Below are 72089 nucleotides of genomic sequence, written 5' to 3'. Positions count from 1 at the left end.
TTATCTAGCCTGGAGGAGAGAAGACTCTGGGGAGGCCTGATAGCAGCCTTCCCATACTTAAAGAGAGCTGGAGAGGGACTTTTTTCAAGGGCATGTAGTGATAAGAAAAGGGGGAATGGCTTTAAACTTAAAAGGGTGAGTTTAGATTAGATATTGGGAAGAAATTCTTTACTGTTGGGGTGGTGAAGCACTGGAACAGGTTGCCCAGGGAGGTGGTAGATGGCCCATCCCTGGAAGTGTTCAAGGCCAGGTTGGCTTGGGCCCTGAGCAACCTGGTCTAGTTAAAGGCCATGGCAAGGAAATCAGAACTAGGTGATCTTCAAGGTTCCTTCCAAACCAAACCATTCTATGATTAACTGGAGTTTGATTTTCTACCATCCAGAAAAGCTTGGCTGTATGGGAAGGGACAGTGGCTGCTGATGGGGGTAGGTGGGAAGGCTTCGGAGACGGAAGGTTGTGTATGACCTAAACACGGATGGTGACAGAGACTCAAGAAACTGCATTGGAGAGCCTGGGCCAACCATGACCCATAAAGTCTTGGCAATGATTTCCTCACAACAGCTGTGGTTTGCAGAGAGCCCAGGGAAGATCATAGCACCTGGGAGATGTTAGAAGAAACAGAGAAAACAAAACTGCAGCTCTATGGCAACAGTGAATGCAGCATAAAACACCATCCCCAAACCAGCCAGCTGTTATAAGGTAAGATCAGGAACTGGACAAAGGTGATAGTAATCATCTCTTCTTTTCTGTTTGGGGGAAAGGAATGTCTTGAACTGGAGCACTGGGGTGGTGCCAGCTTTTGGCAGGAGCCTTGGGTGTGTGGGTGAGTAGACACCTTGCAGCACCTACTCCTGGCATGCAGACAGAAATGCAGCACCTGACTGGCAGGAAGGCCTAGATAATTCTTGTTTGCTTTTCACTGGAGGAAAGGAGCAGGCACAGCTCAACAAGATACACTAAAGGCCAGTAGTCCTGAGAAATGCCGGAGGAAAGATCAAGGAGAGAAGCTGGCAAAAACCTTTCAACAGCTAAACCAGCACAGCAGTGACATACTCTTCTTCCTGGTGAAAAACAAATATGGGTGGTAAAAGTCATTCACATGTTCTCATGATGTTGACAGGGAATAAGAGTTGAGAGAACATACTGGGTTATGGGTCTGGAAATGTCTGAGGGCTGGACCACAGCTAGTAAACTATGGTAGGAAAGCTCATTAGATCATGAAGATACTGAAGTGGAAAGCTGGCAGGGCCCTGTGGCCAACCAGGTCCAGAAAATGTTTGGGAAGACAAGTCAGGGATGACCAAGAGCATTGTGTCAATAAAACATCAGCAAAGACCTAAATGAGCTGAAGATCAGCTGGGAAGAAGTAGATGAAAGGACCAACGTCTGCGGTTTTGGAGAAATCATCTGCTGGGTTTATGAGTCACGGAGACCAAAACCAGATAGAAACAAGAACTGGGCAGGCAGAATTATGGCCTGCTGGGTCTGGAAATGAACCACTAATTTGTTTTGCATGTAGCATATTGCTGATTCCCTCCATATTTGAATTAAAAAATAGGGGGTTTTACACCCAGAAAAATGAGTAACACTTCTGAGTTTAATTCATACCACTTGCATCACTGCTTCAGTGAATGTGGTGACCATCAGTTTTAGTGTACATGGGAACCTTGGGCTGTTCGCTTGCTTTCATTTCATCTATTTACTACACTTATGATGAGACACTGGAAGTGGTGATGAGCATTGCAAAACCAGGTTGTTTTTGCTGGATCCCACTGCTTTCAGCTCCAGCTACTTTCCTTTCCCATGAAGCCACTGACTACTGCACGCAGAACTTAATGTCCCAGAGCACTAGCTGGAAAGGTGACAGCTGTCACGCACCCATGGCCAGATGTGTGCACATGGCTGCATCTGCATCTGTAACCAAATGGGATGCAGCAAGTTATGGACTGTGGTTTTTTACTGTGTGCTCTGTTTGCTTGGAGCCTGCCTGAGGGCAAACTTTTTCTGTCACATTCCTGAGAGTTTGGGGAAGAGTTTCTGAGGACCTTTTACAGGGTGTTACTGCAGGCCACCATGACACAGGAATTCAAATATGTGACACTGGCTATTTCTCTGTCACTAATAACCTTGTGGTGCTTGTGGATTGGGATGCCAGCATGACTGATGGATCTGGTGTTTTCCATTGCTCTTGATGTCATTGACTTGCAGGGGAAGGTCCCTGATGTGCTAGTTTTTTCCTTCTGTTTGTGTAGGTAGTGGTATAGCACATCTTGTGATTGAAATTTGTAACAACAGCAACAACCATGGCAAGCCTGCAGTCCAGCTGGGGAGAGCAGTGGAAAAAGCAGTACTGAAGGTATATCTGGGTTCAGTTTCTACAGCTGCAGTTGACAAATTCAGGATTTCACCCAGTAGACAGAACAGAAAGCCTTGCCAGAACTTCTTTTACCTATGGAAGGAGATTGGATCTGTTTTTTTCCGAAATGAAACATTGATGCAGTCAGTCATGAGATGCTCTTATTTACTGCAGTCCCAGGAGTATAAGGCACATGATTGCTTCACACAACATTTCAAACAGTTCATCTGAAGTGTGGCTGTCACTAGATGAGGTGGTTTCCTTTTCATTGTCATTCCAGAGCAATGCTAAGAATGTGGGCAAAAAATGCCGTGACATAAAACTTGGACTGACTTCAAAATAAGTTCTAAATTTGTTTTCTGCATAATCACCTCTGTTTAGAGGTAGACATCTTTTTTCCAAAATACTGATGGCAGTTTGGAGACCACAACATATCTCTTCATAAATGCAGTAAGCTTCCGGCCCACACCTTCCCAGAGTCTGTCCTGTCACTTCCTTGTGCAAATCCCATCAAAGATGCCTGTAGCTCACTAAAGAACTCCATTTTGGTTACATTTCTATAATTACACAAGAGGCACAGGATATGTACCTCTCTAAGCACACTTTTTTGTTTTCCATATCAAAGACACTTGTTCCCTTGTTCAGATCAAAGACACTTCTCAGTGCTCGAAGTTTCTTACATGAAGAACTAAGCTGAACAATTACAGCACTCCTGCTTGATACCTCTAACAAAAGATACCTCGGTATGCTCATTACTTTTTTACTTTATGCTCTGCTGGGCTTGTATTTGCTTTCTTTTCACCCCAGAAGAACAGGAAGGCTGCCGCTGGACACCCCAGGAGCTTTGGTATTCTTGTTGCTATATAGATATTTTCTTAGTTTTGTTTTTAAAGCTTTATAAAATGCTTGTGTACATATTCTAGATAATGGCAAGTATTTAAAATTAGACTACAGGCTGCCATGGAAAATTATATCAATGAAAAAAAAGACTAATTACCAAGCCAGGTAGATACAGCAGGGATGGGGAGCTCCAGGGAATTGTTTCTTATTGCGTTTGTATTCCTTGGAGTAATTGCCTCTATGCTCTAGAAATTGCTCTGGATGTCAAGCCACGCGAATTTCAGAAGCACAAGACTGTCTTTTGCTATTTGCTAATTAGTCAGAAGGCTCTGATAACACTGGGTAAGGAAAAAAAACAAAAGCAAATGGGGCTGATTGTCTTGACTGTCTTGTCCTCATCAGTGAAATCTGCTAAAAATATACAGAGACACCAGCACCTGCAAGTGAAAGCCTTGGACTTGAGTTTCAAATTTGAGACTTCACTATTTTGGGCTGCTGTTGATAGGCCAGATAGCCAAAAGAGTGGGGGTTGGTTTTGCTTTCCTTGCCATGGTGACCATGGGCGCTTTTCACAAAAGACCCCAGTGAGTAAAGCCCAGAGTTAAGTATGAAGTAGGGATGAAGTTAAGTATGTTGATCCCAGAGCTGCTAAACATGCAACAAGCAGGAAGGTGTGAGGCAGGCCAGACTCTTGTGCCTCTTGAGCAGCCACAGCAACTGAGCCCAGCTGCAGGAGTGTTACAGCTGCAGACAAAATGTGAGCTAAAAAGATCTACTCAACTTTTAGGAGGAGACAGACAACATCCACCCCATAGAGATGGGAAGCATTAGCACTGATGTGCAAAGCTTTGTGCATGATTGTGTTTAGAAAACTGGTTCCAGCCCTGATCAGCTCTGTTTTAATAAAAGATAAACTGAAACAGATGTGGTGAAAGGCTCTAAGGGTGATCAAGGCAATGGGATGTCTATTTTCCACGTGGAGACTGAGTGACTTCTTTGGCTTAATGATATGAAGAAAATAGGACCTTCATGAAAAAAATCATGTGTTGAAATCACAACAAGAGTGTTGTGGTTTTAAACCAGTAACTAAAAAAATTACTTATTTCTTGCTGTGAGATATGGATTAGAACAAGAGCAAAACAGGCTTAAAACTTAAAAGGAATAAAGAAAGTTTATTAACAAACTACAATAATAAAAACACCAGAATAAACTTTCAGAAAAACCCTTTTTATCCCTTACTACCCACCATTCCCTTGTTCACATGACAACAGAGACAAAAACCTTGGAACTTTGGTGGTTGAAACAGTCCCAATTCCTGCTACAGTCTTTTCACCAGTCTTTGTAGAGAAACAGAAGTCTCTTTCTGTTAATTTATGGAGTTTCTCACAAGAAAACTACTTCTGTTATAGTTTTCTATTGCCCTGATGTCAGCTGCCCAGAACTGCTGTTATCAAAGCTCACTCCTCCCATTTCACATCACTCTGAGGTGTGTATGGGCCATGAGTCTAGGGATGGCATTTTAAGGATGAGTTATTTAAAGGCAAAAGTCTTCTTCATCTGTCTCTGTGAGCTTCACTAGAGAACAGTTTTCTCATTGCTCCCCAAGGCTTCAAATCTTCGCTTCACTCTATTCTAGTACTTCACTCTATCACAATCACTCTACTTTTTATTTAAAATTTACACTTTGAACACTCCATTCCTCCCTATATACTGTCATGAATTAAAGGAGTTTTTTCAAGACCTTATTGTCCATTTCCATAGCCTCAACAGAAAGGTATTTAAGCTCATAAAAACATCTTTTTATTATCTACCTTTTCTGAAACTTCTTTTTCTTTACTGTCACTGGTAGTTTATAAAGTCTCTCTTCATGTTGATCACTCTCTTTTTCTCTCTCTGGATAAAAAGATTAATCTGCAAGTCTCATCTGGGAAATGAAAGGGTTAAAATCTTGCCCAGGCTTTGTAGATGGTTCTGTGATCTCTGCTGGAACAGCAGCTGGAGCTGTCTGCGATAGAAGATTCTTCATGGCTGTTCTGGAGAGTGTGGTCACTGTTTCTGGTGAATTTAGTCACAGCAAAACCTGCAGCCGAGCCAGGGACCGGCCTGGCCCGGCCAGAGCCCAGGGCAAGCCCCGCAGGCCCCATCTCCCGGCCGGGAGCCGCTGGGCCCAGCCCAGCCCCTGCCTGGGCCGCATGGCCGGGCAGGGAACGGGAGGCCAGCTGGAGCTCTGTTACCTTTCACAGCCAGGAAACAAAGAGAACAAGAGAGCTCTGGCTTTACATCTTAAGGTAGGGTTCACAAGTTGATCCCACTTTTCAATGGTCAAAACTGCTGTCAATTCCCAGTAATGACTGATAATTGGTCAGGAGAAAAAACTCCCATCAGTCACCAGCAACTTCAACTTCCTTAGCTCCCAAAACCACCTTAAAGGTAAAGTCACCCCATGACAAAGAGAAAATAACTATTTAGATTAAATAGCAGTGTTAATAGTAGAAAAAAAAGAAATGGCGATGAAGAAAATCAGGTCAGAAATGAGAAATTGTCTTGTTACCTAAGAAATAGCATCTGGTAGGAGCTTTCTAACAAGAGCAAGTGTCAAGTAGTTGGGATGGCTTTTGGAGGACCTTACTCTGTGTATGGAAATGTTTGTGTGACACTGGGGAAGAGCCTTCACATCTCTCAGATGCCCTTGAGCCCTTCTGGTGCAGTGACATGCCTCCTGCTGCCCATGTGTTGCAGCCCATGTGGGGCACTGGAAGGGAAGTTGTACATCCCTGAGCCTCTTGGTGTATTATAAAAACACCTGTACATGGGCTGTACATGCTGCTGGATCCATATTACATTTCACAGAATCACAGGATCAGTCAGGTAGGAAAAGACCTCTGAGGTCATCAAGTCCAAGCTATGACCAAACACCACCATGTCAACTAGACCATGGCACTTTGTTCCATTTCCAGTCTCTCCTTAAATATCTCCAGGGATGTCACTCCACCACCTCCCAGGCAGCCTATTTCAGTGTCCTATCACCCTTTATGTAAAGAAATTATTGCTGATGTCCAGCCCAAACCTCCCCTGGCACACATTTCATGGTGCTAGGCAGCAGACTTCCTGAGTCTTTTTGTGTCTCTAGCCCTTGATTTCTGTACTGCCGTTTATCATTCGCTGTAAAGCAGAGCTGCTACAGCCAGGCTGCTTGGCAGAATGCTGAGATCAGTGTCTGAAAGATGGTGAGCTGCTTGAATGCTGCAGTCATGAGGGTCACATGAGTACATGAAACAAGCAGGCTGGGATTCCAAAAGCGTGGAGGAAACTGCTGAAAGCCAGTGACACCTTTATTCCTGTGTCCCTGTGGAACTTTTGAAAATACTTCATTCTGATGGCAAAGAAAACACTTATTTGCAACTGCTCCTCTGACATTTTAGTGGGAAGAAGGGAGTAGGGGATGTACCTGTGATTGCCATGCGCTGAGGAGTTCTCCTTCATTACTGTAGTCTCCTGTTGTATACTACAGAGCCTCCCTCTGCCCTTTAGCATCCAACCACTTCTGCTCAGATCTTCATTCACCCATGGCCTTGCAGAGCAACTTGTGGCGCATGCTGTTTGGAAATCCGATGCCTGTTCAAAAAAAACCCAGACACCAGTTTCTGTCCTCTGCCTTTTGGGAGAGTGAGTTAAAGCCTCTTCCCATTCCCAGCAAAAGCAGCTGAACATAAAATTATTATCCTCCAGATGTTCCCTCCCTTTGGCTGGTGGTCAGTTCCACAGTAATCGGCTGGTCTAAGTTTATCTGTACAAATGTATACTTTTGTGTAAACAGGAAGGAAAAGTGACATGGTGTTTGTGTAGTTTGGATACTGTTTGCAGGACTCCTGAGGATTACTAAAGAATCACAGACAGGCAGGAGTGGGATGACAATTACTTCAACCTGGTGATAGTCCTCAGCATGTCACATGTTCCGTCAAACATCTATGAGGAGATTGCCCTGATCACAACTCATTTTTGGTGGTGGTCAGGAAAGGAAAACAAAGGATCAGAGCTAAATAATTTCTAAATGAAAACCACAGCAAACTAGCTCAAATGTGTTTTCAGTTAGCTGAAATAGTTAGCAGTGCACTGCAGCACCTCTTCTTCTACCCACCCCCTTGGGCTTTCTGCTGAAGTTTCCCTCTGAGAGCTAGTTAATGATTTTCGCCTCACTTCTGATAGAAGAAAGATAACCAACTTGTGTGGCTTTGATTCCTGTCTCATTTATCTCTGTGTGTTGCATCTGCTTTACTGAGGTTATTTCTCAAAGAATAGGTTCTGCAGCGCTCTAAGTGTTACCCAAGCACAGGTCTAAGGAATTAATAGACTTAGAGGATCTGGTCAATATAACAACAAGAACAACAACAAAACCACCAATTTCCTCCCAGTCAGCAGCCTAATCAGTTTTATTGCAGCTCATGCATTATCAGCACTTGCTTTTTGATCAAGACATGTTTGGGCTTAGGGTTTGCCACTGCAGTTTGTCTGCTTAATTCAATTACTTCTTTGATCACTTCTGAGAGAAGTATCTGTAGATTAAATTCCCATTTAGTTTTTATTGGACATGAGCAAAAAACTCACTTTTCTCTCATTTCCTGGGATTGCACCAGCAACATGAAGTGTGCCTTTATTTGCACAGACATCAAACAGATACCATTAATCCCTCCTGAGGGCTTTCAAATGCAAGAACAAGTGGCTCTCTTTCCACATGAACCTCAGTTGTCTGCTGGGAAATACAAGAGCCCCTCTCACTCCCTCTGGAATGACACACATCCCTTCTGTAACCTTAGCTTGGATCCCACAACTCTGCTGCACTATTTTATTGCCATTGTGTCAGATATAATACAGACATGGAGTCTGGAGTGACAGAAACCAGTGGACAGATTTTATTCCTGACAGAGCTTCAGACACAGCAAAACAATGGGTTCCCTAAAGGAGCTGCAGACACATATTTCAATAAAACTCCATAAAATGAGCAGTTTATGAGCACCCAGAGAGCAAATCACATGGAGCTGCAACAAATGGGATGAAGATACAAGCTTCTTTCACTCAGGCAGCTCGGGCTTCTTTCCCTCCCAGGGCATTTGACAGCACAAAACCTTTTTGCTTCCATATGAGGACACTTTGGACTTTGTGTTATATCTGGAGGAGAGAGCTAATCAGTTGTACTTTATTCCCTTCATCAGTTTCTGGAGCCCTCTGAACTGAATGGCAAGAATAACAAAGAATTTTTTTTCAAGTCAAAATATCTGTAGTGCCTCACTAATTATTTTTAATTAGTTGTGAGACTCAAGACTAACTGTGTTATGTGTCTTGTTGTCTTGGTTATTGTGTCACTGTCATATTAGTGGGAATGATTTTTTTATAGCCAATAAGAACATTACTGTAACACATTGATCAGTGTGGTGAAGAAGTGCTAAATGAATTTGTAAAAATACAACAAGATATAAAACAAATTTAAAGAGCTAGTTCTTCACAGTCTGTCCTCAGTCTCATTTCTGGATGTATTCTTGCTTTTCCTAAGATATGTGAAAACAAGGAAAACTAACAGGAAAGCAAGAGCACTGATTTTAGCTATTAGAAGCATTAATCCCACCTTTTAATGCACAGTTGAATGAAACTATGACTTTGTAGGGCAGCTGTGTTCTGTTCAGCAGCAAGGAACTGTCAATTAAGTCTCAGTCTCTGGACATGACAGTCCAGAGTGCCCTCACCATGCATCTAGCTCAGCTGAAGAGTTCTGAGTGTACCTCCACCTTCTCCAGCTCTTGGTTGCCCAAAACGCTCCTGTACCCATTGGCATCTCCTTCTTACCTAACATTCCTATCTCTGCCTTCTCCCCTCTCTCCCCAGAGCTTCTGGTGCTTACCTAAACCCTTCCCACAGTTGTAAGAGTTACTGCTCTGGCCACTTCCCAGGCCCTGAAATAACACCTGAGAAGCTGGTCCATGTGGACATGTCAAAAAGCCAATATGGAAGGCTTTTTTTCTGCAGGGTTTTTTATTTCTTAGTGATGGTTTGTAAGCCTCATTTTAGCTTGACCTCAGGTAAACTCCAGAGCTGTAGGCAGGATTTAGCATGGTTGAACATAATACTTTTCTTCTACTTTCAGCTTGCAGCCCTCAACATTTCTCTGGTAAGTTGCTTCTGTCTATTTTAGTTCATGTTTAATATAGAGCATCAAGTTGTAAAATGGTCTGTAAGTGAGTCATGAGGCCCAAATAGCTCTGCTGAAAAACCATGAGCATTTGCCAGACCTTACCCTCTCCATGGCTACCCACATTTCTTGTGCACTTCCAGTTCCTACCTATCCCCACGCTGGAAATGGAGCAGCTTAAAAATCCTATTCTGTGAGGTGTGCTGAGGTCATAGGCAATGGCCTCACCATTTTCCTTGTGACCCTTATGATTTAAGGGATATTTCACATTACTAAATTATTTTGTATGTGGAAGGACTTTTCAATCCACTCCTGTTCTCTAGTGAACTGCGGTCACAAGTGCACATTGTTGAGTCATGTCCAGCACCCCAAAGTCCTTCTCAGCAGAGGTGCTCTCAATCCTTTCATTCCCCAGCCTGTATTGATACTGGGGGTCACCCTGGCCCAGGTGCAGCACCTCACACTTGTTGAACCGCATGAGATTCACACGGGCCCACTGCTCAAGCTTGTCTAGGTCCCTCTGGGTGGCATCCTATCCTTCAGGTGTTTCAACCCTGCCACTCAGCTTGGTGACATCTACAAATATGCTGAGGGTGCACTTGATACCTTTGTCTACATCATTAATGAAGGTATTAAATGAGGCTGGTCTCAGTACAGGCCCCTGAGGGATACCCCCTGGCTCTGATATCCATATGGACATTGAGCCACTTGTCACAACCCTGTGGATGTGACTGTCCAATCAATTTCTTATTTACCAAACCATCCACTCATATAATCCATCTTTCTCCAACTTAGCGAGAAGGATGTTTGTGGGGAACTGTGTCAAAGGCCTTACAGAACTCCAGATAGATGACATCCATAGCTCTTCCCTTGTCCACTGATGCAGTCACTCCATCATAGAAGGTTACTGAGTTAGCAAGGCAGGACTTGCCCTTGGTGAAGCTATGCTGGTTGCCACAGATCATATCCTTGTCTTTTGTGAGCCCTAGCACAGCTTCTAGGAGGATCTATCTGTTCCATGACCTTCCCAGGCACAGGCGTGAGGCTGACAGGTGGATAGTTCCCAAGGTCCTCCTTTCTACCCTTTTGAGACATGGGTGCAATACATGAGTTCCCTTTCTTCAGTCACCAGGGGGTTTATCTGACTGCTCTGACTCTGGGATGCATCTCATTAGGCCACCTGACCTTGTCCTACAGAGGGCAGGAATTTGCTCCCTCAGTACTCATCTTGCATTCCACCCACTTGAAAAGAGTGGGAAGAGAGGCTGATAGTGGGCATTGAGGCAAAAATGTCATTGAGTACCTCAGCTTTCTACCCATCCACGGTTGCCAGTTTGCCAGCTGTGTTTGTTGGGTCAGCACACTTTCTTTGACCTTCCTTTTCTGGTTAACAGGTAGAAGTGGTTTACTGTAGGAGCTCTTCCTGCTATTTGCTGTGTCCCTTGCCAGGTTCAGCTCCAGCTTTGCCTTGACCTTCCTCACCCACTCCATTACCTGGCTCAAGGAGTTATCCTCCTTGCACTCTAGGATTCTTCTGGTTTGCCTATAGCTCACTGTCACTGCACATCCAGCAGATGCTGGGGTGGTTGAAGTCCCCCAGCAGGACAAGAGCCTAGTTTCTTGCAGGTCTGTCTAAAAGAAAGGCATGTATTTTTTCAAATTACTAAATTACTGTATTTTATAATTAACTTCACAGAAATGCAGTGTATAACTGGTATTGTCTAAAAATAAAGTTTAAAAATTATTTTTTTTTTAAAAATTGGAAAACATTGTATAGCTGATGCAAAACATTATTTATTCTGGAAACAACTTTTCCTGACATTTATACATGTTCATGAAATTTATCATTGAGTTGTGGCAATTTAGAAGGTTGTACTTACATGGTAATAAAAGATACTTTATTTTCCATTTAAAGATATCACTGGAAAATAATACTGACACATTTATGATTTTTAGCTCCAGGTTCAAGCTGTTGAGGAAATATCAAGTATATGTTTTGTACATGATTTGTACCATTTTCCTAAGCTGTCCACTATCTCTCCATTAGACTTCTTGATGATGTTACATAAATCATGTTAAAGGCTGTAGTGTCATTTTAAGCATTGTAACTGAGATGATTTCACAAAAAGAGTCTTGACTCTTTTCTGTGTGTTTAAAAGATAAAGCTACAGTTACTACAGGCAGCAAGAGAAATCTGTAACTTTTGCATCAACAGGAAACTCAGCAGTGGAGCCTGTGTGCTTGGTGGTTTAGGGAAGTTTGCTGGGGTTTCAGTATGTGCTGCACAGGGTCAGAGCAGCTCCCATGATGTCTTAGTGCTGTCATTGCCATCAGGGAAATCTGACATCTTAGTAATTTTCTCCTGATTTTTCTAAACCTACCTCTAATGTGAATAAAAGGTCTGCTGTGGGAGATTTCTCTGTGGTTATATGATGTCAGTATGATGGAAACGGGGCATGCTTTGCCCCCTGTCACCATTCCTTTATCCCCTGTCTCCTGTTCTGGGTCTCAAAGGAGGAGCCAGGCTTTGGGGCTTGCCTGTAAGTGGAAGGGATATTGCAAGTGTCCCCTCCAGAGCTGCCTTTTGGGGAGGTTTTAATCCCACTCAAGCTCATTGCACATTTAGAAACCTGGTCTTTATGAGTTAGGACAAAGACTTACTGCCCTACTGAACTTTCTGAAAGTGGTGGACTATTTATTGCATTTAATTTTGCTAATGTGATGGGTGGGTAACTAACTCATTAATTTTTGTTTCATTTCTGTTTCTAAATAAAAGAAGCTTGTACATATCAGTAGATGTTTTGTGAAGTTGCCACTGTTTTGGGCATTGAGGGATAAATCAAAACATCTGGCTGGGCTGGTGTCTTGAGGAGCTGCTGCACAACTGAATGTTTTTCAGGGTGAAAAGAAGTGATAGATAGAGGAAATGGCAAAGTATGATAGGTATGTGCCACTGTGATTACCATGGGCAGTGTCACCCAGGGCTGAAGGCCCGGCCCCAGGGGACACAGTCAGTGCTTTAGTGATAACCATGAGGATGCCAGGTCAAGACTGAGATATGTGTTTGTGTAGTGTCACAGATGGTAATCATACCAGTCTGATGATAGGAATCAGACTGGTAATCTCTGCTGACTCTCTCAAAGCTGTCTTTCCAAATCAAGGAGCCAATGCAGATCTCAAGCCAAATTCAGTCCAATTTTTCCCATTCTCTAAACAGGACAAGAATACCTGAAGCAAGTGTGTTATAAAATCAGCACTGTCAGCATTGTGTTGAAAGGAAAAATATTATTAATTCCTATTTAACAATAATGACTACATTGTTGCAAAATGGAAATGTTATAACCATGTTGGTGTATTTACTAGAATACAGTGTACCATTTATCAGTGCCATCAGCAAAATAGCAACGCCTTACAAATCAGATACTGACACACACCTTGTTTGCTGCTTTTAGCTAAGGCAGAGCTTTTGGCTATTTAGGAAGGTCTGTATAGAGTGAAATGCTTCAGAGGCCATGGCTATTTACCTACTCTTTTAGCTCACACACACTCATCTGCTGTAGAACTTGTATGTTCTTCTTGCTTGTAAATGTGTTCCTCTTGGTGGTATTTTCTTGTGCAATCTGGGAAACAGAAGGCATCTAAACTTTGATTACATTTATTAGCATTCTGCTGTTGTCAGTGATACTCTAGAAATGCCCATTCTTTGCCCTGATAATTTCATTGTGCTTATGCTTCTTATTGGCACCTTTAATTTCAATTTTTTCTTCAGCTATAGAAGTGCTTCATGTGTTTGCTTGAAAATATACTCAAAGTTACCACTATTGTTTAGTTAAATGTTTAATAACCAAACATTCCTAGAAAACCAAGCTTTAATTCTAGGTCTGATGAACCTTAAAAGTGCATTTTATTAACACAGTCCAGACAGTGAACTGATATTAAAAATCTTCATCTGAAGAAAATTTGGCTGCATCCATGTCCCTAGGGCTGCCATGGGCTGCACTTTGGGGTGGTGAAGAAGGATGAGGTTGAAGCCAAGCTGAGACAGAGGGCTTGTGTAGCATTTGCCCAGTGCCAAAGGGTGCAGGGACATCTGTCCAACATCCCTCCCTGCCTGTGGCTCCAAAGCAGAACAAGTCTCACAGGGCTCAGCCCAGAGCTGCTCCTGCTCCTCAGAGCAGAGCTGTGCCATGGTGTATTGTAAAGGGGGAATTCAGCAAAACTGGAGGGAATGACTCTCAGCACAGCTCAAGACATTTATTTGCTAAGTGTCTACATAACACCCCATCTCTCTCATTGGAATCCCTGCCATACTTTCAGTTGCAGGCTGGAGCATTGTGAACATGTAGTCAGGGAAAAAAAAAGGTGTTCATCAGGAAATCCTGAGAATGTGCTCATTAGTACAAATGTTTGGATGTGGGTAGTTGTTTAATCCTTCACAGGAAAATTAGACATTCTCATTCTCACAGTTTTGTCAGAAGAAAAACGCCAGGCACAGAAGGGTCTCAGCAGCTCCTCATTAGCGTGTCTCTGTTCAGGAGCAATCTGCCTTCAGCAGAAAGGCAGATTCTTCTTCATGCCTTCAGCAAAAGCTGTCTTTTCTAGAACCATGGGGGATTTCAGCACTGTTCCTGTGTGTATGGTGTGGCTGTAGCTGAGGGGCAGTGGCTGTCAGCACAGGCAGCAGTGGGAGAGCACCGAGAGGCATGTGAAATTTGTGAAAGGCCTGTAGTGCTCTGATTAAAGTTAACTTCCTTTGCACTGCCATCAACAACACCACTCTGTACAGCATTGGTTAAACCAGGAAGTGAGCTCCCCTTTGGAAGTGGCAAGCAAATCAAAAAAGTGCTGTCCCACACACACAGTCCATCACAGCTCCAGTGAGATGTTAATGGATGAAAAGGGCTGGCTGTGTCACTGCTCAAAAAAGGAAAGACAGAGAAACCAAATGTGTCAGAGGACATATTTTCTTAGCAACACAGTTGAAGGCTCATATCTAAAAATAGTAAGTCATGGCTACCTGTGTATAAATAATAAAATTAATAAGTCAGCACAGTCTGCAAAGTGCTCATGCAATGTCAGAGGATAAACTCTGAACTTTCCCAAAGCTGGTGCCAAATGTGTTAGCATCTCTGAATAGTGGAGGAAGTTTTTTGCCAGCAAGGCCCAGGAGCCAGGGTACCTGTGTGGAGGTTAGGGTGCCTGGAGGCAGGTGCCCCCTCCTTGTCTGTGCTCAGTCTGCAGCACAGGCTATCCAGGAACAGCAAAAGAAGCAAGTGGGAAAAAGGGGAACCCCAAAGCACCCAAAATGTCTGCTCTGCCCTGTCCTAGGTGTCTGTGCAGGCTACAGGGTAATTTGCTGCACAGCTGCAGGATGTTTACAGTAAGCTGAGTCACCCTTCAAGCTCCATCTCTAACGGGATTTCAGTCACCTACTTCACAAGAAGGCACTTTAAATTTAGGTACCTTAACTCTGGATTGCTTCCTGGCCTAAGTATTCCCTGTAGGAGAAATGCTGGCTTCTTGCAAGTGAGATTTTATTCCCAGTCTCTTTAAAATGCATTTGGGTTCATGCAGGGGTGAAATCAAATAGCAATTAAATAAAGCACAACAGGGAGAAAAATTGTCATGAACAATGACTTCTAATGACTGCCTGTAACCAAGTAATTTAGCCTGTCTGAGCAGAGCAGTGCCTTTAAAACTTTCCAGTGTGGCTGTCCAAGGCTCATTTTGCAAGAAGACAGAACAGAAGTAAAGGAGCCTTTAAATGTTTTGAAGAAAACCAGTGAGGGTTTCTAAGCTGTTGTAAAATGTGAGATTGGAAGAAGGGAATGGTAGTTTTCAGGCTACAAGGAGAAAACAAAGTACTGGATTTCAACAAGCACTGGGCACCTGCACTGATTTTGACTGGAATGGCACCACAGAATTTGCATCTCTCCAGGGCTATTGTTTCTGTGCCATTTGAATTCTGGTGGGGAGTCATGCTTTTGTGTAGGCTGCTGGCAGATTACTACAAATGAGAATTACCAGTGCTGTGGTGCAGAGAGGGTTAAGTAACTCTACAGTGTCCCTTCTGTTGGAGAGCCATGTCCATCAGTTATATGGAACTGGGACCATTTCTGGCTTCTGCTAGCTGCACATTAGGTGTTAATTTCCTTTATCACTGCATGTTTAGGGTCCTTAAATATACAAATCATAGCAACAGCCACACATAACAATGATGAGAGTTTCTGAAGAGCTTATACTGGAATTGCCCATAGGACACAGCAAGAACAGAAACATGGGAGGAAGGATGAGGATTGAGGTTATGGCAATAACTTCCTGCACTTTCTGGTTTGGGCAGGGGTGGGGAGGGCCCTTCTCTCTTCCTGACAGCAGTGACTGCTGACTGTGATTAATCCCCTCAATGGAGACTTCCTCCTCTGCTTTGGCCAACAGCCTACCTCCCCACAGAACCTTGTACCACCTTCAGAAGCTCTCACTCCTCTCTGGATCTGTAGTTCTGTACCCCACAGGTACCTATTTCATCTGAATCACCTGAGTAGTGGAGGTGATGTAAATGTTTACTCCTGGGCAGCGCTGAGCAGCATGTCTTGCACCTGCCTTTAACTTGTTTTTTATGAGACGTCCTCACTATAACTTTCTGATTTAGGTACACCCCAAATTACTTTTTCTTTGCTGAACTTCTCCTTACAACTAACTTTTTCTTTTTTTTTTTTTTTTTTTTTTTTTCCCAGCAGGAAGAATCTATAGAATCTTCACCCCAGGACAATCCCTAAGAATAGTGGAACTCCAGGGCTGCATGTTATCTCTGCTTGCAGCCAGTGCAACGCAGCTATCCCAGGACAGTTGGGTGTGACTGTGCATGTCCCTGGCTGCAGGGGACCTTGGCATGCTGGCTCAGCACCACTGCTCAGAGCAGCATGGCTGCAAGCAACAGTGGCATTTATTGTGGCATTATTTCAAATACCTGCCTGGCAAACCCCAGCCTAAGGCACCCGTTTGGACAGGGCCACACTGTGGTGGTCCTTCCCCCCACCATCGCCTCTTTAGTGCAATGGCTCCTCTTCACTGCCTGACCTCACATCCCTCACTGCAGCACAAAACCCAGACAAAAATATCACCTTGTTCGTACATAATAAAAAAGTAATTTTCACCCCAAACCAGGACTAGTCTTGCTCTGAAGCTGGCTTGCTCTCAATGGAAAATGGGCCTGATTCTGCTTTAACAAAATGTGCAGAAGTGAACCCGTTTGTTTATACTGAGCTAGGAAAATCCCTTCACTTTGCTGTAGTTACAAATGTTTTTCACACTACTGTTCAGGACTTCTGCTTTTTATGTCTGGCCTAAAAGACTGCTCTCTCCAGCCATCGAGGACTTATTAACCCCATTTATGGGAAATGGTTGTGCACTGACTCAGAGGGAAGAATGACACTTATTGAATCACCAGCACCAGCATCCCATGGGTTTTCCTTGGAGGCCTCTCAGCTAAATATTAGCTAGGAAAACACAGGGCCATAGGGACTGCTGCCCTGACTGCAGCCAGCGGCTCACCTATCATGGTTCTGTCCACACAGACATGCCTGTAAGCCACGGAGCCCAGGCTCTGCCTTGGCGCCAGCTCAGGCACCGCAGCTTTGCATCCAGAGCTCGCGTCTCGCTGCACATTCATTCTTTCCAAGCATGGATGATGTTCTGTCCTCAGCAGCAGCAGGCCTCCTGCTCTCTGGCAGCAGATCAGGATGCTTTCAGGCAGTGCCCTCTGCCTCTCCCCCACCCCAGCTCTGGCTCTGGCAGGGGCAGGAGGTGCAACAGCAGCAGACAGAACGCACCTCGCGTCCCAGCCTTTTCCCTTTGGGAGTGATGCTCCCCAAAGCCTGTCCTTCCAGCACAGGTTTTAGTGTGGCACCTCACCATGCCTCTCCCCTCTTTGGGGATGGAGAATCCTTTCTCCCCTCTTCTGAGGGGGTAAGTTATGGCATTGCAGGGTCAGGGAAGAGGAGGAGGACAGCTCGGGAGAGCAAAGTGCTGCAAGCAAAGCTGGGCCTCTGGGCATCTGAGGCTGCAGAAGGCATGACTGACTGCACTGGAGGAGTCATTCGTGCACTGAGCTGGTTTCATGCCTGACTGAGGGGTGCAACTCATGACCAAGAGGATCATGGTGTGTCTCTAAGTCCTTGACATCCTCACTTCTTTCTGAGTTGCCAGGAGCTGGGGTGGTCAATCTAGCTCAGAGCTCAACCCCTAGCTCAGGTCTGGAGTAAGTAAGAGACATTTTCATGTGGAAACCCGCCCTTTACATCATCAGAATGGATAAAAATGCCTAGGCAGGCTGACTAGATGCAGAAGTGGGTGCCAAAATAAATATTTATCAATAATTGTGATGAGAAGATAATGTTTTGCTTAAACTCAGACCAGAAAATGGAATTATGTTGATGCTGTAAAGAATGTTATTTTCTTGAATTTTTAAAGTGAAATGGTTCTTTAAAAAAAAAAAAAAAGTCCTCTTTACTATGGACTTAAGTGTGTCTAGAAGTTTGTTATTTTCTGCCGTGTAATAAAATGGCCTGCATTTGTTTTTCTTCTTGCACAGATGCCTTTTTAAAACTCCCAAGAATGCTGAAAAGGTATTTCTAGTAGTCTGGATACATCCATTACAGTCTGTTTTGTAGACTTTGCATTTATTGTTGCACCTGAATGCATTTTAAAGTACAGGTAGCAGTATAAAAGGTATTCAGGTAAAACAAAAGACAACACTCTTTCTCTGCCTGTGTGTGAAGACAAAAGAGAAATGGAGAAAAGCCATCAATCACCACACTTAGCAGGTATGAAAAATGCTCAGATCCTTGCCTAGATCCCAGTTACATCCCAAATCAGGTTAAAATATCTCCACCAGCACGTCAGAAGTGCAGAAGGAGACTGTGGGCCTGAAGTGTGTCAGCCAGCAATGAATCCATTCAGCAGCACCTGCCAACCTCAGCAGGAGATTTCAATAAAGCATTGATCCAAGCCAAGGTCCCTGATGCAGCTGGCATTCTACTTGTGCCCTCTAAGAGTCTTTGAACCTGGCATCTGTTGTGTCACCAAATTTCTGGTCAGACACCTCATGGCTGCCCCCTACCAAATGGAGTTTATCCTGACTGAGCAGTTTCATGTGCGGAAATGATGGTCATTCTTCCTTTGCTTTACAAACCACTGCATAGTTCTGGCAATACAAAATGACTTTCCAGTGCCACTCAAACCTGGACACACTTCAGTGGTGTGTGAGGCTCCTTAGCACTCTCTCTTACCAGGTCCTTTTCTTAGACATAAACAAATTTGTTAAATTTTTACCTTTTTTTTCTGACATTTTCCATGCTGGGAATTGGCCTCAAGATTTTTGAACACATTTTTTTAGTTTTTATAGGAAGGTGACAGAAAACCTCAAAATTTCAAGATTTTTATATAATTCCTGAGCAATCATTTCCAGGCAGGAGGATAAAGAAAAATATACTGATTTACTGGGGTGAAGTCTTGCTCCCTTTCCCCTGAGTGAATGGAATGCTTTTGGGATGGTAAAGGCTGAGGGAGGGGCAGAAGAGGAGGGCCAAGAGAGAGACAGAGGCTGGAAGGAGGAAGAAGACTGAATTCCAGCTCTGCGCTGCCATATGGATCAAGGTCTAAGCACCTTGGAGAACCCAGGTCTCATGGACCCTTTGAGGCTGGGGAACACACACTTATGTTTTTTCTAGAAGGACCAGATCCAATTGTACTGCAGAACTCATTGCTGTCTGCCTTTTACAGCCTTTTCTCCCTATCCCATCTCTGAATAGTATATTCATAGGTGCTAAGCTCTCTCAAGCCAACAGCAGTGTTTTCATTGATTTAACATAGCCAAGGTTTCAAGCCAGTCCCAAAAATTAAACAAGTGATGATTTTGTCTCAGTTCAACACAGGCTAAACCATGGCATTGGGAATATTCCTCCCCCCCTCTCCCTCAGGACTGAAGGATTCAGCATATGTTGTGTAAAGTTTAAATCAGACAAATATTACTAAAATCCTGTTGTGTTGGCTGTTGCTGTAGAATGATAACAAGTTTTGGGTATGTAAGTCATGGTAAGAGAGGGTTTTTTCTTGGCTTCAGAAACCTTATGTGCTTGAGGTCATGTCTGCAAATGTCTGTCACAGGTGATCAAGCAATGGCTGTTTCACAGGGCAAACTTCCATTGAGCTGAGGAGCAAAATAGTTTTCAGCTCTTGAACAGGTTAAAGGAAGAGCTGTTCACCATGAAGCCCTGGTTATGTTGATATGTTCTCTCTTTGCTGACTTTTTTGTTTTGTATTTTCTGTTGTTTGTTTCTCCAGAGTACCGAGGTCTGGCTGCTGGGCTGAATTCATGAATCCCCTGAGACTGTGCAGCAAATCCCATTGACTTTTCTTCCTGACAGAGGCATTTCTTGTCTTTCCACTGCACAAAGCTGACAGGCCATCTTATCTCCTGGCCATCTCAGCTCCTGGCCATCTCCTCAGCATGTTGTCAGGGATCTTGATGTGATTTTCTATCTGTTTAGTGTAACATAGCACTCCATCATAGGTGTAGCATTGTTTCTGTTATCAACTGATCTTTTTTTGTGGTCAGTTTTTTTCCCTTTGTTGAGGTCTTGTCTATCAGAGACTTCAAGCCCTTTTCCACTTTATGCATTCATTTTACCTGCAATTTCTTGAAAAAGGAAATCAATTAGTTGAAGTTTCCAGATTTAATAAAAATGTTTGGGTAATTTGTGATGGCTTGGGTATACAGGAGATCACACTGAAGACTCATTTGGATATACTTTCAGTGAAAGTATCCCACTAAAAAGGACTCAAGCCAGCAGGGTAGGGTTACCCAAGCAGGTAAGAACAGCCATATTGGGTCTTACTCTTTTTTTCAGGCTGGAGCCCCTGCTGGAGGAAGGATGCTGATCTTGGCTTGGCCCAGTAGGACCAAGCTCATGTGTGCTTTAGCTGAACATATCACAGAGTAGACTCCTGCAGCTGAACTACCTGTGCAAAGAAACATTTTCATTTATTTAGCTTCAGCCTGCCACATTCTCCTCTCAGCTGATGCCACTCATGTGCTGAGTGCTGATGCCACTTCCAGTTCATGTACTGGAAGACATGGTGAAAAATAATCAGCAAATATTGTGAATGTTTAAACATAAGAGAGTTAACATTCTGTTTTACTAAATTTTTGATACCATCAGTTTCAACAACATTCCCAGAAGCATGAACACATCTTAAGAATGCTCTGATTTCAAGAAGTTATTGATATGACTTCTACCACAGACACAGATCTTGGTTATTTTGCTTATGGTCAGTGCCTGTTGAACCTCAGAGTGCCTGTGGACTGGGGGCCTGCAGGAAGGAAATCCCTTTGGCTGTTGTTTGATCCTTTCCCTTTCCTGCATCACATCTCCTGCTGAAATGCAGTGTGAAAAGGAGATATTAGGCACAACAATTTGGTATTTATTATATAAAATGACTGCGAGCTCATACTGACTGCATTATTTTGTTCAGTTTAAACTGGTATTTTGCATTTTATTCCTTACATGTAGTGGAATGTTACACTGTTCTACAGGTCTGACTATTTTCCTTTCTCTGTACAGGCTGCTCACCCTGGGAAAGTGATTTGGGAAATGTAACTAAAGGTTAAGCAGGTAATTTCTGCATTATGTAACTACCATAGATTAGTCCTTCTCTAATTTTTTCAAAAGTAAGTCTACATTACTTTCCTGTCATTCATAAATATTGATGGGTACTATTGGGCTAAATAAATAATTATGACAACCAATTTCACTTTGAAAAGGATCTAAAACTGCCCTGGCCAATCTCTCATCAGCTAATAAATACTAGCCAACTGTGTTTGTCAGTGTCTTAAGTAATACGAGGATAGGGGCACTTCAGATCTAATGCAGTGCATTTCTATTATTCTGGTTTAATTATTAAGTTCCTATGCAGACGTTTTTATCAGTTGGTAAGGAGAATGCTTATTCTTCTAAGCTGCCATTTCCAGTAAGGTTTGCCATCCAGGGGAGCCGATTTCAGGGAATTTTGGTGGATGGGGCCAAGTTCTTACAAGTTGTAACAGTGAATAAAGATGAAGAGAAAGAAATTTGTCTCTAGCCAGTTACTGATCTTCCAGGGGCTTTCTGTGAACTGCATCAATCCACACAGCTCAAGAGATACATTTGTACATAAGTTTTGGGAACATGGGTGCATTTGGGGTATGTCAATATTGATCTCAGTGCCTGTCACCTGCTCTCTGACACATGCATGTTTTGCTCTGCTTTTAGCATAAAATAACTTACTCAGCTTTACTGGGGGAAAAAAACCGGGGACCAGCCTAAGTGAAGTATCTTGGAGTACATTCCCCTTCATACCCTTATATTGATGATATTCCAACTCTCCTGGATAAGTTGAAATCACCAAAGAATCTTGAAAAATTTAATGAATCTACCTAATTAAAAAAAAAAAAAAAATCAAGGAAATTAATGACCTTGCCAGGTAGTTGCTCTCACTAAGAAATTCTGAAAAAACTATTTCCAATACACTTGTTCTGATTCCACCAGGAGACTTCCTTGGACTGGAACAGAGTGAAGTTCTAGTTTTCAGTGTGTAGCAGCTCAGCTCTTGGGAGATGCCATTTCTCAGCTTGGCTGCTGTCTTCAAGAAATAAAAAATCACCTGCTATTTTAAGAAGTAAAAGAAGTAAGTGTCTTTACTGTTTGCACAGTGCAAACTTTCATTTAGTAGCATCAAAAAATGAAAACAAAAAGAAAAAATAAAACTGAGACACCACCTTCCAATTAGAAAAATTGTATTTAAATTAAAAACAGTATAATTTTTACAAGTTATCTTCCCAGTCTTTCTCTGATTAAGTAAAATTTTGAAGGTTTCCAAAAATATAGCATTTTTGAACATTTTCTGCCATGGACAAACATGTCTTGTGTTTCAAGGAGTGCAAAACGATATTCTATTCCAGGAATGTAGTTTGTAAATAGGGAGGGCTTTTCTGTGAGTCATTAGTGAAATTAAATTTCTGTTAGAAGAATGAGCTGTAGAGGTAGTATCTAAGATATTGTAATTTAGGATCAGATTACTTGAAACCTTGTTCTCACCAAAATACACTCAAACAAGAGGTTCTTTGACTTGCTGGAAAGATGAGGCTTTTGTAGAATGAAACAGGACTCGGATTATTTGGTTGGTTTAAATTTTTTTTGACAAAATTGAATGTCATGATAGGGGTTAAAATAATTGTCCAGAGAGAAACCAGGAAGGAGCCATTCCCTCTGGCTATTCCCTGTGTCTGTCCCCATGGTGGGCTCCAGAAAGAGGTAATAAGAGCAATTGTGCGTAAAGTCCTGATCAAGCCCTATCAATCAGCAGTGAATCATGCTCAGTGAAATACATTTTGTGTTAGTTTTGCTGCCAAACAATAGCAAGTTTGCATTTGCCTTTTTTTTTCTTCAGAACCTTAGCCAAATTTGGGAAGCTTTTCTTGGACATACCATTCCTACCTGGTGTTAGTGCAGTCTTTCTGCCAAATATCAAGCCTTTGATACAAGAATGGGAGGCAAAGCTACAGTTTTTTAATGAAGGAGCAAATTTTCACAGATTAATTCAGGTTTAGGTACTGTTTTCAAGACTTATGAACAACAGTCAGTATTTTCCAAATTTTTTATTGGATTACACCACAAGTTTTTCATTATCCTTTTAGTGCTTAATTGTATACATCTGCATCTGAATGCACATACTTATATATCTGTTCCAATGTAATTTTTCAGTTTTGGAGGAAACTAAACTTGATTACAAGTGTTTTATTCTGTTCCTTGCACATTTTAAAAGGCAGTGCACGTAGTTCTGCATGTAGTGAGGTGACAGACATATATTGTTACAGACAGAAACCATCTTCAAATGAAGATGAAGGAAAGCATTGTCTTCACTGTCAATACAGTGTTGAGACTGATTGTATTTTAATTTGATGTTTGCCACATGCATGTCTCCTAAAAAGCACTAAATAACAAACCAGAAGAGAAAGAAAAACAAATCCCTGCCTTCTTGCCTTGCCATAATAGGGCTGGAGTTATTTCAGGAACAAACTGGACTGGTTTTTCCTGGGACTCAGAAATATGCAAGTGACCGTGTTTTCCAGAAAAGAATTAAATGGAATGAGATGCCAGCATTGGAAAAGAGACCCTTTCCAGATTCTAGGTTGTTTTTTACTGGGTTATGCTGGTCCTGACCTGAGGAACATGGTGTTCCACTGACAGTGAGATCTCTTTCTGTGTCTAATCACAAACCCATACCTCCCAGGTTAAAAAAAAGCTATGGAAGCTGAAGAAGATTAATTCCTGAGAGAAGTATGTTTGTTAGGAAAGCAAAATTTAGTAAAGCAGAGCATTCACATCATCAGAAACCATTGCTGACATTGTTTTCCTCTGGGAAGAGCTGATAAAGGTGTATTAGCAGCATCAGGACCCAGAACACTGTCTTCTACCTCCAGTGACTGTGAAGGACAAACTCAGGATGACTAACAGCAGCAGAGGGTAGGCTTTTCAACCCTTAATAAGTTTTCTGATAAGCTCTTAACAAAAATAATGGAAGCTCATCCCTTGAGCTTCATTAGCATTGCCTGAGTGCTAAATCCTTTGCTTCAGCAAGTTCTCCTCAATTTTTTCCTAATCATATGGGAAAAACCTGAGCTCAGGCTCTCCTGCCTTCTCCCAGTGTGGGTAAAATGCTGCTGGCAGGAAAATGGTGGTGCTCTGCCTGGAGATTTTGGGGCTGCTTGTGTTGCAGACCTGAGGATAGAGGTCCTGTTGCATGGACTCTGCCTTTCTCTTGTCCCAGCTGACAGCCACCTGATGTGTGCTGGCTGTCTCCTATCATCGTGGTGGTGTTAGCAAAAAGTGGAACGTGTGTACAGCAGTCTGCCAACGCAGAGAGCCATGGCTTGGTTGATGGCATTGCATTATGCATATGAGATAATGCATTTGTTAGTTGAATGCATCAAAAACAGGACAGTAGGTTGTGCACTCTTTTTGTTCCATAGAAATGTAAACCCATTCATTTTATGAGTGTTATGTTATTATTATGTGTTACCTCTCAAGGTAAACTTACAAAAAATGCATTCAGGTTATCAGCCTTTTGAACCCAGGAAGCCTGAGGCTGACATGCCTTTATCTTATTGTGATGCCCAGGGCAGCCAGTCATGGGTCTGGATCCCATTTAAACAGATGCTTTACAAATCTAGAATAAAGACCTTCTTAGAATGGGACAATAGATGGATGCAGACTGAGCATGAGTGAGAAGGTATGGCTTAGCTTTATAAGCATTCATAATTGCATTGCCACTTTTTTTCTTTGTTGTTGGCAAAAGTTATCTTAAGGAAGGATTTGAAGGATGATAATGAAGAAACTATCAATCTGCAGTCTAATTACAAGCATACAACATGAAACCACAGTACTGCTTCATTCTTGTGGTTTGAGCTGTCCAGTCTCTGGGAAAGACATGACTTTGTTTTGTCCAGAGCTTTCCTAAAATCAGAGACTGTGCTCCAGACATCGTGGTTAGCAAGCAGTGTTTCAACAGAGGGATTGTTGATGTGAGAGGGCTGCTTTGTGATAAAAACTAGTCCATCTTTTGGTTATGCAGTGGTTGATGACTGATTCTGTAGAAATCTGGGGTTTCAACCTGGTTCAAAGCCCATTGACTGCAGCAGGTTGGGGTTAGAGCCTGAGTCTATTCTCAGCAATAGCACATGAAAAGTGTGAAAGATAAGAAGGAAGAAAGATGAAACAATCCATTTCTCAGGGTAGTTTTCCAAAGGATAAACACTGAGTTCACAAGAATTCAAAGGGAATCAAAGTCCAAATCTTTATTTGATGGGGAAGGCAAAAGTCTTGGGGAAGGACACAGGTTTGCATGGGGAAAAGACAGGACCTCAAAGCAGGAAAACTGTCAGCATTTTTTTCCTCTTTTAAGCCTGGTTCTTTATTTTTGAAGCTTGGGTTTTCTTTGGGTGGTTTTTGTTTTTTTGTTTGGTGTTTTTTTTGTTTGTTTGGTTTTTTTTTTCTTTTTTAATCAGATGGCGTGCACATGGCTTGGTTTCGCTAAAAATGGAATTCCAGAAAGAAATTAAATTATTTAGACTTACTGGTTTACAGAAGGCAGTAAAAAGTGTCTAAACACCAAATATGCCAATAATACCAGTAACAGAATGAAATGTCCAACAGAAAACTCCTAATCTTGCTTAAATATCCCACATCACCAAGTTTACCAAGCTGCTACATAATTAATTGTGTCTTGGTAATTTAGTGGAAGCATTAACTGTGTCCTGCAGGAAACCTTGTGGTATGCCAGGCACAGTGTTGCAGATCTGAGACTGCCTGGTCCATGTCTGGTGCATTTGCAGACTTCTTGAACACAGCTATTCTATGAGGTCATTTTTTTAAGAAGAGAAACTTATTATTAATTGTTGCAAATATTACAAGCATTTTTTTTTTACAAAATTATCTATGGTGAGACTGTGGGGATTGCCTTGGTCTAGATGCAGCATGAGCTTTTGTTCTGAACTGAAGCCACTCCAGAACAATTAGTACAGATTTGACCTGCATAACATAAGTATATGGGAGAAACATATCTTCTGTCTTTGATTGCAAGAAATGTTATAATCTGCATTAACAGTCCTGCCTCTTTATGCTCAGGGTTGGTTTGCTTCCTGACTGATGGAATTTGGAGGTCTTATTGCTGTTCTGTGTGTCTGACTGGGCCTGCCTGGCTGAGACTCCGTCTGGGTGGAGGGAGACAGAATTTTTATCTTCATGTTCCTTGCTGCTTCCAGACAGGAAAGAGTTCTGGTGCAGTTGGAGTGTTGGTCGTTGGTAGGGACCATAAACACATTTTCTATTATGTGCCGCCCAAGAGCGTTAGGGTTGAACACTTCATCATCACTGGCCTCAGAATAGAAATAAGAAGATGTTTTCTGGCAGCAAAGTGGTGAGACCCTTGAAGAGCAGTGAGACTTCTGAAGAAGAGATAAATAAACGGAACCTTGTTTTAGTTCAGCACATGTTTTAAATTAGGATACAAAACCAAATTATTTTTATTTAAAACTTATTGAAGTTTCAAATTTATTGGTTTGTAGCTTCAACAAGTAGAAAAATCTTTATGTTGCAAGGATAGAAACAGATTGATAACTTATTGATATTACTTTATAGAACTAAATGACTGCCCTGGATATTCTTATTTTTCAGGGTCACTTCTTTGAGAAACTATACATGAGGAAATAATATTGTGCAAAGCTGAAGACATAAACTTGGCCTTCTGCTCTTCTTTTATCTAAAATGTTTAATTTTGTTTTGTCATTCTCTTCAGCTTCATTTATGTAATTTGCCTTTTCCCTTTCCATACTTCACAGATTTGGTCGTTCATGTTTTTTAAAGTGTGTAAACAGAAATGGAAGGGCTGTGTTCCAGTTGCTAGTTTCATTATTCAAAATGTGCAATTGTAGCTGAGAATCCCAAAGGATATAACTGAAATGAAACTTCTGAAATGATTATAAGCAATTTCCATCTTCCTGTTTGAAATTTGTGTGGCTATGTTGGTAGATGTGTGTTTTGTGGTATCAGGTCATTGACATGGTGCCCTGAATAAAACAAATTAATAATTGTGTTTCTGTCAAAATAATAATTAAAATGACCCCCCACCCCCAATATTAAATAAAAGGGCTAGAGATCTTTATAAAAATGAAATTATATTCTAATGCATGGCAGTTCCCCACTTCCTCTCAAATCTGGAATGTAAGTTACCTTAGTGACAGAACTTTCCTGTCTTAGAAATCTAGATAGTGTTGAGATAGTGATTCCTAAAAAGACTTCATGATGCAATGCAAGTTCATATAAAGTGCAGTTATTTATTTATGAGTATTTTCTGTTTTCAGAAAATAAAAAAGGGTTTAGAAATACACATATTATGAGAAAAATATCACCCTTCTAGTCCCTTTAGTTCAAAGTAGACCTTGTGGGTGAAATTCAGACCCTATGTAGAATCCCTCCATTTTCATCAGAAAAAATAGATATATTTTTAGGAGTCTTCTAGGTTTGGAAGAAAAAATACCACCTTTCATTTTCAGCAGAGTATTCATGTGCATCTAGGCAATTGCCTCCTGCTTCATCCCCTCCTTTAGTTTAATTTTGCAGCTTCATATGTAAGCACATTCCCTGCTTCTTCCTCCTGACTGATGCTGCAAGGCCTGAATATTCTCCAGTCTGACTTGTGCTACTGCAAATGTAGTAGCATGAAAATTGCTGTCGATAGAAGTGATGAATAACCATCCTTCTGTACTATATTTGTCCTCAACTTCAATAGGAAAGGAAATTATAGATTTTACTGTATACACTAAGGAATGTTTTTCTTACATCACATTTCTTTACCAGTTTTTTTTCCTTGGCTTAATTTGTTTTATGTTCTGTTCTCAGCCAGCCTGCTTCATCTTCTGGTGCAATTTCATAAAAACTTGAGCCTCCAGAAGGGCTGAAGTTGGATGGTGATCAGTCAGGGTGTGTGTGATTAATATGCTGCTCAAACGCTGGAAGAAATGGAAGACAAGGAGGGAGCCAAAAGTGCAACCAAGAAGTTTATTTCATGCTATTGACATATAGTTCAGACAGCATCATCTCAGGTTCTTAATCTATTTGAAGTATTCAAAATTCATTTTAAATGCAGTGAAGGTATATGACAGCACTCAGTGGGCTTAGAGGAACGAAGCCAGTTAAATGAGAACACAAACAAATGGTTGGAGTACTGCAGAAGTGGTGAAAAGCACAGAAAGATCACTGTGGATTTTTTTATCCCAAACATATGGTTCTCTCCAAAGTCAAGTGACTGAGTTGAACCAGCGGTGGAAGTAGTAGGAGAAGTGTTCTGGGATATAACAAGAAACAGTTCTTCCAAGCAAGCAGTGTCATCAGGCATTTTTGTGCATCCTGAAAAGATCTGTTTCATATGAAGGTCTAGGATTTTTCTCTTCTCCTTTTCTCTCTTTTCTCTTCTTTTTTTTCTGCTTCATCTTCATTGTTTTGGTTTCCCTTTCCTTTACCCCTTCAGTCTTTTCCTCACTCTTATCATTTGCAGACCAGGAAGTTTTCTGAATATTTAGAATAATCAATACCTTCTGCACATTAAAGTGGCTTGTCCTACATATTTGTAATATTTTTGGGGTGTGTGTGTGCATAGAAATAAATGCAAAGATTCTATCAGATTTGCCTAATCCATGGGAAGATGATCCTTGGAGTCAAATTCAGGACTGTCAGTGAGGAATCCAGATTTACAGCAAAATATGCAGTCTACATTGGAAGTGCTATATGTCTTCTTTTTCTTGGACCCTTTTTTCCACTCAGTAGTTTTATCTGAGTGAATTTTGGGTGTAATTTACTTTTCCCTGTGATCCTTTGTATGTTTGGTAGCCTCTAGCTGGTTGGGTGCTATTATGCAGGTAAAGTAGCTCCAGTGTGGCTGCTGTACCTGTGGAAGCCATAATTAAGTTCAAAATGAATGTGTGGATCTGCATGGATTGTTTATGCGTGGTAGATCCATTTCTGGTGGGATATATCAGTCTGTGCATAGTTGTTACACAAATGCCCCACTTGGTGATACAGCAGAAATCTCGTTAAGTGGCATGACATTTTCCATAATTCTGAAAAACACATGCCAGAAGGTTGTGAAAATCTTTGCTTTGTTTTCTACAGGCCATGTGTGAAAAACATGGTCTGAGATTTGTCAATAACAGTGGATAATTCCTGAAGCACTCCTCAGTTACAGTAGGTAATGCAACCCTTCTAAATATGTGACTGCAGCATAGCAACAAGATTCTGATTCAAGAAGGCAAAACACTATTGAAGAGCATTGAACCCCTTCTACTGTTTCTATTCAGAAATGTTGCTCATTATGAAATGACATTTTTGTTATGAAACACTGGAATGCTGGAAGAAAAAGGCTGAGTTTTGGATGAATGAATAATGTAAGAAACCAACTGCCTGTGGAAGAGATGGTCCAATTTCAGATTTTATTGCTGTTTGGTGCCCAGATTTGATCTCCTCTATTTTGCAGCTTCGCAGAATTTTACATGGAGAAGGGACATGACAGTCAGATCTGGTCATCCATATCCTAATGCCCTAAGACCCTTCTTATCATTGTCTCTCACAGGAGATGCTCTTATTAAATGACTGTGAATTGTGTCACTCTTCCTACAAATTGCACCTTATATTTGCATGGGTTAAAGAGAATTTTAATCCAAACTGATTGAACTGTTGTGTCCCTCGAATTCCCTGTTATTTTGCAGATGGCAAAATTATAAATTTAAACTGTAGCTATATTTTTATGTTTTCTCTCAGTTCATTTTAAAGATACTGAGAATAAATACTCTGAAATGAGAGAAAATTCTTGCTCACTATGTGAAGTAAATATCTGTGATCTCTGAGAAGTCAGATTTGAATTTTTTTTAATAGGAAAACTATTTTTTTTTTATCTTTGACTATTTAATATCAAGATGGCAACTAATGTAACAGGTTTGAATAGAATAGACTAGTATTATGAAATATGCCATCTGGGCTATGTTTTTAGTAATCTTGAAATTTGGAAGTTTGAGACACATTGGTTTTATGTAGGAATCATTTCCAGATATTGAAGAAAAGTGTTAGTTTTCTCAGAAATGTTCAAGTAAAGTTGACTTTTATATAACTGTGAAAAAATGTGCTGCTATGTGCAGAAATCTTTAAGAAAAGTGCCAATTTATATGGCTTTTCCCCTAATATTCCTAAAATGGTATTTGTTTTCTTAAAAGAATGAGCCAATATGTCTGCCTTGCCCAGAAATATTTATTTGAAAGAATGTTTTGAAAAGTAAATATGCTGATTGAATCAATACATTGAATTAATTGAAGAAATAACAAGTTCAAAGGCTAATAATAATAATGATGATGATGATGATGATAGCAACCAAAGTCCAAAGAATGTATCTGTCATTAAAATGTAGAGCCTATGGAAAAGCTGGAGCTTGTCAGATGAGGAAAGAATGGTCTGTGCATTACTTTGAGAAAAAGTAATGCTCTAGGATTAATTTACATGTTATGTTATTCATCATTGTTTGGATGTCCACATGGGATGGGTGAAGATATTCACAATTCATGAAAAAGAAAAGGTTTTTGGGACATGATTTTTTCATTTGAAGACTCATAACTGAAATGAACTTTTTTTCATCACTATCCAGATCTAAGCATTTGTCACTGATTCAGGGACTACAAACAATGCCATATGGTTCGAGTGGCTAATCACACAGCATAAATAACAACAAAAAGTGGTCAGAGAGAACATCTGGTGAACATTCTGAATCTGAAGATCATCCTGATTATTCTGTGAATATTTACGAGTAAAAAATGTTAATAATGAACTAGTCCATTAGTCCATAATCTGTTCACAGTGAAAAGAAACAATTATGCAATTGACTTTATTTCAAGTAAATAATTGAATCTGTTCAAATTTAACAACATACTTGTGATTATAAGAAGACTTTTTCTCTGCTGAATCTCCATCTCTGAATCTGGAATCTGAAGCTAGCTTCTACCAAGAGATTCTAAACCTGTGTTTAGATTATGTTGTGTATTTTATTCACAAAGAGTGCATCACTGAAAAAGAACTGAAAAATTTGTGTGTTTAGAATATATCTCACAGACTTCAGAACGCAGCAGTTTAGGATAATGAAATATATTTGTACGTATGTTAACTTGTGCCATATTAAGGAGCTGAGTTCACAGGAATGCAGTATTTAAGAAAGCCTGACTAAGCATATTTAGAAGATTTCCTTCTGTGTACTGCAAATATTTCCATAGCTTCAAATGTAGAAGACTTGAGAAACTAGAGGTAGGCTCACTGAGTATTGATAAAAGTTCTTCAGTAACTTTCTAGAAGAAAACTGCAAAAAATAGTTAAATTCTGGGAGCAGGCACAGGCTTCACAGAGTTGAAACACAAAACCTTGGTCACTCAGTAGTAGGAACTTTGACAATGACTTTGGTAGAGAAAGTGTCATAGCCTTCAAATCCCTTTTAAAATCATAAAATAGTTTGGATTGGAAAGAATTTGGAAGATCATCTAGTTCCAAACCCCCTGAAGTGTTAGACTTCATATCCACCAAGAGGACTGCCTGAATCACACAGATGTTCAAGCTTACTTTTAGTGCTTAGTATCATGTTGCAGTCTAAGCAGCAACAGGAGAAGAGGAAAGGAAAGTATTAGGACTTCTGGCATCTGCTGCTGTTTTTAGCCCACTTCCCTAACTAGTTGCACAAAATGTGATGGAAACTCCAAAAGGCTCCTGTGATCTTCCTGAAGGTAAGCAGGAGGAGAGAGCAAGACCTCTTGACATTCCTGTCAACATGTACTTTTTAGAAACTAGAAACCCACATGAGAAAGTGACATTACAGCTCTCCCGAACTGCAAAGTAATTCTATGAGGCATTTAGAATTTGGGGGACACCAGGGAATTTGTTCAGGATACGAGAAAACCTGGGCAACTGAGGCTTGTTAGCATCAGTGCTCAGGGAATTATTCAGATTTATTGTATTAGCAATATTTTCCTCTGAAAACAAACCTTTTAGATTTTAATTTCTGCCTATTTTTAAATTTTTAAAAATTTTTTTTTAACTTTTTCCCACTCTTCTGCTGATCAGAGCAACACCAGCAACAAGACCAAGCTGCCATGCTCTTTAAAAACTGAAGGATTTCTGGTGATTGGCACTTTAGGACCTGTGAAGCGTCTAAACCTCCTTTTTTCACAGGGTCTGGTGCTTGATAGCTGCTCCTTGTGTCCCCATTCACAAAATCTGTCATTTCAAGTTAAGTAGATGTGGTTTTCTGGCCAAGGATGATGATAGCAGTGTCAGGCCAGAGCTTATAGGAAACCACTGCTGCTAAGTGTTCACATACAGGTTTAAAAATGACAGAAGCCAAAAAGAAAAAATGAGTGGGGCCATTCTAGCCCATGCTTGGATGTCCCCAAGACACCCAGAGGTCTTGTCTGGCAAGAAAGACATGGGACTAGTGCTCCTGTAGGGCACAGTCTGAGCCAGGAAGATCTTTTCCCATTATATCCACCAAAAAGGAGCCTTCCCATGGACAGAAACCACTTAAGATGGTGGGCTGAGTATGGCAAATCAATGGCTAATAGGATATCTAAGGGCAGAGATATGACCATCCTTAAAATAAGAGGAAAAACTTCTTTCTTCTAATAGCCTACTCAATTTTTAATTTATTTTTGTAATGTCAGTTTCTGTTTTGATTTGGATTGAATGAAATTTCTTTTTTAAACTTTTTGGTTCAGTTTCAGACTACAAACACTATTATTTGCTGAGCTGTACAGAATGCAGTTTATAAGTAGAGTTTATAAGTGATTTATGGGCCTGTTGTTCCAGAAAATGCTGTTTAGAGCCATTGTGTTATTTCACTTGGATAAGGTCAAAACTTCAATATACAAAAATGGAATATACATAGAAATATAATGCTAAAATTATCATCTAATATTTAAAATTAAATAATGGAAAAACTGTTGAAAGGCAAAATTTTGCCATAATAAAATAAATTTTGTTGCTACCTCAGAAGAAAAGTCAGGACTATTAATTTTTATTGTCTTCCATTGTAAACTGTCAAACTTAACACAGCACCCGAATGATTCATAGTTGATAAAAATACAGGTTTTTCTTGAAGAATGAGCATTTTTTTGTCTGCCACTGAAAGACTGCAGCTACAAGAGTGTGATGTTGAACTGTGACAATCCTATTGCATTAAAAAAAATTAATTAAGGCAGGATTGTTTTGTTCTGGGCTTCTTAGAAAGGAAGGGGAAATGAATACATATTAATATTTTACAGTAAAAGAGACCATAGGGGAAGATAAGGGTAAGCTGGTAACAGGAATGGACTAGAAAGCAGATGGAGCTAAGGGAACAGTTGAGTGCCTGGCACAGAAAGAACTGTGATGGTCTCCAGTCTTTCTCTTCCTTGGGACACCAACTGCATCTCTACACTGATCTCTTGGGAAACTGGACAAATCCTGTATCCATTACCAGCCTCCTGTCTAGTACAAAGAGGGTAGGAGAAATAAAGATGGAAAAGGACAGAAGTGCCCCCAAAGACCATGCTCTGTAGAGAAAGCAGATGTGAATTATCCTGTACAACATGGTCAAGGGACCAGGCTGTATGTTGTAGAAACACTTGGGAGAGAGTACCAGTCTTGCATCAGATTTAATTGAGATTATCCAATAGGTTCAAAATTACTGGACTGGGGGAGAATTGTCTGGTGGGTGCCTGAGCAGACAGACAGACAGACAAACATGCACACAACAGAAGCAAGTTGAATGTTAAACAAATGAAATCCCAGACATCTTCCTTCTAGCTTTACTGGGAAAGCAGTTGGAAGTGACAAAGGCAGTGAGCCCTGCCTCCCATAGGAAACCTAACCAGGAGCCCTAGTTCTGAGGTATTCAGTGAACTAGAGAAATGTGAAACACACCTACCTTTGGGATCCCAAGTTCCCAAGCAGTACTATGTCTTTTCTGCAGAGAGTATGAGGAATATGGGTGTTATCAATGGTAGGGAAACAAATTTGAGCTATTTCTCACCGGGCATCTGGAGGCCTCAACTTCTTTTAGGAGAACATTGAAAAGCCCACCTAACATAAATGAGGAGAAACTGAATCTCTCTTTGTTAAGGTCGTGGGTATGACTTCATCAGCCAAGGCTGGGAAAGGATGAACTGGATTGCCAAGAATCACAGTTGATGCAGAAACATCAATAAAGTTGTGCAGTAAGGGCAGTCTCTCCTGCCTTCCTATGTCAACTTCAGATGTGTTGTTACTAAGATGATGGGGATAAGATTCACTAATTGGTTAGGAAATAAATAATGACAAAAAAGGGGAAACATTTTGTAAATTATATTTGTCACTGATGTGCAAAAAAACAGCCCTGTGAGCCTACAGAAACAAATGCACAGACAAAGGGATTTTGTGGTAGTGCCCATGTACAGGAAAGCAGCCACTGTGTACAACTGAAACATTGTCAATGGGAGATGGAAACCTGGAAATAAGAAAATGTCAAAAAATGTGGCTCAGTTTTAATTGCACTGACTTGTTTACAAGATACCAACATTTCAAAATTACTCCTTTGTATTAGTTGATATGTAGATACCAGTCTGCCTCCAGGATCAGGCCTCCCTCTTTTGGTTTTGGGTAAGATTGCACTGATAATTTTTTGTGTCCCCCTAAAATTGTTTTTGGTCTAGTCTTGCACATGCTCCTAAATCAGCATAAAGTGCAGTATGCAGCTACATTAAGTTGACCCCAGCACACAAAAGGGCATATTTGCAAAAGAGAGGGATTTTTTTTTATCCCACTTTTCTTGATCCTGAACACAAACAATGCTTATAAACAGCTCTGAGACGTATAAAATGTCAAATCCGATGTAGTGACACAACTGTGCTGACAGATCCTACACCATTAGCTGTTTATTTACACTTACACACATGCACACTTACTTGTGACTATCTTTTTAGATAACGTCTTCCTCTTTATTTTTAATTTATAACTAAATACCTTTGATTCTTTTTACGAAATGCAGCTGGAGTTCACAGAGCAGTGAACCAACGTGAGCCCATGCTCTGGAGCCTGAAGTGCTGGGGGAGCCTGAAGTGCTGGGGCAACATCTCCCCCCAAATTAAAAAACCATGTTGCTGTTTAGTTGTATGGGACACCAGATGTCTCTGTGGAAGAGTTTTCCAGTGAGTAAACACAATACTGAAACTCCAAGGTTCCCATGGGAGTCAGTGATGCATAGCCGACTGGAATGAGAACCAACCTTGGAATAGGATGTCTTAGATGGAACATATGACTAAATATGAATACACAAATACCTTTCCCTAAAAATAATAACCATCATCTGGTCTCAGGCCCAATCTTCTTGCTTTTAGTCATTGCCAAGAAGTGAGATGTTTTGAGACCACATACTGGCCTTGAAAGAATGCCTTTGACATTTGCTAGATTTGGTTTGATCAGTGATCATCTTAGTTATGAAGAAAGGAAGAAAGTTAAGAACTGGAATGCCAAAATCTCTGGGCAGCAAATGGAACAGAGGGGTTTTCTTAAGCGTAGGCTGAAACCTGAAGATAAAGTTAGAGTCAATGTTCAACCCTCAGGGATTAAGTTAAACCATTCCTGTGCCGTTTTGCTTCCAGCAAGCATGATTGACATCCTCTTTCTGTTTATGTTCTTTAGCTGGGCTTCTGGGATGCTGATCTTAAGAGAAACCACTTAAACCGCATTTCTCATCCGCTCGGGTTCTAACCAGCTCCTAGGATTAAATGACAGGCTTATTTTCTACTAATTGCTCCTTTGCCTGTCGTGTAATTTGTCCTATATACAGCACAAGTCCTCCAGTATTTGACTAGAATCCTGTTTTCCTTCTCTCTATTAACCTGATGTATTTTCTCACCATTCATTGCTTCTGACTTGCTTATTTCTCTGTCTCTGTCTGGCATCTGGTTTGATGGATTTTCTTGCTCATTCAGTGTTTGGTCTTGTTAATGCCTGTTTTCTGAAAACCCTCTTTATTATGTGATATTTTAAGTTATAATATTTTGAATATACTCTATAATTTTTTTTTTGTATTTGCTCTCCTTCACTTTTACCTTTTTAATTTTTAGATAACTTTCTTTTATTTGGTTCAGTATCTACAGTTTAGTACATTTTATGTTCCCTAGGCTTTTCTGTGTTCCTCTTGTCCATGGTCTTGATTCTGATCTCTTTATGCAGTCATTCTATTTTTGCCCTTACTGATAATTTTTCAACAAAGTTTCTTGGTCCTTCTGTCACTAACCTTTTCTGACTGCATTATATTTAAGAGACCACTATTCTTCTGGTGTATTATAATAAACATGATGACCTAGTTCTTTATTTTGCAGCCTCAAGAGAGAAAATCATGAAGAACAAAACCAGCAAAAAATTATCTGACAGAATATATTACAATACAAAGGTGGAATATCAGAAAGATCCTCATTTTGGTCATGGTTTCATAGCAGCCTTTAGCCTTTTATGGTCTTCTGCCTATGTACCAACTAATAGGCTTAGTTTGATATTTCTTCATTATCTCAATGGTAAAGGTACAGAAACCTTAGAAGAAAAGGCTTTCCCAGATTTTGTGGTAGGAAGTGAATAAAGAGTGTTTCTATTAAGCCTCATCTGGCACATGCTGCCATCTTTCTCCTTGTGCCTTTGCCATGGACAGTGGTGTTGTTTGTCAGGCAAACCCAGACAGACAAGAGTATTCCTCTGGCTAAAACATGAAAACCTTGTGCTGTTGGCAGTGAAAGCTCTTGGTGAAGGTGAAAGCACACTTTTGCTGGCCTAAATTCTGCTTTATTTCAGACATCAAAACCAGCAATCTCACAGGTCAAATAACAGGCTATGGTTATTCTTTTACAAGAGGGTTGCATTATGATCATCCTGCCTTTGCAGGAGTTGTAGGCAAAAGATTAGGGAATATTTGCAGAGAAAACTTGTTGAAAACAAAGGACTGTTTCAAGAGTCACATCAGAGCAGGTAAGGAGTAGAATTTTCCTATTTTCCCACATCTCAGTAGCAACTTTACCCTGCTTGAGATTGGTATTATCCCACTTATTAGTCTTAAAACTGAATTTTATTAGGTTCCTTCCCTAGTTTTGGTTTGGGCTTTCCATTTTTTCACATCCTTAGTTTGAAATATTTTTCGGATATATTCATATTTATTTCCAGGCATCCAGCCTACTTTTATTCTGGCCTTTGCATCTTTTTTTCCTTCTCTGTTTTAGTCCAACATAAACGATTCCCTTTCAGCACACACAGTACCCTGCTATTTATTTGAGATTGAAAGAAGGCAAGAAAGTAGTTTTCTCATTCAACTTTTAAGACATCTCCAGTTTTGTGGCATGTTTTGGCAAGTGCCTAGGTAAAGCCCAGTCATGGCCATCGGTAAAATAAATTAGTGTGTGTGGCTAATAGAACTTGTCTACAGATTCAAACACTTCAATTTAATCATAATCATATTTTAAGGGTTACGTGCTAGCAGATTTTTATGTACCATTAAATTATACTTGCAAATAACAGATGCAAACTTTGATTCAATTAGTTTTATAATCAACTTTTACACTGACCACATTTGCTATTCTAGATATGGGGCCAGCCTGAGTCTTTGGAAATCACCAACACAAAAGAATGCCAAAGCAAGAGAGAAAGAGCGTTGTCTTGGTGTTCTTTGCTTGCAAGAGGGAAAGGCACATAGTTGTTTTTTAGAAGCACGTCTCTCAATTTTCATGGTGAATCTAAGTTTTACAGCCAGATATTGTATACTTTCATGTTTGTGTTTTATTTTGGGGTTTTTATTTGTGCTTAAAATAGATAAATGGCTTGTATATTGGGGAAAATCAGCTACTCTTTGCAGTGCGAGTAACCACACTAAAGGCACAGAGTTTCTCAGGCTTAAGTCAAGAAAGGTATTAGGTCTGTTTTGATATATCATCCATGACAGTGGGGTCCTGGCCATGACTACGGTTCTGAGGCTCTGTAATAAAACACAAACATAATAGTTAGTAATGCTTTGGCTCATTGGGTGGAACATCTGTCTGACCTGTCTTGTAACTGAATTCAGCTTTCTTCTTTAAATAATACTGAGATTGGAATTTTGTCCCTATATGCCATGAAAATATGTTTCCCTCACATATTTTCTTCACTGATCTAAAGCCTTTAGTACCAGGAAACGTTTCTGTCTATTTTCAGGGCTCACTTTACTGTGGTACGTGAAAATAACAGTGTTATAAACATTTTTCAAGGCTCAATCACTCTTCAGGCTGAATTTGCAAGGTGGGTGTTTAGGCATCAATTCATCTGCAGGGATTCATACCACGTAAACTGGGTATGCCATTTCTGCTGGGATGGTTTCAGGTTTTTTTTTTTGCATCCAAGCTCTGATCTGAGCCCACATGGAGTTATGGCTAAATAGTAATACAATGGGAAACATGGAAGGAAAGAAAGTATGTTTGTAGGGTGTCCCTGTCTGTGCCACCTCAACCAGGATGTTGGAAAATTGCTCTCCTATGTGCAGGGCACTTCATAAGTGAGCAAGTTACTTTTGGTATTTGGCTGACAGAAGAGGCTGTCTAGACTTGCAGGTGAAAAACCTGCTTGGCAGATAGGAGACCCAGAGGATTGAAAATGTGGTGACATGCAAGACAGCACCCAAGTCCCAAAGTCGGTTCCCAGCCCTTCTCTGGCACACCTGAAGCTGTGATGGTGCTCTCATACCTCCCCTTCTAGAGCACTCCCCTTTAAGAAACTGGGCCTGTGTCTGTGAGGCAGAACAGGTAGATGGCAGGTCCATATCCCACAAACTGTGTCATTAGCTGGAGGGAGCAGGAAATTAAACTAATTTAATGAAAGGTTAAACAGCTTCAACTGAAAGAAATGGTAGCATCATCTTCCAGCTTCCTGAGCTCCTCTGCCTCGGTATCATGTCCTCTGGGCCTGTAGTCAATGTGTTAGTGGAGGACTGAGATGTGGGTATAGCTGCTAGACCTAGATATCTCCTACTTCCAATAAAGGATTAACGTAGCCTCCCTTCTCCCTCGTTTTTGTTGAAGAGCTCTGGGCCCTCTGACAGCCCTGGCTCAGCATGAGGCTGGCATGAGGGGTACTGGTGAGCAACATCCTTGCATTGCCTCATCACGAAGCAATGCCAGGACTGAGGCACTTGTGGAGATGCCCAAAGACAAAATTTGAAATGCCCAAGATATCCTGGTATGAAAGAATGAGATAGATAGGTACCTAGCAGAACCAGGAAGGGCTATGCTGGATGGACAATTTTGGCATGAATGCTTAAATCAGGTCATAGGTCTGATCCTGAAGTTCTGGTTCTATGTTGATTTTTTTCTGTAGGATCTCAAGCCTGGCTCACATTTCTTACTACCCTTGGAAATCTGTCCATGGGTACTTCCTATGAGTTCTTATCTGTAAGATTCCTAATACAGATATATCTAAATTTTGGAGATGTTCTATGAATCCTGTCAAATTTCTTCATGCTTCTCCTCCATCCTGCCTCTTATTTTGGTAAATAAAGAAGCTTTTACATCTGAGGAACTTAAAATACAATTTGCATCTTTCTTACGTTAAAATTCCTTCTCTAGACTCTACTAGGGCTGTTCAAATGTACTGAGAGTGCCTGTAGGATAGCTTTCCTCCATTTTAATATGTTTAACAGACCAAAGGTTTTAGCTGTTATGTCAGTTCACTGCGCCAATGACTTTGACATTTTTAGCTCCCAGTAGGAAGAATGTGAATGACTGAGGATGCTTAAGAGAGCTCCTGGACTCTATTTAGCTTGAGCACTAAAAACTGAATTTGCTATTGCAATAGCTTGTCTGAGGAGCAAGATTAATTTAATTTTTCTGTATGTGACCCACCCCCCAAGCCCTTCTCTTCCCCATCAGGTTGGCAAAAACTGAAAGGTCATGGCTAGGAATCTAAGAGGGTATGTACATGTACATCAGTTTGTGCAGGCATAGGACAGTAACAATTGTCATGTGCTCCTGCTTTCATTTCCCCCTTCTTCTTCTTTCTCCCATAACAACAGTATGCTGAATGTGAATCTTTTAGAAGGATAGTCTTTTTTTTTTTCTACTGCTGAGCATAATACAACTGATTATCCCTCTGGACATGGGTCTTGGAACAAAGCCACAGTCTAGTCCTCACTAGTACAGCCAAATTCTTTGTCTGTCTGTTTGTTTGAAAAGCATTTGCTACAGTTGTGTCATGAAGGATTGCATAAACAATTCATCAACCGAAAGCAGCATAAACATGCTTACTGAACTATTCAAAGAGTGGGGGGAAAGATGAAGGTGAGAGAAAGGCAGACCACCTAGTGCTGCAGGTGCATTTAGTTTTTTCTTAAAACAGCCTGGAAACAAAACTCCACAACTCTCAAGCAAGCAGAGAAGTGCAATTCATAGCTTCATATGGTGATGCAGTTGTGAGGAGACCTCAGTAGGTCTCCACTTCCTGATCATCTGTAGGGTTAGCTACAAAGTTCTGAAGGGTGATGAAAATAGGGTCTAAGACAAAATAATTGAGCTGAGCTTAGACATTCAGCTGAAAGGAAAAAATCTCAGGAAAAAAAATGCAACGGTGTAAATATGGCAAGGTATGAGAAAGTTATTAATGTACTGACAGAAGGGAGAGTCATGACTTACAAAGATCTTGATTCAAGGTCTGTTACAGTCTGCTGAAAGATTTGCAGCAACATCAATGAGTTAGAGATCAGGCTCCCAGACTGATAGTTTGTGGAAAGATTAAGGAGTGACTTGAAATGCAGTGAGGCAGTGAGAATGCATTGGCAGGTCTTCAGCAACATTACTATATGGAGGGGAAAGTTTGATCTTGGTTCTCATTACATACACGTGGAAGGGCACAAAGCCCTTGTCAGGGAAGACAAAAGTCTTTCCCCTCTCAGAGAGGGAGAGAGTCAGCCCTGAGCCTCTGTGTCTCTTCAGCCACACTGTGGATTGCAGTCATTCTTTTCTGGGGAGTCCAGAAATTCTTTGAATTTCAAAAGGTCAGCCTGTTCCTCTGGCCCATCTAGCTCCCCCTGGCTGGTAGCCCTTCCTTCGAGAATACTGACTGGTCCCTCAGTTTGCTGTTGTGATGACCCAGCCCTGAAGGTAAGGGCAACTGAGGTTTTTCTTAATACATTCCTTGGGGTGGATTAGAGTGAAATGACACTGAATAACACGTGTTTGTATATATTGGTCAAAGTGATGGTTGCAGTTTTGATCCATTAGTGTTGGGAGAAACCCTCAAAATGTAAAGTTCAGTGGGTTAATATGCACACAGGCTTGGCTGGGAACATCCAAATACCTTCCATGATAGACCCTTCAGAGATGCAGTGATGTCTCTTACCAATTCCTTGAATACTCTGAGATCTGCTCTCTTATGCTCTACTACCTCTTTCCTAGCTCCTCTCTGGATCTCAAAGTCCATTGTTCCACAGTCACTGCAGCCAACATTGACATTAATTATCACATTTCCAATCAGCTCTTCCTTATTTGTGAATAGTAGATCCAACTATGCATCTATGCATCAGCCTTATATATACCTGAGCCAAGAAATTGTCCTTTTCCACAAATCCTCTTGACTGTCTGTGTCCCACCACATCTTCCTTCCAGCAGCTGTCAAGAAGGTTGAAGTCTGCGTTGAGGTCCAGTGTTTGCAAACCAGATCTTTCTGCACAATTTGGTTACTACTATGGTGTAAATGCAATGCAGAATGATGAGAATCTAGTGCAGATTATTTCAGCTATAAAATTGCAAATAATAAATGTTAGGGTCATGTGATCATAGCATAATTCAGGTGCAAAGGGACTTCAGGATGACCACTTCTGTCTCAAATCTAAGGCATCTGTGAGATCACACCAGATTGTTCAGGCCTTTATCCATACAGGTTCTGAAAACCTCCAAGGCTGGAGACCATGCAGGCTCTCTGTTTCTGTGGTTGACTGTCTCGACTTTCTTATGTTTAACAGTGAATAAGCAAAGAGGAAAGAGTTAATGGAATGGATAGGTTCATCATAATTTTGTGGATGACAGTTTATGTGTCCACTAGCAAATGTTCATAAATCTTCCGTCTATAACACAGATATGATGAAAACAATATAAACTATTCCATGAGATAGCTGTTGAAAGAGAAATACAGCTGTCTTCAATAAATCAGTCTTCATTTTAAGAAGTGATCTGAAGAATCACAGTGTGTCAGCAGCTTCTCTTCAGAGGCTCCCTCAATCTGATCTGTAGTGAGTATTACCATTGCAATGCTGCACAGTATAATAACTATTAAAAAAGTTATGGGTTCAGCCTTATTTTGCTTTTATGGTTTGAGGTTTCATTGCCACAGACTGATGGAGGCATGGCACAGTATGTAAAACAGAGCATTACCACATCTGCAGTGGTATCAAAGGCATATGTCTTACAGTATCACCACAGAAATTTCGTAAACTAACAGGATGATATTGTGTTGCCATCATATTAGCACCAGTTGTACTCTGACATAATTTCATACCCTCCTTTTCCCACCAGCATTTTAAGTCTGGTATTCATACTCTAATTTGGGACATACTTTGGTAATGATGTAAATGTAGGAAGACCATAACATAGATGATTCATGCAAAGCCTTTTCTTTTTTTGTTTTCAGACAGCTTTTGGCAAAACTTCCAAACCCGAGCACTATATAATATAACATAAATATAGAGGATATTTTCTATTTCTAGAGGCAAATGTACTTGCAAATGGGCTTTATTGTAGCACTTTAAGGACTTCCAGAACAGTCATGTCTTACCATCTGGGGTCATAGTCACTTGAAAAGCAAAGCAGTGTCCATTTGCAGTTGTGACTATTTGTGTTAATTCCTTTGCCATACACATAGATGTTTTTGTTCCTAACAATGGCCATTTCAGCTGCAAGAAAGGTACGCCTTCCAAAAATCAAATGAGATCCAAAGGGAGGCTTCACACTGAAATGACTGAAAGTGCTCAGTGAGAGAAGGGAAAACCCTCTCTTGTAACGAGCCTCTCCCTTGAAATGGGAGAGATTTTGCAAACTTGAGGGACAAACTGAACAGCTTCTTCCTCTGACTGAGGAATTCAGCTGCTTTTGTGGGGAATATATAAGTGCCCTCCCTGGACTGGTGCAAACACATGGCTTAACACTGCACCACTAGAACCTGACCAGACATGAAGTTCTGACCTGTTCATGAAGATGTGCTATAGCAGAGGAGCTTTGAAAGGGATTTTAATTCTCTTTGTTTCCTGTGTGTTTCAGGTTGGAATTACCTCTGGTCCTGAGCCTGGCTTTTGGGAAGATGTTGCACATTTAACCCAATAGGTGCTTTGCCAGATGCTTTTTCTTCGACAATGTGAACCTGAATGCAGCTATGTCATTTCTTTGGTGCTCCAAGGACATCACTGTCTAGAACCTGCACCAGTATAACAAAAGGTAACAGACCTTCAGTAAAGAACTTCAAGCTGTCTTGGTGTGGCCCCATAAATGCATTTTTCCGAGGGATATAAATCAGATATGCAATGGCCAAAACAGCTAGGGCATTTAGGTTCCTTCTATCAAAAATTAATCAACACACTGATTATCAGCTATCAAGTGCAATCTTTTCCATAAACATTTCTGTGAATATTGGCTCATATATGATACAATCTTATTTAGAATATCACAAATAGGTTGTGACTGTGAACTTGTAACTGAGCACAAATCCAGGCCCTGCTCACCAAGCCACCATCTGCTCTTTATTTAGGTTACTTCAAAAACAAATGTGTCTTCCATGGTACCTGCAGTACACGATATGATTAATGTAAGTAAAATAAATCAGTTAATAAATTTGCAAATACCTTCAGGACATTCCTATGTAAAAAATTCATGAGTACACAGTCCATTGCCATAAATGGATTTATTCAGTTTCCCTCTGTTCCTCCCCTTGTTTACGGCTGGCACCTGGCACATCCCATACAACAGCTGTCCATCTTGTCACCTGTGCAGAAGCACTGAACTACTGAACCACTAACGACCCCCTGAACTTCCAGAGGTGATTGCATTTTGCCTTCATCAGCTTTCAGAAGGAGCATGGTCTCCTGCAAGGACCCCAAAAGCAAGAGGCAGCCTCCTCCAGAGGGCTATTTGGCTTTTAGGGGAACCTGAGTCGTTGCCTGACATCCCTCATTTTTCTTTAACCATTTTTAGAGGGAGTCTGTGTTGACTGATTCCTAATTTAAGACCCTTTGGGTGGATGAAATAAACCTGGGGCCTTGACAGGAGCTGAGTAGGTAACTCTTTGAGGATTTCAGCCTAATCTCTTTGTACAAGAATCTAAGTCAAATCTTGCCTATTTGCTTTTTAGTGCCTGGCAAAATTTGAAGGTTATTTAAAAATAATAATCTCTGATAATGGCTTGTTTACAAAAATTATTACTTGCTTCTAAGTTTTCTTTTAACAGAGCTAGAGATAAGAGCATAACTGGATTATAATATCTTTATATTACAATCTTGTCTTTTACTGGATTTTTAAAAGACAATAAAACTGGAAAGTCTGATGTTACATTTTAATTTGAATGGCACGTATTAATAGAATTAGGTACAAATCAAAGTTTAACATCTTGAACGTATTACCATTTTTGCATTCCTTTTTACTTACCTAAGAGCCTTTTTGGCTAGCCATGAAGGACTGAAATGTTGAATTAGGAATTCTAATTCAAAGATCTGGAGTATGGCACATGATTGCCCAGTATCAGATAAGAAAACCAAATCCACAGAAAGAGTATAATTTTTGCAGAGATGTTTGTCTTCACAGAAGCGCCTGTTTTGACCTGCTGCTTTGGCAGATAACCATTCATTTAAAATAATAGATAGATGAAATAGGTTCTCTTTAATCTTTCCCTAACGTCTAAACCAGCTGTTGCTATGGGAAATGTATTTCCCATGCAACTCTCCTGAATATTACATGATGATCCTAATCCTCACCATATGCACACACTGAGAAATGAGAAAGGTGACGGTTTTTTAGTGTGGCCTTCCCTTCCAGCCTCTGCTGTATTTGATCTGCACAACCTGTAAACCTACTTCTCATTTCCCCAGCATTTCACTATAGAACATGATGCACCTTTTAATGAGTCACTGTCTTGCTGTCTCATGCATATTTCAAATTACGTTTTAAATTACTGGATGAAAAGAAAAGCAAGTTAAATACCAGCACCAGCACTTGGTTAGGCTGTCACGCTATTGTACTATTTCTACTGAAATGCCAGCCAAACTTCCCAGGTGTGGTTTCCAGCTCTCTCACATAACATCAAAATAAAATCTCTGCATTAAAATAATGCATATAAATATACTGGTGGTTATTCAGGGAAGAAAAAAAAAAAAACCACACATGGTGTAAGTTCATCCAAAAGAAACTATATTAAAGATCCGGTGTGAGACAGAATTTTGGATGAGCTCTAAGCAACTTTTCATCAGCATGGTTCTCTGAAGAGAAACACTTTCCAGTATTGCTCCTCTTTATAAATGAGCTAACCTCAGACGTTACCAAGCACCCAAACAACTGGGCTGTTTCAGACTTGCAGTACATTAATAAATGATGATGTTTATGAAAGATATTGCAGATATTTTTCCAGGTCTATGCAAAGCCCAAAAAAAAGAGGAAAAAAAATAAAAAAAAAGAAAGAGAAATCCAAAGGAAGTCTCTAAGGTTTTTCTGTGGGGCCAAGGACATACAAGCCTAATGCAGGAAGACTGTGTTGAAAGACTACTGCAGGCAATCTGTGCTCTTGGTGCTAGGGAAAGGGCAGATGTTCTCAGAATGAGCCCACTGGCTGCCTGAACTGGCAGCCCCGAGTTTGTTTATTTATTTGTTGTGGATGTTGTTTGAACAGTAGCTCAGCAGAAGGTTGCTAAATGCAAGTATAATTAGAAAGGTCTGAAAATCCTCCACTGAGCAAGCAGATCCAGAGGAACAGATGGTGCACCCCTTTGATGGTCTTCTGTCAGAGAAGGTGATACAAATCCTCACCATGCTTTGCTCAAGGTCTCATCATGTGGCTTTGAGGAAGATTGCAGATGATTCATTGGGTTTACTGAATGGGATTGTTTGCGTATATAGACATCAAAATGTTGTCACACCCCAGGTAATTACTGCAATAGGGCCTTTGTGGCAGAAATTAAGTATGAATACACAGAGAAAACAAACAGCTGAGCACAGGTACATGTGCATGCACATCTGCCCCTCAGCACTGCCTGCAGTTTTGTGTCTTGCTCTAATTTCTTGTGTGTGCTGTAGCATACTGCCCTCAGTGCCCACACACCCAAGTGTTTGGAGACAGACAAGTCCCAGGAGCTGGTGGCTGCAGGTGGAATTCACACATTTCTGATGGCTTCTGAGTGCCTCGGAGCTTGCTTGTTTCTCTTACATTCTGACGTGGGTCTCTGTGCTTTTCTGTATGGTCTGCAGAAACCTTATTGCAGATTTCTCTGGAGATGCCTTGGTATGTTGTCGTGTTCTAAGAGGTTCCGGCATTGCTCTGACAAGCTTGGAGGGAGAGTTCCAGAGCATCTTTAAAGTGCTCTCAGGGGCCTTCTCTTGTTTGTCTTTCTGCATCAGCCCAGATACACAGCATGACAACATTTTTGGGTACTTCTTCAATGACTCTATGCCCAACATGGCAAAAATGAGAGCTTCCCAGGGATGCCTCTCATAGTGCCATTGCTGTGAAATAGAATATCAGTGTTCATCAAACACTTGTGCCAGTGGATAACCAGAACAAGAATTAAGAAGACATGATAAAACACATCAAGCTGTTTGATTTGGAACATGACTTTTGGAACATGAAATTTTTTCAAAAGAAGAAGAGAGATTTTGCCATCAATGATAATTGCATGTATGAACTACAGGTATTTTGAAATTTATAATTTACATGACCTTTGCCCTGAACTTGTTCAGGACATTACCTGTGAAGTCATTAAAAGAAGAAAGGTGCTAAACTGAGGAATGCCTAAAAGAACACTTACATAAATTCTTTGGTGGTGTTCGCTGGCCAGAACACAACCCACTCAGCATGCAAGAGATGCAGGGAGAAGAGAAGCAGTGCAAGACAGCAGTCATCTGTAATCTTGTAGGACAGCAAACACATCACGGGTGACAATTTGTCAATAAACCCAAAGGCAAATAGGTGAAGGAAAAAAACACCCTGAGGCTATTGCAATATCAGAAAACAGAGGGCTGGAGCATACGTAGCTTAAAGAAATGCAGTTTGTGTAAAGCAGGAAGGTAGAAAACAAATGCTTAAACCAAGGCATCTGCTCTTTTAATTTTGTTCCTCCCTTTGATAGAAGTATCAGGCTAAATCAAGATCTGATGTAACTGCAGCAAAATCAGTGGAATTACACTGAGGATAAATTGCTGTCATAAATCATCAAAATCAGTGACAATTTTGTGTGTTTGTGCCAGAAATTAATCTGGCCCATTACAGCAACATTTTTTTTGACACTCAACACTAAATTTAATTTCTGTTTTCTATACAACAAATGAAACTTGAGCTTTGGTGTGTAACAAGATTCTCATGTCCTGGGAAACATTCCTCCAACATCAGCTCCACGGATGGGAGGGTGCAGCATCCCTGGTCCGCCACCCACTTTCCCTTCAGGTGTGCCTGGCTCCACACTACCCTCCTGTGTGCCCTGGAGGGAAGGGCTTTTGCAGGGCATGAAGGCAGGGAGGTGTGAGACAAGGGAACCATCCATCCTGTGCCTCATACCCTGCTCGTGCTGAGTGCAAATGCACGCACACCCAGTGCTGGGGGAAGCTCTAAGGTGGCCAAAGAACATTTCTGCTCCTCAGTGTAATAGCACTGTAGATTGTGACTCGATTTCCATGTGCAACACCCACTTCTCTCACTGCTCCACCCCAAAGAATCATATTAATAATATGATAATAATAATAATAATTGAATTTTCAGGCTTGCAAGCTCTGCTGTAACTGCTGTGGCTCCGAGGGGGGTTGTCTGCCTCAAAGAAGGGAGTGAATGAGTTTTTCTTTACAATAATAAAAGTGCAAGGAGCTGTTGAGCACGCAGACAGAGATGGCTGGGCATCTGATTTCCATTTACAGATCTGAAAACTGCCTTTACCTGGCTGCCAGTCCCTTGGATTGCACAGTACTGACACAGTGCTAGACTCTCTACTTTATAAGTAACTTTTAGAAATTAGCATTATTTTGTCAGTACAATAAAATTATTTAACCTTTGTATTTTATCAAAAACTGTAGAAGAGACAAACTGAGATTATTTAGGTATCTGATTTTTTTGTGTGCATGTATAAGACTCCAGGTTGAACTAATTAATTCTGTTTCTATTAAAAACTCTGTGCCTGTTTGAAAGGCTGCATTTACATTCCAGCTAGAGTGAAGATTTTATTTTCTAGCATGAATCTCACCATTAATCAGAGCTGGATGCAATTTACACCACCTTCAAAGAGTCTGTAAAAAGATAACGAAAATATGTTAATCAAATTACAAAATCCACAGAGAAAAATTTGACTCAGAAATAAATTATTCCAGCATGTCTGTCTTCTGTGGCATTGCCAATGTAAATTTTTGCAGTAGGCCGCCACAGTGGAGTCCATCGAGACTAAGTTTGAGGTTTTGCTTTATACATGTTTTTTTTTTGAAAGTCTGGCTATCTACTTGCACAGTGCTCTGGGGTAACTGAAAAATGTATTTTTAACACAGTATGTGCAAAATAATCCAGATTTATTTGCTGTGCAAAGTGAAGCAATCCATGGAACTTCACTAATTTACCCTACTTTGCAGATCTTCAAGATTTCATTATGATCTTTGTTCATGCCCTCTCTTCACTTGCTTGACAGCCAGTCTTCACAGTGACTAAGATAATGAAAGCACAGCTTTATAGGCCAAGATCCGTAAGGACACATAATTTTTACAGGATATTAATTATTTTAGGATTAGATAGACATATCTTTTCAAAACTCTGCATATGCTTTAAATTATAATGACACAAAATTTAAAATAAAATTTAAAAAACAACAAACCCCAACTCACGAGTTTCTTTTCTTTAGTTATATGAGTTTCAACCCACATTTCTATAACCTTTAACAGTGAGCAAACTGGCCTGCTTCAGGTTCTCATTTTCATGGTAGATTTCCTGTAGGAATCTGTGATACCTAAGCATTGAAATGCAAACCAATTGAGAGACCCAACATTTAAAAAAAATAAATAAAAAAAAATCTGTTTAATAAACAGCCAAAGATTTTTCTTGTGCATCCAGATTTTGCAGAAAACCTATGGGCCTAAAGCATCTGTCAGCCATCCTTGTCCTGGCAGACCTGGAACTGGCTGTGGTGCAGTATCTGTGGAGGCATGGAGGGCATGCTCAGACGTCCTCAAACCTTCTCCTCCCCTTGTATATCCTTGCCAACCCATATTTTTGGTAGTCAAAAAAGTCAAGCTTTAGATGAATTGTTTGAGATGCTGAACACATTCAGTATATCACAAAGAAGCACTCTGCTTATTTAATAGTACTGCAACATTTGGAATATTACATTGTATGTACTCTGATGTCATTACCCTACTGACTTTTGGAAATTAAAATTATGACAAAGAGGTGGCTGTATTTGCACATGGGTACATTTTACTTCCCTGGGAGTGGAGAGATTTGGATGCCTACAGGCTGTAACCTCAGCATTTTGTCTTCTACTTTCTTCCTAGTTAGAAAGCATGCAGTGTTGCCATTACAGCTCATGAATTTAATAATTTAATAATTAATAATTTAATAATTAGAAGCATCGAACCATACAAAATAAGATGCAAAATCAGAACTGGATTATTTTTTTTAATTCCATCAGAAGAAAACTATGCATGCTAGGAAGATGAAATAAAAAATTATCTGTAATGTGTATCATATATAGCAATAATATTAGACCAAAAGAGTAAAATATAAGATGGTCTTGTATTGAAAAATATTTTTATAGTGTGCTTGAAATGACTGAAATAAGATTTTAAAAAGGCTATGTGTCTATGTGAACCTTTAAATACAATTTTAGGTATTTTTGTGACAATAAAAATAGCATACATCAGATACTGGGAAATGTCAGGGGCTAAAGCAGTAAATTACATGGTTTGTACCTGTTTTGATGTTAATTTTGCAAATTCCTTTTTGGGTAAAGATGTCCCTGGAGAGTGCAGGCTTTGCAACTCATACTTCCTAGTAGAGAAACTAAAATGTAAGCAATTATGTCTGGAAGAAAATATTTTGAAGAGTCTCAAGATCATTTACATGCTTTGGAGGTCTTTCTTTCCTGTACAATACAGCACCAGCAACCTTGATTTTCTGCAGCTCCCATGAGTGCCCAGGAAATGACTGCCATGGTCTGTATGGTGGAGCCAGAGCAGCAGCTGAGCACAAGGGCAGCTGCTGCCACATGAAACTCCAGTCCTACAAACTGGTTTCAACCTTCCTGCAGGATGGTGATCCCCAGAGAGGCAGATATCTGTAACAAAACATGGTGTTTGCCATTCAGAGCTGAAAATCCCATCTGGAGGAGGGCAGAAAAGGAACACCAGATTTTCCTATGCTACATGAGGTTGTTTCGGGGTTTTTTTCTGCTCTTTCATGTATATTTTTCTTATCTGAATTCAAGCCTGATGTCACCTGCCATCCCATTCTCATATGTGTGTGTTCTGCATATCTGGGTTTTCACACACGCTCATCAGTTCAGGGACAATTTCTTAAAAATCAGGGAATGGGTTCAAATGGCTCATCCATTTTGGCAAAGCTGATTTATCAGAATCCAAGCAAGTCTCTGCTTCAGGATATTTTCCTTGGTGGTTCCCCAGCTTCCCAGGAACTTGTTTCTCCACTCCTTGTTTCTGGGCAGGCAGATCCTTTCCTATTTCTGTGGTATCTTGGTTTCCTTGTTGCAGTTATGCTAGGTATAGTCTGAAGCCCGGGATCTTGATGAAGCTGCTCTGCCACTGGAGCTTTCTTTGTCTTGTCTGTTATTTTCCTTTGTTTTCCTCTGGGTTTCTAAATTTATTTTTTTTTCTTTTCTTCTGGTATTATTAGCATCCTGCTTGTGCCATGCTAGAGTTCTAAGAGAAAGCATTGTGTTCTGCAGAGAAGTCCTGCATATCCTCATGCTTACACTGGCGTAAGACCTAGGGAATTCTGCCATTTATTAGCAAATAATAAATGCAGGTGTAGGTACTTTTGGGGTAGCAAGCACAGCAGTAATCATGGCCAACCTCTTTAAATGTCTCCCAGTATGGTAAATGGCTGGACCTTTTCTATGCACAGCTTCTTCAAAACTTACCCCTCTTTGATCTGTAGAAATGTTTTTGCATGACTTTTGGAAACTTATGCTGTGATGATAAGTAAAATTTCTTAGCCAGGACACAGTTACTCTGTGACAGGCAGTGAGTTCAGACTGGCTTGCAGTTTTTGTGAAGGTCTATCTTAGGCAGAATTTGAAATTCACTGTGCAGAATGGACACCAGCCACTTTTAGTGCAACCATCTCCCAGTAAGCTGTAGTCTCCACAGAGCTCACTTTGTGCCCTTTGAACAGTTTATTTCAAGAAAGATTAACACAGAAAGATCCTGGGATATGTTTATATCCCTCCTAAGGGACAGGACTGTTTCCTCCCCAGCATTCAGACTACCTGCTGGAATTTCTGTGCACATTTTCATTTTACTCACCCAATGAAATGCCAGGGCAGAGTTTTTGGGCCTGAATGTGCAGGAAATGTGTGCTGCAGACAGCAGCCTTGCCTGAAACTTCTTGGCACTGGTAATGTTCTCTGCCAGACTATTGAAATGCTCTTGAAAGTGTTCTTGTTTAGTTCAAAATGCAATTAAATAAACTCTGTGAGTCCAGGTTAAAATACTCCTGTGATACTGTTTTCTCCCCATCATGGTGTATCGAGGCTGGAGAGAGAGAGAACTGTCAGCCAGTACAGTTTGCATAAATACAGCAGATGATGTTGAAAATGAAAGGATGAGAGATCTACCACTAGAGTCAGTGAGAAAAACCTGTGACTTTATAATTCCTTTGAAACATGCTGAAAAATATTACCAAGCTATTCTATCTTCCTGCCCCACCATGTTATGTTTGACACTGAAGGAAAAGAGCACAGTGTTTTACTTACCTCTGAGTGGTGGTTTTTGTATCAAGCATATTGATCTGAATCTTGACACAGTACCCCTGATTGGCTGTGTGTCACTGTCTATTGACAAATGTCCATATAATATTTCCATCTACCTATATAGGCTACTGTAAGAGGAATTAGTACAGCAAAAGTGCTTAACTCTTCCAAGAACTGTGTCACTGTTGAAAAAGAGTGCTATTTATCATCCTATTCATGTGTCTTAGAGCTTGGTTTACTTTTCTTTGAGTATGTAGAGATCTTGTAATTTAAATTTCCCAGTCAAGTCCAGCAGATGAATAGGGCATAATAACCTGCAATGGAATTCAGTAATGGTTAATACTTTCTGTGCTTCTACTCAGGGAGCAAAAAATAAAGTTCTTCCACTAAAGAGTGGAGAAAGAAATATAGTTTCTCCAGACTTCAGCCATCATAGCAGCCAAAATTGGACTGCCTCTGAAAGAATATTGCCTGGTAGGAGACAAGTGAACATGTCTCTACTGAATCCAGTGCACAAATATTAAGAAACATTTTCATTCATTCACAGAGGGAGAGATGGAGAAACATTGCTTTATTCACTCCACACAGCACAGTTACAGTGAAAACAGGTTACTCATCAGTCAGTTCCTCTTTCTAGTGCATCTCATTCATCCTGTGGCTTGCTTATAACCAGCTGAAAAACATGTAACTTCCTTCAAACAGTATTTGATCACCAAACATACAAAAGTCCCTTTTGAATCAAGAAAGAGGAATTTCAGTTTCTATATATAGGTCTCTTGATGTAGGAATAAACACCAGAATTCTGTGGTCGGAATGTTGGTTTCTTTCTATAATTTGTCTCCTTTTTGTAGCGCAATATTTTACTGACAAAGGAATACAAGTGATAGGTTCTTGTCTTCTACTTTATCCTGATCATTGCAGAAGCATGAACAGGTTTTGTATCTCTGAAGAGAAAAAAAAATAAAAATTAAGCATCATCAATGTGCCAAAAGCAAGTGCCATGTTCTTTAAGAGAGGATAGAGATCTACAAAAAATGTTGGTTTGACAAAAGTGTTAGAAGAATTTAAGGAAAGGCATCCAATTTACTGGTATATTGAATAAAGAGAATTAAGTGTGCAACTAAAATGGATATTCACTTCTACTCATATATCTGTCTGGAAGGGCTTTGATTAAACACTAAGACATTCACCCTATAATGACACTAGGTAATATTTCCTTCTGCTTCTAAATTTATTTTGTCATGTTCATTGGTATGAAGAAATTAAATACCACACATGTCTTAAATGTCTCAAAAAATTAATTTTATCTATGTTCATTCTTGTTATCTGTCTGCTCGTCTGTCAGACACTATCAGGTCAATGCTGCTGAGAAGTGGCATGGGGTGGGGATACCATGAACCAGCCAAATCTTGCAGAAATAGAGTTGCAGTGTCCCTTGAAGCTGTTATGGATTTTCAAGAGGGAAAATGAGCCTCTGAAACTAAGACAGTTTGTGAAGTTTTACTGAGCCTGCAAGGACACAAGCAGGTCAGAAAAAGCATTTGATGTCTGGGATAAAATCCCATGAAAGTTTTTTCAGGCCTGGAAGGATACAACTGTGCTAACCCTAGGAGTACACTGCCAGAGGCAGACTTCCAAATGTGGTGTCAGTACATGTCGCTAGCACTGAAATTTCTTTACCATCACACACCGGAATAATCCATCCTGGAACTATCTTCCTGTTAATCCCCTGTTAGCCTGGCTTTTCAGCACAAACCAGAAAATGTGGCCCAGACACTGCAACTCATTCTCTGAGATAGACTGACCATCATAAACTACTAAGGTAACAGCTGTGTTCTTTCATAGAAAGGCAAGGCTTGCTTTGTTTTGTTTTAGTTACATCTAGCTCTGTGTGTGTCCTGGCCAGTGCCTCAGTGGTGTCCCTGTGCCTCTGCAGAGACTATTGGCAAGCATTGTGATATTCAGGCCTGCCACATCCAGGTAGAAATCTTGCTAATACTTGAAACATGCTTTATTTGAAAGCTGGAGTACATAAACAGCACGCCACAATCACATTAAAAGAGAAATAACAACGGTGCAAACAGGTGATTAAGTTGAGGTCTCTCAACTTTTCATCTGAGCCAACTTGAGCACGATGCCCAGTGCAACCAAAGCCTTTTCCTCTCTGTGAGTGCAACAAAGCCTTCCTAATACAAGGGATGAAAACACCCAAACTTCAGGGTTTGGAAGATCACATTATTCCTTCTGAATGGGATTTTGGCTAATTTGCCTCTAAATTATTCTGCCCAGCAAACTCAGTAACAGCATGGTGGCTCAGCAAATGTGTTTTATCTTGCCTTTATTGCAGCCATCAATGTGTCTTCAAAAGCCCCTGGGAGATTTTGGAGGGCTGTGTGTGCCCAGGGGCACTTTCTACATCTACTCAGGCATCCTGGGCTCAGTCTAGCTTTGTAAGCACCATGAGCAGCCTCCTCCAGTGTACCCCACTGCATCCCCAGGGCTGGGGGGCATTGTGGCCCTATGGACACCCCCAGCAGGAATTTTTGGGACAGGACCGCAGGGAATACTGAAGGATTGCCTCTGCATCATAGCACAGGCACAGGTTGGAAGCACTATCCCTTGAAAGCTGATCAGACATTGCATATTGCCATGTGGGGCTAGAAGGTACATTATCAGCACATAGATATGCTGGGCTGGACTGATCACTCAAAAAAAGACAACAGCTCCAGCAGGAAAAGTGCTGATGGTCCTTCTGCTCCAGGCCCAAGGCCTACAGCTGGGCCTGATACTGCTGTGCATGGGGCCCAGCACACACCCTACAACTTCAGTGTCTGTGTACAACCTCCAAAAGAAACTATTTTTATTCCTACAGCCAGGAGTGATCCTCTAAATGGTCAGTAAACACCAGACATGAATCAGTGCCAGGAAAGCTAGGGGGGATCCAGATAAAACGAGGCAGGTTTTGAAGAATATATTGCAGTTTATTGCTGTGTAACAACCCATGGTCACATACATACAGACAGCATGGGTGTCAGCCAGCATCACACATGGAGTCATTGCCAGCTCTGGAAATACAGACTGCTGCCTGGTGAGCTGCTCTGCTCACTCAGGTGACAGCCTTGTCCCTGGACAAAGGTAAAAAAGCACAGGACAACAAGGAGCACAGCTGGAGAGTCACAGAATCATGGAATTATAAAATGGTTTGGGTTGGAAGGGGCCTTAAAAATCATCTGCCATGGGCAGGGATGCCTTTTACTAGACCAGGTTGCTCAAAGCCCCATCCAACCTGGCCTTGAACATTGCCACAAATAGGACATCAACAGTTTATCTGGGGAACCAGTTCCAGTGCCTCACCATCCTCACAACAAAGAATTTCTGCCTTAGATTTAATTTAAATATCTCCTTTGTCAGGAAATGAAAAATAGTGTGTGCATATGTAAACAACAGAGGCAGGCAAGAAACAGAGAGTTGGAATCAACCAGAAATCCTGGAATCTGTGTGAGAGACAAGGAAAACAATCAGAGCAACATGCAAATTGGAGGGAGACCAGTAACTGTAAATAGTGATTACCTTCGCCTTTTTGATTCCTGCTATGTTCAAGAGAACTAGAGTCTATGGAATTTTGAATGGCACAGCATCCTAGAAGTTGCTAGCATCAATTCATTAATGAAAATTAAATTTTTCAGAACATCCTCACTGAGAGCTTCCCAAATCCCTTGACAACCACAGAGACCTGGGGTCTGGCTGTCAATATATTTTTATATTAGGAGGAGAAAAGTGCCAAAGAGGAGAGTATCAGTGGGTGGGTACTTGGAAAAATAAGATTCTAATATTAACTTGAAAAATCAGTGTATTTGTGGAGTAAGTTGCTAGACTATGAAGATGGGGTTGCTTGAAACAGGATGCTATTTCCAACATTGACCTCATGAAATGATATATTACAGTAAATTTTGCCTTTTTTAAGGCTTATCTCAACTTTCTTCATTTTCAGTAGTGCACTTAGATAATTTAAACCAGAAAGAAAGTAGAGTAGCAGCATACTGAAAACTTGAAGTACCCTTTGGTTTAGAAAAAACAGAAAAAAGGTAGGACTTTCCATTGGACCTATTTTTTTACATTATTTGTTTGTCCTGCTGTGTGTATCTACATGCTTCCTATAAATTACACAGATAAGCAAATCTACTGTCAGAAAGCTTATACTGTAAGTATACGTCAGATAATCACCAGTGAGGAGCTGGAGATAGGCAGTATTCCTGCGTTTAAAGAGAAATTTGAAGGCAAAGGAAGCATTTGAATGAAGGAAGGGTATTTTAAATGAACTGTAAGGCAGGCAGAGAGGATGAGTTGCCAGTGGGAGAAAGCACTTTCTAAAGCAAGGACTGAAAAAACACTGGGCTCAAGACAAAAGAGCAGAGGGATACCGGGGCTAGATACTCAATGGCAGAACAGAGGGGAAGACAGAACACCATGGATTCAAGTAAAAAGGAAATTTGAAGGGGCTGTGTAATGCTGAAGGTCCAGTGCCCTATATTTTGGCTGCAGTGACTTCTGGTGGATAAGAAGGGGATAGAAGAATGTATTCAGGGAATAAAAGGAAAGGATGACTAAGAAGTGGATATGAATCCCAGGAAAGGATGTTTCAAGTTCAAGTCTTGATGATGTCAGCTCCATAGATAGTCTGTCTATCTATCTATCTATCTATCTATCTATCTATCTATCTATCTATCTATCTATCTCTAATGAAGTTTTCATTTGCCACAGCTTGTTCCACAGGTGTTGTCTTTTGAGTATTAGTGTTAGCTTTTGAGGAACATAAGAAGTTTAACTTATGCAGAACTCTTGCTCAAGGTCTGCATGCCATTCAAATTCTGCTTAAATCTCATTTTGAAGATTTCAATGCTTCACAAGTCTTCAATTCCTCAAGCTTAGAGGCCTGCTATTTGCCATTTGTTTTTGATTTCTGACTGGGTGACACCTCAAGCCATAAAGAGTGTTTAAAATAGCTCCCTGACCCACATCATATTTATAGGTATATTTGTGGGATTCCCTGTTTCTGCTTCCAAAATTGAATTCTCCCTGGTGTTCAGCAGGGAGTGTGCAGGAGGTGGTACTCCTGTTAATGTGTATCAGTGTGAATTTATGACAGTTGCCTGCCCTATCTTTGCATACTTTATTTTCTCACAGTCCAGTGCAGTTCTGGTGGCTGAGCACAGTGCAGTGGGGCCTGGCTGCTGGCTTGTGAGGAGAGGGTTGGGCTGAGCATTTGCTGAGAGACTTACCACAGTCACTTTTGTTTTAATCCTCCTGCTGCCCTGTGCTTGATGCTGTAAGTGTATTTTTGAAAATGAGGCCTGTGTTCAAATAGTCACTCTCACACTCAACACACAAGTGTATGTAATTAAAATTTCACATGCAGACGCAATTTGCATGTTAGATGTTTTCTGGTGACAGTCAATTACCATCAAAATGTTGTGCAAGACGCTGCATACCTTTAGCCACTAGCTGATGGACTAACATACCCAGGTCATGAGAACTGGATAAATGCAAAGTTTATAAACTTCTCTTAGGATGTTTAATCTCTCCTTAAAACCCATAACTGCACCCCATGTACAGTTATTCTACTTTTAGCTATGTTTTTCTCCTCCAAGTTAATAGTGTCTTGTTTTGAAAGTCTAATTTTCTCTCTGCCTCTCCAGAACCTTTAATTCTCTTGCAACTTGTAAGGTTTCACAGTTTGGAGACTAATGAATTGGCTTATATTGCAGCCTTACCTCTTGCAATGGAATTACATTACAAATCAGCAGGATATATCTGCTACTCCTCTGAAAGCATGAATAGTCGCAGTCTTGCTGTGAGTGCGTCTAGGGTGACTGGAGAGAGATGTCTCCTCTTCAATGAATTTGTGAAAAAACAGGTTCTTTGATGTAAGGGTTGTGCTGCATCCCAGAGTAGAGCCACTGAAGAGAAGGAGAGATTTTTAAAGTAATTTACTAAATGTGTTCATATCAAAGTCTCATAAAGGGGTTTATTTCACTAGGAAACCCTTCTCTTCAGTGAAGTGGGCTGCAATGCACTTGCCAAACCACTCATCCATTGCTAACAGGAATGAGCATGGAGTTAAATCAAAGAAACAGATGTGGCTGGGTAAGGCAGCTTTCCTATTATATGTAAAAAAATAGGAGCATGTTCATCAGTTTTGTAATTTTCTGATAGTGTTTCTTTTGGCTCAGTGGAAAACAGCAGTCAGACAAGCACTCCTCATGCAGTATTTGTACTCCAAGCCAGTGCAAGGTTCAGTTTCTTAGAACACATTTGCATATCTGGACATCCAAGCTCCAGATTTTGTCCACTACTGGCATATTTGAGGGTCAACAGAATCCCTTCTGTCTTGCTTGGATTATGCAAAGGATCTTCCAGCAGTTCCAGAAAATATACATCTGTGTAGCAGTACAGCGAGGAGGTGCCGACACACCATGGACAGGATTTAAAAAGGTGAGGGATTATTCAGACTTACCTGTTTAAGTCATGTCTGTTCCCCTTTTCCTGAAATCACTGTGCAGCTGGGATTTTTGAAAAAACAATAATAAAAAATTTGGATTGCTGAAATTGGAGGTACTTCAAAGGAAACCCGTCTCACACATATAATGGCTGTCTAAGATGTACAGCCCCCATTTTTGTTGGGTTTAATTCAGAATTGGTCAGACTGGCTTCTCCTTATGGAATCACAGAGCTTGCCTGTTGAATTCCTCTAAACCCTCCAAAACAAAGATACAGTAAATCACTTTTTCTTTTTTCCTTTGAGTAGAAATCCAGCTGTTTTCTGCAGTACTTCTAAAAGACTCAGTTTCCACCAAAAAAAAAAAAAAAAAAAAAAAAAAAAGTAAAAATTCTTTGATAGGAGTGTTGAATTAAGACATTCTAGCATTTTTTCTTTTCTGCACTAATAACAGTATCAAATGCATCCCCCAAAAATCCTTAAGGTGCGTTCCCCCCTTAATTTTTGGAATATGTGGTTTAAGAAAAAGTTTTGCAGTTTGTTTTGGTTTTGCATCAAATGAAACACTACCAAAAATATATTGTTCCAGACAGGATGTCAATTTAGTATTAGCTTGCCTTTTCATAGATCCTGTTAGAAAGTCTAAATGCAAACAGGTGAATATTTCCTGGACATCACATAGAATACATGATAGTTATGATATGGCTCTGCTACACTGTATTTTTTGTATTATGACATTTTGACAAATGATCATCATAAATGGAGATTCTTCATCCTCATGGGAGTTGATGTGACTTCTGAAATGAATAAGGATTTTTTCGGATGAGTCACTAGTTCAGATCAACTTTTTGTGGGTTATATGAAAGAGAATGAAAGACAGAATTAAATAAAGCCCCCTCACTTACCTCCAGCTGTCACTGGCCAGCAGCTAAGAACCAATTTTATTTCACACTACAGAATCTACAGAATAGAAGATACCCCCCAGGAATTCATTTTAATACCTCAGTAAACTAATTGTAGTCTTTTAGTCTATCCATGGAGCTGCAGCATTCCTGTCTTTACAGATTTTCAATATAATACAAACTTTTTTACTTCACAACATTAAATTTCTTTCCAGGACAGTAGTCCTATTCAGAACAAAGTGGTTGTTTTCAAGGTCTTCATGCATACCTAAAATTGTTAAATATACTTACAGTTTTCCAGTCCAGCAGGCATGGGAGTGCTCCTCCTTGTCCTGCCTGTTAAATTTAGTCAGTGGTTCTGAAAAGAGGAGCAGATTGTTCACCACTGGCAGGTAAAATCAAGAAATAAAAATATTGACTCAAGACCTTTGCGGGACAATTAAACAGCTAATGAAAGGGCTGAGGTTCCTGTAACCACAGTGAGCAGGAGAGAAGGAAGATGTGCCTCAGCTTGGCACTTCTCTGGGTCCTACTTCTGATGCTGAAATGCTTTGGCTGTGGAGTTTATAAAGGAATTCTTGTGGAGGATCATGAGTAATAGGCAAATGCTTCCTGATGTATCTCTCAACAAACTCATGCATTTCATTCCCTATTTTTATTCTTCCAGACAGGATGTTAACATTGCTTTACCTTTCCTTTGGGCAAACAGTGGCAACAACACTGTGGCAAAGGTGAACGCCAAACAGTGCAGGCAAAGCACAGCTGCTTTCCTGTCCAACAACCAAACTATCCAAGGCAGATATGGAAAGAAGTTTAGATAGCTAGAGCAGGAATAGTCTCTCCCAATATGTCCTCATTGTTTTACCAAATCAGACAGAATAAGCCAGTTTGGTGGTGAAATCCTGCTAAGTCCCATGTTCTGTGATTGGTAGTGGGAGGAGCAGATTCACAGAGTCCCTTCTGGACTGCTTTGGGTCCAGCACAGGCGGAGACTGTGCCCACATGTGACTGCTATCAGCAGGGAATTGCAAAGGGGAAGGGGCCTCTGCCCCACTGTCCTGGGGTGACTTTATGATACTGGTATTCCCAATTGTCTGGTTTATGTTATATATTAAGTTCTGTTCAAACTTTAAGCAGCTTGGCCCACTCTGACCCCAGGTGTGTGGTAACTCTCCAAGTCATGTGTTAGTCCTAGCAACTCTGGATTTTCTAATGGGTAATCTGATCATCAAAACTCCAGAGACAATAATAATTTACAACCATGGCATGATGTGGGTTTTCATTCAGCTGAAAATTACTGCATTTGTTGAACTCTGCTGGCTCAGTTCAGACAGAATCCCAGTAAACAGGTGTTTTTAGTTTAGAAAGCAGGAGGCTGAATTTGAAGCCTCGGTGTATGTGTGGCAAAAACAATGGGAAATATGCATGAAGAAGGGTGAAAATGCATTCAAAATGTCACTACTTTTCTTCACCTGATAAAAGACCAATGATTATTTATTCTTTTTGTTACACTGGTAAGATATTCAGATACTACAGGCTACACATAAAGCTGAAGAGTATCAGTAGGAACAAGGAAACTTCAAGGCAACTAAATTAATATCCGAAGATTCTGGGTTTCTGCTTTCTCTGGGGTAGTGCACATAGGGTCATGAGCTTCTGGGTTGTAGGGTTCTGTACCATGCACTGATTTCCGAATCTAATTCATCCCCACAGCAGAATACCTGTATTTTGGGAGAACTAAAAGAAGATCGAATCAGATGAAGGTCATCTAGTATCTGGACTGCAAGAACTCTATCAGGACAAGGATGGCACTACCTGCCTGAAGAACAGGAGATACAGAACAGCAAATAGACAAGTCTTTGAGATAGCTGTCTGCTGGATGGGAGAAGTGATTTGGTTAATTCCATGAGTGGAACTGCCAAAGCTTGCCCTGTTCAGCAAAGGCTAACAGGAGATGTGTCTGTCCTATGTAAATACATTAGGAGGATAAACATCAGGAAGAGAAAAGAGCTGGTTAAGCTAAAGGACAATATTGGCTCAGGAGGAAATGGTTATAAAATAATCATGAATAAATTGAAAGTGGAAGACAGAAGCAATTTTCTCACCATCATGGTGAGGTTCTGGAGAAGCCTGCTGGTAGGAGAAGTAGACATTAACTATTTCTTACAAAACAGAGCCCAGGGAAGGGAATATGTGACATGACGGCCTGTGGTAGCAAACTCTGGGATTGACATGTTCCTAAGTGACAAGGTGCAATCACTGGAAAAAGCCTATTATCTCAGATGAGGACTGCCTTGCCCACTGCCATTTGATGTGAATGTTAATGTCAGGCTTACCAGGGCTGTCTCCCAGACTAAAGCCCTCACTCCCTCCTGCTGTCATCACCGTGTGTTGCCGTCTCTGCCTCCCAGCACAGTCCAGGGCTGCCCTGGCAGCAGCTGACCTAGACAGAGACTGAACCCTCGAGGCTCTAGAGACTTATTTCTGCCAGAAACTGAGTGCTTAATTATTTTTGGGTCAGGGTACCAAGACAAAGAATACTTCTGACCTGATATCACCCACTGCTCTCTGGGTAGTTATACGCTTTCCCCAGTTGTGCTAGCACCCCTTGTCATGAAAGGCACGGAATTTTTTGAGGTCTGGCAGAAGGTTGAGCATAATATGACATAACTAGTGGGGTTTTCCAGCTGTCTGTGCTGCAAGGAAGCCTTAGTGGGCCAGTGGGACTTGTTCAGTCAAGCGGCAATGCCTTACGTGTTGCACTGGATCACAGCAGGGCTTCCCTCACTTTTCCTGCTAATACAGGATGAACAACTTATTCAGAAATACCTGCCTGAGGGAGGATTTATTTGATAGGAGAATTCTACTGATAATTTCATACTGGGCATATTTGGAGCAGAGGTTTGTTGCAACTGTTAGCCCTTAAAATGGCAATTTCCAGAGGGCTTCTTCTGGATCGTGAATTCAGATAATTAATGGTTGACAAGAGTATTGAGGACCAGCAGAATGGGTAGGTTTTTGCATGGAAAAGAGCTTGCTAAGTGTGCCTAAGATCAGGGACAGCCTCTCTTAGTGGCCAGAACATCTCGAGTGGTTGTTCTAATCCCCACTTTCAGTCGTTGCAGGGAGCTGGAATACTACTTGTTCTGGCCTATTTATTTTGTCCTAATATTAATCTTCATGTTGTCTGTGTAAGGAAACATGCTGGTGATTTCTCTGTGTCTGGAAACACAAAGTCTATTCACATTTTTAAATTGTCCTCATTACTCTGCAACTACTAGCTGCAGATATTTTTGTTGGATTTTTTTAATTAACATGGCAAAGACAGGGAGTGGAAAAGGCTAAAAGTAACAGGCCAGTGTTTATTTGTACTGACATCTGAGATTGTCTTAAAATGTTTTTGGATAATATGTCAAAAAATACAGGAACTGAGAGTCTTTGGATCTTGTATTAGCTTTTTTTCTGGGTGTGAGTTTTATGTTATCTGGCATGAAAAAAATTTGTTGAAAATTACTTTACTGATGACCCATACATAAGTGTGATTTTGCGTTGCTATCCATTTTCTGCTGGAAAAAGAAGAATTCATTTTCTTTAGGTTTAGATTATACTTTCCCTGAGATCATTGGAGAGAAATAAAAACATTATGCTTTATCCATAATGACGTGTAATAACTTTCATGAGGGGGAGAATGAATAGCTTGACTACTAATAATGAAAGAAAATATGAAAGATGCCTTTAAAATGTTTAAACTTACTCTAGTATTAAGTAGAGGCTTTAAAATAGCTTCATATTTTTATTCTAGAAGAGAATCTTCATGAATCATTCATAGCAAGGATGAATTTCTATTCAGTATGCTGCTTCTTCGCATATTACCTTCATACTTCATCAGAGTCAGAAATGACTCCATTCATATAGTTCAGGAAAGCCACAGAACTGCTCTTCTGTACTGCAAATAAAAGAGAAAAATAAATTTCAATGTTAAGGAAATAGTTTGCAATGAAAAACAGGTCTACCGAGCTGGATGAGAGTGTTAAAATAAAGGAGTTTTATCACATCCACGTCCTGAACAAAGCATTTCTGCAAAATTTTCCTTAAAGTGGAAATTTCCTTTCAGCATAGGAACATGTATGTGATATACTTAACCACATGGAATCACTTACAAAACAGTCTGGATCTCATGCTGTTTTCAATATCCTACAGTTTTTTTGATCATTTTTTGGCTCATTCATCTGTCCCTGAGAGTTTGACAATGTAAGAGTCTGAGCATTGAAACTTGTTCCTGTTTGAACTGGAACTGAACTCACATAAAGAAACTTGCCATGTGACAGGTAAGGGAAAGAACTGGTTTGGTAGAGCTGTCAAAAAGTAGGCCAGATGCAAAGTATCTGGAGGTGTGATTTAGCACCCAGACCTAGGTTTGAGACATGAGTGCCTCAGGCCATCCACCTGCCAGTCGTGATAGACCCTGCTCCCATGTGGGGCCAAAGGAGAGAAGCAGGCAGAGAGCCCTGCTTATCTCTCTCTTGTAAGCTGATTTCAGTTTCAGTCACCCACATCCTTATGGCCTCTGTTTTTAAACTCATCTTTCATATCTAGTTGAGCTCCATCAGGTTTTGGATAGTGTCCCTAACTTTTTAAACCTAAGACAGAAGGTCCTAGATAGTGTTTGCTGAAATAAAACCAATACTAAGATTAAAGAGTGAGTAAGAAAATAAGGTTTTTAGAATCAGGCTAGTGAAGAAGCATCTGCATCCATTGCAGTGCCTTTGAACAAGCTGTTTTCAGTCATGTATTGCCTTCATCTTTGCCTGAGTCTTGTAAGATTTCTTCCTTTGGCTTATAGCTCTGTAATCAGAAGGGACTTGCCTCTTGTTCATGAGCAGTTACCATCATGTCATATTATTTATATATATATATATATATATATATATATATATATATATAATATATATTGTCATATTTGTCAAATGATACTGCAAAAAAAAAATGTTTTCATGATAGACAGTTTCTGTAGTAGAGATTAGTTCAGTTCTCCGCAATTTTGGATCTGAAAGCAAGCTGCTTTGGCAGATAACAGCAAGATCATTCTCCTGCGCTGTCTTCTACCCAGCACAGTGGTATTTAACAACAACAAAATAAATAAGTTCCATAAAAAAGACTTTCTTATCCTTAACTTCAGAATTCATGTTTTGGAGTTTCTTTTTATCGTGATCTTGCCTTCATGAAGAAAAAATGTCCATCCCTAAATGAAAACATGGCCTGGCCCAAGAAATGCCAAACACAGCAAAAGAAATATTTGCCTTTTCTCTGCCTTTTCCTTCAGGAACAGCCCCTCATTCAAAGGGGTGATTAGCAACTGGTTATACTTCCGAGTGTTTTTCAGCTATGAAAGGGATCTCAGTATTTTTAAATTGATGAAAATTTTCCATTGAAATAACCTTTATGGGCTCTTATCAACTTTTGTTTGTTTTAGCTGTTTTGATTCAGGCAGCTCCATACAGTTGAGTTCACCTGATAATAATAGAAAAATAGAAGAAAAAAATCTAAGTATACGTGAAAAGTTCCTAAAGCCAAGATGCAGTAAATATAACAAATACTTATTTGATGCAAGGTTGTTTAATATTTTCAAAAGACATAACTACTCCAGCATCTCACCCTACCTTAATTGTAGAATTAATTTGGTATAGTAAAATAACTCTTAAATTTTTATAGGTCTAGCAAAATTGTTTCAGCTACAGATTTTCATGAGTCCTCAAGCTAAACCCATTGATTATCAGCTATAAGATATGGACAACCAACCCCTGAACTGGTGTTACACACTTTTAAAGATACTGTCTTCTAAAGCTTTTGTTCCCACAACAATAGGAAGAATTTTGCATGTGAAAGTAGTAAATTAGACTATGCCTAGTGAACATCTATTTAAATAACTTGATGCAGACATGTTAAAAAATGTTTTTGCACAATACATGGTGAGGTAATTAATAACTAATGATATAAATCAGCCTCTGACTATAGCATTTTACTTTATATGAAATTTAATTTAATATTTAATATTTAATTTATATGAAATTAAGAGATGGTAGCAAAGAAAGCATTATTGACAATAATTTCTCAGAACATATGATAAAAGTGCACTGAAGTTTTAAATTGGAAGAGAATTTTCTAGAGGACGAGTTGCATTTTTGCCACTGGAGGGACAAAAAAGAACTGAATAAGCTGCTTTTTAGAAAGATGAGCAGTATAAAAAAATCTGGAAACGAAGACATGTAGGTTGTTTGCATATTGCTATAAAGTAAAATCTTGTTATTAGGGCTGATTTTATTCCAGTTGTAGCTGGAAACGGGTCATGGCCTCCTGTAGATGGCAGAACTTTGCACAGTGTCTAACAGCACACTGAATGAAAACAGCTTTTCCAGGGTGACTAACTCTCCCTATTTTAAGATTAACTGGATGATCCTGTGGAGATGCATTTCTCCTCTGATGATCAGTAAAACCATAGGGCACAGCCTTTTCTTAGCCATTCCTATAGCTCTGTGTGCATCCATACTCTGGTATGCTCAAAAGAAGTGGGGACCTCTCTCTACATAAAAGTGAGGCGGTGACCAGGCTGCCTGTCACCTCTCTGTGCTAACCCAGGGCTGTGAGACTTTGTTCACCATCCTGAGCAGTTTGGGAGGGAGCCCTGGACAGCCTGGGCTGTGGTAGGCAGCCTCTAGGGCTTCTGTGGGGCATCTCTTCACCTGGCCCCACTGAAGCCAGAAACAATCATCTGACCGCCCCCAAAAGAGGTTTAAGCTGAAATGTTGATTTTTCTATTCATGTCAATGGGTATCATTTAACCTTTGTTTTCTAAGCACATGCTCTGGCAATTTTAATGTGTGCTATTGCTTGCAGTTTTGTTTGGAGGCAAGTTCCTCCTTTTCCAATGCAGTGTCAATATATGTTAATTAAGCATTATAATAATTTTCCCTCCTGCCCTGTACCAATAGCCTTCCTCTAACCAACACATGGCTTCTCTTCATGGCTCTTCAGTCACCAGACTGCTGTTTGAACATGCTGAAAAAGCCATATTTTATACTGAAATGGGGTTCAGTCAGAAACTTAGATCATTGCTAGATCAAAAGCACCAGCAAAACTAATTTCCCTTCCTATGTCTATTCCAGTGAACTGGGTTCAAATCCTCGGATATATTCAACTTTAAATTAAGCGGGGTCAAATACAGGGGCACTGTTGGAAGTGCTTGTTTGCCAGATTCTGTAATAAGAGGACACAGTAAGAATGATACTGAAAGTTTGATTAAAAATTAGAATTAAAATTAAAAATTTAAAAATAAACATAGAAACACAAGTGTACCTCCAAAAATTAGGAGTGAAGGGCTCAATGTCCTCTTTTTTGATAGTTCCCAGGATATGTGAAACAGTGAAATGTAGAAAAAAAATATATCCTGATTCTTCTGCATTAGTACCTCTTACTCAATTATGATATTTCTTTAAAGAACTAACTAAATTAAACTTTTTTCCCTCTTTGTGCTTAATATCCCATATCATTAGATGCATTAAGGAAGAAGAATGCCAGGAAAACAGGGTAGTCTTGTCCTCTTGAATATGCCATATTTTAACTTTATGGGAGGTTTTAGAAAAATTATTCCATTTTAGTTGAGTGACAATGGGTTTTGTGAAAAAAACCCCAAAACAACAAAAAAACCAAAAACCAAAACAAAAGAAAAAACCCACAAAACCCCAAAAAGAATAAACAAAAAAACCCACAAAACAAACAAAACCAAACCAAAACCAGGACAAACTAAAAAAAGCCCAAAACAAAAACCAAAAACAAACCCAAAAAACATAACCAAAAACCCCCCACCAAAACCAAACTGAAACAACAAAACAAAACCACCTTTACTCCGTAATATGTGCTTTACTGCACTTATTGGAAGTCATTTAGCAGTTATAATATATCAGCCACCTCAAACAACAACATGATATCTTTATTCTGAGGATTTAACTGAAAGCATCGCTGCAACAACATGAGCAGAACTTGGCCATAGGTCAGGTAGCACAAGCAGAGGGTGAGGCTAAAGACTTTAAATTAACAGATGTCTTATTTAATTCAGGTATCTGCATTACAATTTAAATAAAAATATATAAACAAGGGAAAAGGTTTTTGTTTATCTGAAAATCTTTTTCTCCTTATTCACAAAAATAGACACCTTCAAATAGTACATGGCATCAAAAAGTTCTTGGGCAAAAGCTGATGAAAGTCATTCTGTTTTAGAGGATGGATTGGGTTTTGTGCAGCCAGGTTATGGAGTGACTGCTGATGTATTTTAACAGGGAAAAAAAGCCTGCTACCTCTTGGAGGCAGGATGATGCATTTGCCTGATACTTGTGGTTGATGGAGTGACAGAATCAGCCATCAGTGTTGTTTTATGTCTTCTCATTTTTAGCCCAGCAGTCTCCCACAGCAGCTGTTGATTACTTGTGACATTTTACACTCACTTCACACTAGCTTAACACAGGTATAAATGTGAAGTCATTTGCTGGACTGAGGAAATCAGCCCCTCAACCTATCCTAAAACCCATTGTTTCTGTTATAGAAACAATTACAAGAAATACACCTTCCCTGAAGCCTCATAAAATGCTTTTTGACAGAATCAAAAAATCAACTGTTTGACAGCTTTATATTTGCTGAAAATGTGGAACATGAATACAGCCTAAAGGTTTTCCAGGCTTGGGCCAAAGATTGAGATACGAAAGTAGGAAACAAGGTGAGAAGGAAAGAGGTTGTTTGAACTTTTCCTGTTTTTACTTTTTTGCAGAGCTGAAAAGTCTCCAATTTTTATTAAATTTGTAAATTTATAACATTTTATACATTATCACACAAGTTTATGTATTATGGTGGAATAGCTACATTGATTCTCAGATGAGAAGAAAATCTAGAGAAAAAGCTAAGAATTTCAGCAGGCTTTGTTCTGACAAGCAACTCAAATCACGTGGGTACAGATACAAATAAATACAAATACATAAATATACAATTATATTCTAATAATTAAGTATGGTGTCATAATATAACTAGAGATCTGCATGCAAGGAGCATATATAACACCAATAAATCATCATGATGACAAATTTGGATCCTTTTTGACCTGTGAAAAACAGTCAAGGATTGAGTTTATAATATGTGTTGAATTCCCAATTCAAAATTTAATACTCTTCCTACCACCAGAACTACAATGTCCACTTGAAGAAATGGAATAAAAACATAAGCTTCTTATTACTTCCACTGCTTAAGATAAATAATCTCTAATGAGAAATTTGACTGACAATTTTTTCAATAATACATGAAGCAGAATAACATACCAGTTGTTTATTCCTGTGTGTATTGGATTTGCATTATTAACAGTGATAAAATTGTTATCTGCAGAGGCAAGATGGGCTGAGTGAAAGCAAACAGGAATTCAAAACTATTTTTAGTTTAATGAGCATATGTTCAGATAGGGTCAAAATCAGAAGAGCCAATGCACTACAGTAGTGTGACTCTGGTAGAAATCAAATTGAAATTAGAGCCATGAGATCAACATTTCAATATAAAGTCCAGTGGCGCTCCCAAAGAGGATCAGTGGAGCTGATGAAGGTTCTGGAGCATGAGTCCTGTGAAGGGCAGCTGAGGGAGCTGGGTGCGTTTAGCCTCCAGAAAAGGAGGCTCATTGTTGGTCTTTATGTATGTCAGGATGAGGATATCATCCATGTAAAATAGATAACTTGATGTTTGCCATTACAGAAAAGTAGTTATAGAATCAAATAAAAAAGAAATTAAAGGGTCAGAACATGGATAATTAATATCTGTAATTATTTTTTTTAGATATTTTTTTTCATGAGGCTATTACCTCAGTCAGTCAGACTGAAGCAATAGTGTATAAAACAGATTTAAAATAAAACAGATTTAAAATAAAAGCTCATTTCCTTGACTCAATTAACTTAGGCGATCATCTTGCTTGAAAATAATTTGTATTCTTTTAGCCCATTCCAGATATAAGCTAAAGTTTGGCTTAAAATTTAAGATATATAATTTCCTGGAGATAGAAAAATGTGAAGGAGTTAGAGCATGATAACTTAAACTTCCATAATCAGTCACACCCAAGTACATGCACCTAACTGGAGACTCCTGTAAGAGCTTTCATTTAACCACAATTGTATTCCTACCAGAGGCTTAACAACACATAAAATTAATTGAAAGCTGTTCATAAAGGAATTGCAAAGGGCACATTTGTTTCCTCACAGGTATTTTTCTCATGAGCTCCTATGCACAATATGTATTTTACCAGTGCCAAAGCCTGCAAAGGCAGATGGCTCCGAGAGAAGGTCAGAGCAGCACTGGAGAATGACAGACGGAGGGAAGCAGTGGAGCTACTCTAATAGTATCAGCAAAGAGGTCCCTGCTCTGCAGCACACAGTGGAGCTGCCCTTTTCATACCATCCCTGCTCTTTTCTTGGGTAAATGTCTGCAGGGCAGCTCGTCCAGTGTCTTCTGCCAAACAATCTGCTCCAGCCACAGGCCTGACCAGCGGGTGTTAGTCTTGGCAGGTGCTAAAAAATGTCTTACTCCTCAGGGGTATGTCTGGAGACTGATTTAGCAAGTGCTACAGCACACAGTGATATTTGGAAAACATTATATTCTTCAGTGTTCTTGACTGTACCCCAAGGCTATATGGGTTTGATACAAGACACTGGACTAACCTCATTCTGTGGCAGACTATATTCCCAGAAGGCAGATCAGAACACACCTGCTAGCAGTAAATGTCCCAAACATTACAGGAGATGGCATCCCAGTGGCATCCTTACTGTTCTGGGAATCTCTGTGGGATATTATGGGAAGAAAGAAATCCTGTCAGTTTGCATAACAGCTGAAGAGAGGGGAGAAAATTGCTTGTGTTCACCATGAAAGCTGTGTTTCAGTGCAATGCCTTTGCAGATTGCTGTTGCCATGTGTTGAGATTGCGTGGTGAAGGTGGTACTCCAATTCAGGAGTGAAGGGAAAGCGTACACAAGGGGTAGAGGGAGGGCAGGAGGTAAAATCAGGCCAAATGAGCAATTGCTTCTGTGGATGTGCAGTGAATGTGTATTCCTTGGGCTTCTGGTGCCAGTTTGACTGTGGTGATGTCTTATTAACCCATTAAAGACTTATGTGATGGGCTAAAGATACAAATGCAGCTGTATAAAGGTGCTTCTCAGGACCCTTTTTTCCCCATGATGTCTTCATGGCGGCTTTTGGGGAGCAGGATGCTGGTTCTGGGATGATTTCCCTACAGATATTTACTACAATGATAATTTCTGCTGTATCTCATGCTGTTACTTTCAGCTCTGCAGAGTCTAATGGCATTTATTTTCTCAGCGTTCAAATTTGTTGCAAAATAAGGAAAAGCCCAGATGCCCAGCCTTCATAGCCCAGATGAATTTTTCTTTCAAACCTTGTTTCAGAGGCTTTGTTCTCAAACAGCAGCACAGTGTGATGACTTAGTGTGTGAGAGTCTGCTCAGGTAGTTTTGGAGGACTGTCCTGACTAGAAGAAGTGAAATTTATCAGTCTGCAGCTGTACTGCTGACTGCTACTCATTCTGAACAAAACCAAGCCCCTTCCATTATTCTAGCTTCCCTGAGGACAGCAGTTTGGGGTTCTCTGCAGTTCATTGCACAGGAATGAACAAACCTGTGTTGAGTTCCAAGCTCTGATGGACCAGAGCTCCACAGTGAAACAGGAACAGAGCCAAAATGGAGCTTTGGCATAAATGTCCTATGCTGTTCTGGTGTCCAGCCTTTCCAAGAGATATGGAGACAGACAGGGTACAGTGGATACACTTATATATTAAAGCCCTTAAGAAGCTCCCTATTTCTTCTAAAATGCCTTATGGAATAATATGATCATAATTTACAAACAGCTACACAGGGAAGTATTTTCTGATAATAACAGAACATCGATTTCCACAGAAAGCAGCTTAACATGATCCACAGACTACAGACTGAAGGTAAATTTGGAAGGAAAGGTGAATGAACTCTGAAAAAAAAAGTGCCCTGAAATACGGTGTATTCTCTGCTTTTAAATCAAGTTATCTGTGTCTTTCTAAATGGAGAAATATCTCCCTCTTTTCTTATAAGACATGATATAGTGGAAGGGGGAAAAAGCAGGGCCCTTTCAGAAATAGATGAGTTAGTTCTTTATTATATGGGAGGTGAGATTAGATGATAATTGTGTTGTTTCTTCTGGTCCTTAACAGTGAAAGCATTTGTGAACTTGATGGAATAATCAGGAATTGTGAAAGAAAACCCTTTTGCTTTCACAGGCACCAGTAAATTCAATCTTCTGATAAAGCTGAATTTAATAGAAAATGAAAATGCAAATAGAAAATTAAAACAACATTCCATTATTTTTATGTATCAAACACAAATGATGAGGTGAATTAAAAGTGGTAAGATCTTTG

This window comes from Pseudopodoces humilis, chromosome 3 (genome assembly GCF_049639895.1).
Source record: "Pseudopodoces humilis isolate 2021_Gansu_Grassland_sample_001 chromosome 3, ASM4963989v1, whole genome shotgun sequence".
Classification (NCBI taxonomy): Eukaryota; Metazoa; Chordata; class Aves; order Passeriformes; family Paridae; genus Pseudopodoces; species Pseudopodoces humilis.
The sequence above is the reverse complement of the archived record's forward strand: the minus strand, read 5'-3'. Positions refer to the sequence as shown.